The sequence below is a fragment of the Zingiber officinale genome, chromosome 8B (assembly GCF_018446385.1).
Source record: "Zingiber officinale cultivar Zhangliang chromosome 8B, Zo_v1.1, whole genome shotgun sequence".
NCBI classification, from domain to species: Eukaryota; Viridiplantae; Streptophyta; class Magnoliopsida; order Zingiberales; family Zingiberaceae; genus Zingiber; species Zingiber officinale.
The window spans coordinates 43966333-44038421 of NC_056001.1; the positions used below are offsets into that span (position 1 = coordinate 43966333).

Here is a 72089-nt window from a genome sequence, read left to right on the forward strand (position 1 = left end):
CACTTTGCTATCTATTTAATACGTTGTTGTCATGTTGCTATCAGTTAATATCACTTGCTGTCAGTAATTGATATGCTGTGAGTTTTTTTAATCATGTTGTTGTTAGTTTTTATCACTTTGTTGTCAGTTCACTTTTTCTGTGAACTTTTTTCATGTTACTGTGAGTTTTGTTTATCATGTTGCTATTATATCACTTGGTATTTAGAAAGCTTATATATCATATTGCTGTGATCAATAGAAGGTGTGTGGACTCTATGGAAGACTATAGAAAGCTTGAGAAAAAGGTAAGGGTAAGGAAAAAATTGCAACTCCTGCCACTGTCGAGAGTTGGGATGGTAACACAGAGGATTCTACAAACACCCAAACCACAAGAATATCTAGAGGTCGTACACACCTAGATAAGCTAGCTAAGCAATGGGTTCAAGGAGTTAGAATGGATGTTGCATTCAAGAAACTTGGAAAGCCAATAGGAGAAGCAGCTGTTGCAATGCAAAGTTATATTGGTGTGCTTGCTCGAGAAAAGGTTAAAATTACTTACAAGACTTGGAAATATGTTCCAAGTGATGTTAAAGAACTGATATGGGAATAAGTTAATGTAAGTAAATTTGCATGTTTTAACAATTATTATGGCATTTATTGTTCGTGTTAATCTTTTTAACGTATTTCCACTTTTGTGATTTACAGTTTGACGTACAATGTTGACACAAAGTGGAAGAAAGGTTGTTTGAAATATGTAAATAATAAGTGGCGTCAATACAAAACTCATTTCACTAAGACATTCATTTTAAGTAAGCTTGATAAACCAGAGGAGTTGGATGAGCCACCTACTAGCTATGGTATTACAAGAGATACGTGAAGGTCGTTTGTGATTAGTCGCATGTCTGAATATTTCATTATAAGATTCTTAATTTATTTATTTTTAATTAATTTATTTATATTCAAGTTTGAAATAACTAGAAACTAAGTTATCAACAAAAAGAGAGAAGAAAACAACACATATATCCTCATCGACTTTCACGTAAAGGATATGCACGATTTGCAGAAGAAATAGTAAGTATTTTTTTAGCATAGTTCCTTATGAACCCTTCAATTTATTCACGTAAAATTATTTCACATATGGTATTGAAATTTTCTTATTGTAGGCAACAGAATTATGTGATGATGATGACATTAATAGAGCTATTTTGTGGAAGAAAGGATGAGTCACCAAAGAAGGTGACTTTAAAGGAAAGGACTTGATGAAAAAAGTACATCAGATTGTAAGCGAAATAACAATACATAAAAGCAACAATTTTATTGAAATGATAACTTTTTTGATAATAATGCTTTTTAATGTGCATGACAGGATGATTATATACAACAAAAGAGGGAGGGTAAGCTGAAAATTGAAGGTACCAAAGAGGATATACTTACAAAGCACTTGAGACTGGAGAATATAATGGTCGTGTGAGGGGTATTGGAGGTCATATCACTCCAACAATATATTTCGATTTTGGTAGAAGATGGAAGTGTGCTGATGTTGCCTAAGAAGTAATCATTGAGCATAAAAGGGAGCTGATGGAGGCCAGGAAGAAAATTTTAGAACAAGATGCACGTATACAAAACCTTGAAGTAATTGTGTATAAAAAGGGTGCAAGCAACATTTTGATTGATGACAAAGGCAGTTGCTCAGTGAAGTTGCATCCTATGATTGAAGATGACATGAAGATCGATGATGATGCCCCACAGATTTTGTGTCAAGATAATGCTTTACAGGTATAACACTAGTTGTAGTTATATTAATTGTGACCTGTAGATTTTGTGACCTGCAACTTTTGTATTTTAGGGTAAACCAGTTGCATTGACATTGTAATCTAGCACAAATATTGTTGCACATGGTACAATTGTTAGTGTCAATGGACTTGATAAAAAACTTCATGGTGTTCCATTTCCCAATAATTGTATGTGAGTCTCCATTGATGAAGCAGTGGAAAAATCAACACCTTTGCCATATCCAATTCCAAGTGAGTTTGAAGTAATTGGTGATGCTGTAGGAACCCATGTAGCTTGGCCAAAACACTTGATAGTGACGCAAGATGAGGTATTTCTTATATTATATTTTAAATTAAAATTTAACTTTTTTTATTAATCATCCTATCTAACTTGTTTACATTTGAAATTATTAGAAGCCTCGAAAGAAGAACTTTGAACAACCAAAAAAGAAACATACTTTGTCAACAAGTGTCCCAAGATCCGTACATATGTTATATTGTTATAGTAAGCGTGCTTTAGATGATGGCAGATATATATCAGTGAGTTTAGATAATGATGTGTTTGACGATGATTATGAACTTCTTCTGCACCTTGAGGACATCATTCCTTTGTATCATTTGGAGCCACTTTCACAATTGTGTAGTTGGCTACATATGGTAAGTGATTAGATTTAGCAATTTATGCTCATACTAAGATAGTGACTGTTATCATGATGTGCTTGCAACAGCAGACATCTTTATAAAAAAATGTTGAAAGATAATAAGAAAGATAAATTCAGATTTGTGAATCCACACAATATCCCACATATGGCAAACACTACACACGACAAAAAAGGTAAGTTTGAAAGGCTGAACCAAAGGGCAAGTCATTTAGCATGCAGGCTGAGTGGTGCATTAGTAGATCAACTAGTATTGGTGCCATGTAATATTGGGTAAGTAAAAATTAAAACATCACTTTCAATTGCTACCTTTCGATAATTTATTGAATTGTATGCACTAATTATGTGTTTGTGCATAGTTTCCATTGGATTCTCATCGTCATTGACCCTTACAATGAAGTTATTTATTTGTTGGATTCCCTAAGCAACCACATTCGTGATGAGGATTGGAAATATGTGGTGGAAATGTGAGTTCATATTTCTTGTTTATTAAGAATGTATTTTACTCAATAAAAAATTGATATAAAAAATCATTAACGTATGAAGGGCCTTAAGATTATTTAATTCAAACAAAGGAAGGAAAGGTAGAAAAAAGGCTATGTGGGAAGTAGTAAAGGTATGTGTAATTATATATAACATATATTTTAATGTGTATATTTATCATTAATAACTTGTTTCTAATTACCATATGCTCCTCAACAACAAGATGCTAAACAATGTGGTTATTATGTGATGAGATTTATGAGACAAATTATTGAAGAAGTTGAAATTATCGAGAGAGATTCACTACGATCAAGTAATGTTATCTTGCTTATTTTAAATTATTTGAAATAAACTATTTAAAATTTGCAAAGTCAGTTTTGATTGTTTTTTCATTAACATAATATGTGTGTTCACAGTTCACACAAGCAGAGTACTCTCGGGAAGCAATTGATGAGGTGCGTTCAGAGTTGCAGAATATATACAAGATCATATATATTTATGAGTAGGTGTGTTTAAGTTTATGCAAGTTCATTATCTTGTTTTAGCTAAAATGAACAAAATTGCTTAAGTGATTTTATAATGATCTGTTTATCATTGAGTGTTGTGTTTTGTCTTTAGTTTTATTTTCTTCGAAGTTAAGAGGAGTCATACATTTCATACATTAATTGGAAGTGATCTATTTATCGTTGAGTGTTGTGTTTTGTCTTTAGTTTTATTTTCTTCGAAGTTAAGAGGAGTCATACATTTCATACATTATTTGGAAGTGATCTGTTTATCATTTTTCTTTCAGATCTAATGACTTATTTTGTTTGAATTACTTATTTCATATATCTAGTCTTTGCCTTTTGAAGTTGGAAATTGTGATACGGGATCATAGGAAAAAAAGAACCTATGTCATTATATGAACCCATTTTCATTGTTGGTCTTCATTCAAAAGTTGAAGATGGTAGTCAGAGGTGGCAAAATCTTGGATCGTGGATCTTGGAAAACATCAATATCATGGGTGTATGCCTACTTTGAAACCTCTCGTCTGCTTTATTCACTGTGGCATTGCCTACTTTTAATTTCTGATTAGCATCTTATTTTAGTTTGTAGGCATTTATTAGTACATGCTTGCTCCATCTTTGTTCTAGTGATATTATGATGCTTAACTCTTCTAAACTGCATTTTTTTATCAATACTTTTGTACTTCATGTTCTAACGTTTTAACTTAAAAGTGTCAGATCAAGGTCCTTTTTCAGAAATTGTTTCCATTGCTTATCCTTGCCCTTTTTTCCTTAATGGTACTTCACTTTCACCTTATATTCCCATAAGCAATCTCTAGCACATTAGATAGCTGTAATAAGTTACTTTCTGTTCTTTAAGATGGTTAACATTTCAATTATAAATTTGTTGATAGTGGAGCATGGATTTCAAGTAGCTGTACATTGCAATCCTCTCTAAGTAGCTGTACATTGCAATCCTCTCTTATTTTTTTAATGTCGGATTTATATCCTATTAATGCTGTTAGTGAGATTTTTGACTCATACATTTTAGATATCTGTGGAATACTACTGCTCGCATGCTTGTTCAAATTGGGACTGCAGATTCTTTTTAGGTAAACATAAAAGGTTTATTTATAATATTTATATATAACAGTAAATGGAAAACATCAAAAAATTGACAATAGCATGCAAACTATTTCCATCAAAAAATTGACAATAGCATGCAAACTAGCTAGATGTTAGAAGCTGTTGAACTGGGCATCCTCTAAATGAAAGTAGTGGATTATCCAGTAGGTTGGAAATATAAATTGACAATTGTATTGGTAATATAATTGATTTTTACTATTTCTACTTATTTATGTAGCATTTGTTTTTTCTCTCCAACAAGACTAGATGTATTGCTGGTTTCTGGCAACAAGTAGACATGTAGTTAAAACAACAATCTCCGTTTATGAGCAATGAGTATTGGTTTATTTATAGACAATAGTTAGTAGAAGTAATTATTTGGTTCAAACTGTTGATTAATTTTTTGTTTATATTTCAGGACAACTGTTCAATTTGTTCGGAGCTCACAAAGATCCTAGACAAACTGTTGACAAATTGTTGTCCTAGTCTGAAGCTGACAATCATTTTTGAGTGTAGCTAGTAGAAGTAAACAAATTGTTGGCTTTGAGGTTAATTAACTATTTTGTGCTCTTTTGTTTTAAATTTGAATGTCACTATCTACTTTGAAATAGCTAGGTTTTAATTTGATATTTGCTTCTCCTGTAAATACTAATATCTACTTTGTAGTGAATTCTATTGTTGTAGTTGAATTCTATTATTTTGGTATAAGTTTGAAATCATTAGCCGAGCTGATTAATTGCTAGTATATATCAAATTCAAATCTGGACATGGTAAAAGAAAAAAAAAGTTTTGTAAATATCAAAAAATTGATTTTGTAAATAGATTTTTTTTACTTTTTTTTTTTAATTTTAAAAAGACAACGCTTTTAAAGTGTTGCAAAAGTGTTATCTATGCAAAAAAACAACAACGCTTTAAAAGCGTTGCAATAGTGTTATCTTTGCAAAAAAATGATAACGTTTTTAAAACGTTGTAAAAGTGTTGTCTTTGTTATCAACGACAACGCTTTTAAAACGTTGCAAAAAACATTGTCTTTGTGAAAAACGACAACGCTTTTAAAGCGTTGTTGTTGAGCGGACTTTTAACAACAGTGCTTTTAACAACACTTTTTCAGATATATCGACAACGCTTTAAAAGCGTTGTCTATTAGCTTTTTTTCTTGTAATGGGGGTTCCCATCCATAAGCGGAGGTATGCACAACTTTACTATTTGACACGCTCTTTGTTACAACATACTTATTATTCTTCATTGTGCCAAAAACTGACTTGAGTATCGGAGGACCAACGCCAAGAACCCCTTCCTGACTCGGCACTGATATCTTTGGTGTTGCAGGACCGCGCAGAGTCACTATTTAGTCAACCCTATAGCCACATCCCCTAGTTTACCATCTTCTCCGCCAGAGCCGACCTAGGGGTTGTCAAGGTAGGGCCAGTGCACAGGGTGTAGGATCAAAAAGAATTTAGATATCTCCCAAATGATATGATATTGTCCACTTTGGGCCTAAACCCTCATGGTTTTGTTCTTGGGTTCTACTCAAAAGACCTCATACAAATGGAGATATTTTTCTCTTTATAAACCCATGATCTTTCCCATGTGTTTTTAATGTGGGACTATATTTACAACCTTGCAACACCAACAATCCCCTCCTCAAACAAAGGATCACATGCTTCCCATGTCCGATCCTTGACCCACCAAGTCTACCCACCAAGTCTTTCTGCCCCTTGGTCCACCCGACCTACTAGGACTTCCTGCCTGGTGTCTGGTCCTCTTGATCCGAACATAGGAGCCTCCACTTTCTTTGTTCGAGGTCAATATTGTACCCACATGGCTCAATCAAACCATAGTTCTTGTACACTTTCGGTGGTTAAACCTTTTGGCAGTCCAGGCTCTGATACCAATTGTAGGATCAAAAAGAATTTAGATATATCATCTCCACAATGATATGATATTGTCTACTTTGAGCCTAAGCCCTCATGGTTTTGCTCTTGGGTTCTACCCAAAAGGCCCCATACCAATGGAGATATTATTCTCTTTATAAACTCATGATGTTTCCCATGTGTTTTGAATGTGGGACTATATTTGCAACCTTGCAACACCAACATAGGGCTCCACCTCAAGCAGGCCCTTTTTTTTTGTAAAAAATTATATATATATATATATATATATATATAAAGTAAAAGCTAATAAAATATATTCATTAGAAAAAAATTTAAAAGATATAATTATAAATTTTAAAATATTATGGATTTTTTTTGTAAAGGTACCCCCTAGAAAAGAGAAAAATTCGCACGAGAGTAGACGAATTTTTTCCTATTTCTATTTCTCTAAACCTTAATTAATCCTGTCAAAAAATGGGAAGATGGCTAGCAGGGGATGTGGTTGCTGCATTGACTGAATGTAGACTCCGCTCCGCTCTACAACATAAGAAATGTTAGTGTCGAGCCAAGGAAGGGGTCCCCAGCATTGGCCCACCGACGCTCAAGTCAGTCACCGAAATAGTAGAAGATAGTGGAGCAACGATGAGTGCAAGCATGAATAGTGAATAACGCGTACTTCCATTGGTGCATGAACCCCTCTTTATATAACGCCCTAGTGGATGATGTGCACACTCCTCAAGGCATGTGCATGTTCTCCAATTTGTCCTATGAAAGGACATGTCAAAAAAGTGTCTCTGACACCATACCTTAATAGGGCATGCATATCCCTAACAAGACAATAGAAGCTTCCGTCGTACGATCCGCATGTTGACCATGTCTTGTGTCAGCGACACTATCTCTCTGAAGGATATTCAGAGATACATCAATCATCCCTCTGCTCGACTGAGATGGATAGCCGCTTAGCTGGGATCTCCTCCGCTCGAACAGACTCGGCTGCTCTTCCCTGCGGTGACTCGACTCAATAGCTTGTTTCCACCTGACCGGGCTAATTTTCTGGTCATCCCAACGTTCCTTATGCTCCGTGATGAACGCCTGATGATCTTAGCTGTACAAGTGTTCTATTTGGACCAGCCTTTGTTGATCGGGCGCTTCATGCCTTATCGACCACTACAGGAGAGCTCCGCTCGTCGCCCACCCTCCCTCCCGTTGATTTTCTGCGTTGACCTCCTTAACTTTGACCTCCACGTCGGCTGCTATCTCCGTACGTCCTTTGACCCATACTTAATGGGCCCCCTTTTATCACTACATCACAAGCCTTCCTCTCAAGTCTAGTTGAAGGAGGTTGCAAGTCCGACTGACTGGATAAGTAGCGTCTTTGGTGACCTCCACGTCCGATCGAACCTTCTTTATTCTCGAGCTCCTGATCAGATCACATAATCTTCGTTGTTCAGCTTCACTTTGCTGACCTGGGTGTGTAGCTGCTGCTTGAATGATACCTAATCAGGCTGGTGGTGGATCGACTGCTCGACTATATCATAGTCAGATATCTGTGCCGATCGGGATGGTTGACGACAACACTTAGCAAATTTTTCCCGTTCGACCAAACTTCCCGACAGCTGGTAGATGGAAGTGATGAAACCTCCATCACTGAGTAGATACCAAAGTCGGTCGAACTATCTCCAGGCAGCCGCTAGTTTAGCCAGTCAAAAGTATCACATCCACCCACTGCTTTTGGAGAGCATCTTATACGTGTTTGGACTGAACCCGATCCAAACGCGGCTGCCATCCAGCCTAGGTAATGTCTTTCTTCTTCTCATCTTTGAATCTAATTGATTTTTCTTCCTTTCTTGCAGTCCAAATCATGCTGAGGGCGCGTTTGAGCGGCAAAAGCAGGCTTGTAGACGCTAAAATCAATGTTGTGGGCGTGGCTGAGCTGGAGAGTCGTGGCCTATAGCCAATCAACCACTCTAACAATCCGCTTGGCGAGGCTGGAGGGACACATGCACTGGCTAGCGAGGGTGGAGAGAGTCAGACGATGACTAACAATGCTGCGACTGCTACAGCAGACCTGCCTCCCGAATGACCTTGCATGTTGCCAATCGCGGTACCCTCAGAGTCGACCACATCAGGCGAGTCTCTAATACGACGCAAGAGGCATCGTGGGGAAGCTTCTTCTCGATCAGCCGCTTTTGCCTTGTAGACCATTGCAAGTACTAGTTCGCGCATCTCTTCCGAGCGAGGTGAAACTTTATCACCCGCCTTTCCTGAGCCGACGGGCATCCCGATCCCTACATCCATGTAATTCAACCGGACACCATCTCTGTCCGCGTTGCCTGTAGGGACTATCTGTGCATCGCCCATCGCGTTCATGCCACCGCACTCCTCGTCGGCAATACAAGTATCCATCATCAAGCTATCCTCGATGCCCAAGTCCACGGGTGAAGCGACCTCTGAGCCCTCTGGTTCGAGCGGCAAGAGGCACATAACGGCTATCATCCACTTGCCCACTGCTGAATGGCATCAACCGGATGACGCCGAGGCCCTTTCCCCCGAGCACTAAATTTGGATCCAAGGGCCATTAGCACAGGTGTGGGCCAATGCTATGGTCCGCGTGGTGGTCATCTCCTCGAGGGAGCTCGTGGACAACCACACCTAGATAGCCATTGAGGTATGCATATTACTTCTAGATTTACTTACTTGTACCCCACTCGACACTTATAATCTTATTGCTACCGCAGTATTGGGTTGAGAGTCTGACCATGTGCCAAAAGCTAACATTTTTGGAGCACAAAGTTTAGCAACTTCGTGCCCCAAGCGGCATCTTTGAGGCCTCCCGTGCTCAATTTGAACAGCTGACCGCCGAGGCGGCTCAGCTAAAGGTTGATCTGCAGAAGAGCTCTGAGCTACTGCAAGCAGAAAGGAGCAAGAGTACTAAGTAGGTCTCATAGTTGGAGTGGCTCAACAAGCAGGCAAGCAACTTTGAGTCCAAAATCAATTCCGCCAACACTAGGAAGCTCCGAGCCATCGAAGACTTGGAGATCAAGAATAAAGAAGCTCGGGTCTTGGATCAAAATCTGAAAGAGGCTAAGGCTGCTTTGATCACCGAGCGGGAGAGCCGATCGACTGAACAAGCCTCAGTGAAGGCCCAGCTCGTCGCCAAGGATGTCGAGCTGGCCTCGTTAAGGACCAAGTTGGAGGCATCCTGATCGGCCTTCAAGATCTATCAAGAGGAGGAGACTGGCCGGTTCGAGGTTTTCAAGTGTGATTATCTCCACTCGGACCCCTTCAATGATTGCCTCACAGACCGAGTTCTCTGCCTCTTCAACTTCGGCATTGATGGGGCCCTCGACTAGCTGAACAACGGTGGCTATCTCCCTACGCAGTGACCAACAAGATCATCAATTGGGAGAAACTGCCCGAGTAGCTGCCAAATGATGTGCTAGATTATCTTGAGTGACTCCCCATCTCTGCTTTGCAGGCCTATGTTTGTACTATCTTCTGGTACTTTGTAAAAATTTTATAAATGTCAATGCATGATCGCTTGCCTAACGCATCTTTCTTCTGTTAAATTTTACAAGTGTTCCTTCATGCATCGTCGTTTAGCCCCATGGGGTTGTATGCCATTTTAGTGTCTTGTAAAAATTTTCTAAGTATAATTCCCCGTCATCCCAATCGTAGATGTAACTAGTCGCTGAGATGTCCGAGTGATCACCTCAGCGTGGCCGAACGACCATATTTTAGCAAAAAACTACTGCCCTGAGCCACAGCTTGGCTTCTTATCAGCTTTATTCTCGGCTTGTATAGCCGTCAATCGACTTTATTTGTCATAGGCTTGGGTTTATAGCCATCACTCGGTTGTTGTTGGCATAGACTCGGGTTTATAGCCACCGCCCGATTGTTGTTGGCAAAGACTCAGATTTATAGTCGTCGCTCGACTATTGTTGGCAAAGACTCAGGTTTATAGTCGCTGCTCGACTGTTATTGGCGTAGACTTAGGTTTATAGTCGTCGCTCGGCTGCTATAGGCGAAGACTCGGGTTTATAGCTGTCGCTCGACTGTTGTTGACGAAGATTCAGGTTTATAGCCACCGCTCGACTGTTGTTAGCGTAGACTTGGGTTTATAGCCACCGCTCGGCTGTTGACGTAGACAAGGGTTTATAGTCGACGCTCAACTGTTGACGTAGATAAGAGTTTATAGTTGTCACTCGACTGTTGACAAAAATAAGGGTATATAGTCGTCGCTCGACTATTGAAGTAGAAAAGGGTTTATAGTCGCCTCTCGACTGTTGACGTAGACAAGGGTTTATAGTCATTGCTTGACTGTTGATATGACAAGGGTATATAGTCGCCGCTCGACTATTGACGTAGACAAGGATTTATAATCGTCACTCGACTGTTGACAAAGACAAGGGTTTATAGTCGCCGCTCGACTATTAACATAGACAAGGGTTTATACTCGCCGCTCGACTGTTGACGTAGACAAGGGTTTATAGTCATCACTTGACTGTTGACGAAGACAAAAGTTTATAGTCGCCACTTGACTTTTAACTTATCAGATCGACGCAAGAGTTTTGGAAACTTGTGAATTTTATTCATTGTTCACCTGCATTTACAAGACATATGCTTATACAATCTTATCCGAATTTAATTACGCACCTCTCACTCGACCCTATAGGGTTGGAGATGGTTCATGTTTCAAGGCTGTTCAAGCATTCTCCCATCCTCGTCTTACAGTTAGTAGGCTCCCGAGCGGAACTTCTAAATGACTCTGTAGCGTCCTCCCCACGGGGCTTCTGTTTGGTGACATCGTCGGCCGACTTCATTCTTTTCCATACCAAGTCATTGACCTGAAATGACCTAGGGATTACCCTCCGGTCGTAGCTTTGCTTCATGCGTTGCCTGTATGTCACGAGTTAGACAGCGACCTTATCCCATGTTGGGATAGATCTAAACCTCCTTTTCCTCATAGACTAGTGCGGGAGGTTTGTCTGTGATGGTGTTCACTTCCAAGCGCGGGATCTTCTACACGACCCTTGCTTCGGATTTGACCATCTCGACATAGCACCGCCGAGTGATGAACTAGTCGCCTTTAACTTCGCCCACCTCATTGTCTATCAAAAATTTCATCTTCTCGCAGAATGTGGACACCATCGCTCGGAACTCATTCAGGGTCTGTCGACCCAATATGACATTGTAGGCGAACGACGCACCCACTACAATGAAGTTTGTGGTCTTTATCCTCTGGAGAGGCTCCTCTCTGAGTGATATGGCCAGCCGAGTCTAGCCGATCGGTGATATTTCATTTCTGGTAAACCCATAGAGTGGGGTCGTCATGGGCTGCAGTTCGCTCAGGTCAATTTGCAGCTAATCTAATGCCTTCTTAAAGATTATGTTCATCGAGCTACCTGTATCAATAAAAGTTCGGTGACTGGTATAGTTAGCGATTACCTCCCGGATGATCAAGGTGTTGTCGTGAGGAATCTCCACTCCCTCTAGGTCTCGAGAGCCGAAGCTGATCTTAGGTCCCTCGGCCTTCTCCTCACTACATCCAATAGCATTTATCTCCAGCTGCCGGGCGTGCAACTTTCTCTCTAGGTTGGAATCATCGTCGGTCGGCCCACTGGTGATCATTCTAATTTCACCGCGAGCGGCATTGCTTCAGTTTTCCTCCTCTTGAGCCGAGGGTCTTTTCCGCTCAGCAGAAGCTCGGGCGAGACTTATGTTATTTCTTCTTTGGGGTTGACGATGGCATTGTTCATCCACCAGTCTGTCTTCTTCTCTACGCTAGTTCGACCGACGTCGATGTCGTCACTCGGGGTCGATGAACGATGACGATATCCTGAAGGAGTCACTCAATAAGAAATCAATGTCACGTCGTAGCAATTGCACGTGTTGTACGTCGCCGATTGATGGAAGGAGCAAAGCAATGATGTCCATGACTTGCCTTTTGCATCTTTCAGGCGACCTGTTGCTACATGCTGCACAACATGTGTTCTTGGCTCCTGGTGTGGCTGTGGTGCGCCCGATTGGAGGCCCTTCAGCAATTGATGGTTGATGGTCGACCCCCGTTCCGTAGGAGCAGTATGCTCGGCAGATGCTTCCTTCCTCTGTGTCGCCTATGTAACGGCTCGGCTCAGGCGGGCCCCACCCGGACCGAACTGGGAACGCCACCAGAATTGCCCATCAGGTTGACGACTAGCTCCACAGACCACCAAAGATCCTTTAAACGTGCTTTGTCCTCACTCACACGCACCCTGAAAAACTTCCCAGGAGGTCACCCATCCTCATATTTCTCCAAGCTAAGCACACTTAACTTTGAAGTTCTTAAGTTTGGGCTTTCGAAAAGGAATGTGCACCTTGATGATATAGATAGTATCATCTAACCTTTTAAAACCATACTTAACCAGAATCTCAGAACCGGGGTATTACAGCCTAGGCTTCCTCCACATCTATGTATTTGCTGGCTCTGCGGAGTAGGTGGTCCTCCTCTGATGGGGTATAAATCCTTGTTCCTTGTCTGCTCGGTACTCCTCCTCTGATGGGGTATGGAACAGTGCTCGATGGAAGGGGATCAGTGTGTTGGGTGTGCCCTTATTGTTCCAGTCGACTTCTTATTCTGCCTCCGAATGGATAAATGCTCCGCTCGATCCCTATATCCGTTTTGATGGCTCGCTGCTGATGCCGCAGGCTCATGTACATAGCACTCGAACAGTGCATGCTACTGTTGTTGCTCCACTATTTTTGCTGCGCGAGCTTGTATCAACATGCCCAGCTCTTCCTTTGTTAAAGTCACTGTGGTGAGTTGTCCAACATCATCCATCTTCACGTATCAGATGCAGTCTACGTTCCCACAGACAACGGCAATATGATCTTGTCCGAAAATTGGGAAGATGGCTAGCTGAAAATGTGGCTACTGTGTTAACTGGATGTAGACTCCGCTCTGCAACACAAGAAATGTCAGTGCCGAGCCAAGCAAGGGGTCCCCCGCGTTGGCTCTCCGACGCTCAAGTCAATCACTGAAATAGTAGAAAAGAGTAGAGCAACAGTGAGCACAAGCATGAATAGTGAATAATGCGTACCTCCGCCAGTGCATGGACCCCCTTTTATATAGCGCCTCAGTGGCCGACGACACGCTCCTCGAGACGTGGGCACATTCTCCAATTTGTCATATGAAAGGACTGTTAGATTATATAATTAGAATTATTTTTTTATAGCCTTGATGACAATTTAGTCTTTTACCTTTTAAATTTAGGCTTTAGATTTTTTGATATTTCACTATATAAGACTTTGTACTATTTATTTTCTAACAACCTTTTTTTTGGATTCATCAATAAAGACTGGTACTTTTCATTGACATCAATTTCTACAAGGACCTGTCAGGAAAGTGCCTCTCACACTATATCTTAACAGAGCATGCATATCTCTGATAAAACAGTAAAAGCTTCCGTCGTACGATTCGCCTATTAACCATGCCTTGTGTCAGCGACACTATCTCCAAGAAGGATATTAAGAGATACATAAATGATCTCTCTACTTGGCCGAGCGGGATAGCCGCTCGACTGGGAACTCCTCTGCTCGGATGGACTCGGCAGCTTTTCCCTACGATGACTCGACTCAGTAGCTTGTTTCCGCTCGACCGGACTAACGCTCGGGTCGTCCCAACGTTCCTTCTGCTCCGTGATGAGTGCCTGATGATCTTGGCTGTACAAGCGTTCTGTTTGGACTAGCCTTTGCCTGTCGGGCGGTTCATGCCCGATCGGCCACCGCAGGAGTGCTCCACTTGACCTCTCCTTCGGTGAGTCCATTGGTTTTCTGACGTTGACCTCCTTGACTTTGACCTCCACGTCGGCTGCTATCTCCATTCTTTGACCCGCACTTAATGGGCCCCCTTTATCATCACTAATCTTTCGGAATCCACTTTTGTTCACCCTCAAACTCTTGGCCCACATCGATAGCTATCGTCTAGCATTGCCGTTGTCGCATTGTCGCATCGTCGCGTCGCCGCCCCTCCACTGTTTCTACACAGTAGTGCACACATATAAACCCTTCGATTTAAATGAAATTTTCTTACTTGAATTAAAGGGATTTTTTTATACCGGGTATTTAAAGTCTAGGACCGAAGCGGCCCTGTTCTCCGCTTTTGGACAGATCAATAGGTAAACGATTTACTTGGTCTATATGATTCAAACGGACATCGTCCGAGGATTCAATAATCAAAGCGTGGGTGAAAGATGAACGATGGAGAGAAAATTCATTGATTAGATTAGAACAAAGACTTACGAATGGAGGAACTACGTTTTATCAAATGGGCGCATTCAAGGTTCTGCGGAGTAGGTGGTCCTCCTCTGATGGGGTATAGATCCTTGTTCCTTGTCTGCTCGGTACTCCTCCTCTGATGGGGTATGGAACAGTGCCCGATGGAAGGGGATCGGTGTATTGGGTGTGCCCTTATTGTTCCAGTCGACTTCTTATTCTGTCCCCGAATGGATAAATGCTCCGCTCGGTCCCTATATCCGTTTTGATGGCTCGCTGCTGATGCCACAGGCTCATGTACATAGCGCTCGAACATCGCCTGCAACTGTTGTTGCTCCACTATTTTTGCTGCGCGAGCTTGTATCAGCATGCCCAACTCTTCCTTTGTTAAAGTCACTGTGGTGAGTTGTCCAACACCATCCATCTTCAAGTATCAGATGCAGGCTACGTTCCCACAGACAGCGGCAATATGATCTTGTTCGAAAATCGGGAAGATGGCTAGTTGAAAATGTGGCTACTGTGTTAACTTGATGTAACTCCGCTCTGCAACACAAGAAATGTCAGTGCCGAGACAAGCAAGGGATCCCCCGCGTTGGCTCTCCGACGCTCAAGTCAATCACTAAAATAGTAGAAAAGAGTAGAGCAACAGTGAGCACAAGCATGAATTGTGAATAATGCGTACCTCCGCCAGTGCATGGACCCCCTTTTATATAGCGCCTCAATGGGCGACGTGCACGCTCCTCGAGATGTGGCCACATTTTCCAATTTGTCATATGAAAGGACTGTTAGATTATATAATTAGAATTATTTGTGTATCGCCTTGATGACAATTTAGTCTTTTACCTTTTTAATTTAGGCTTTAGATTTTTTGATATTTCACTATATAAGACTTTGTACTATTTATTTTCTAACAACCTTTTTTTTGGATTCATCAATAAAGACGGGTACTTTTCTTTGACATCAATTTCTACAAGGACCTGTCAGGAAAGTGTCTCTCACACTATATCTTAACAGGGCATGCATATCTCTGATAAGACAGTAGAAGCTTCCGTCGTACGATTCGCCTATTGACCATGCCTTGTGTCAACGACACTATCTCCAAGAAAGATATTAAGAGATACATAAATGATCTCTCTACTTGGCCGAGCGGGATAGCCGCTTGACTGGGAACTCCTCTGCTCGGATGGACTCGGCTGCTTTCCCTACGATGACTCGACTCAGTAGCTTGTTTCCGCTCGACCGGACTAACGCTCGGGTCGTCCCAACGTTCCTTCTGCTCCGTGATGAGTGCCTGATGATCCTAGCTGTACAAGCGTTCTGTTTGGACTAGCCTTTGCCTGTCGGGCGGTTCATGCCCAATCGGCCACCGCAGGAGTGCTCCACTTGACCTCTCCTTCGGTGAGTCCATTGGTTTTCTGACGTTGACCTCCTTGACTTTGACCTCCACGTCGGCTGCTATCTCCATTCTTTGACCCGCACTTAATGGGCCCCCTTTATCATCACTAATCTTTCGGAATCCACTTTTGTTCACCCTCAAACTCTTGGCCCACATCGATAGCTATCGTCTAGCATTGCTGTTGTCGCATTGTCGCATCGTCGTGTCGCCGCCCCCTCCACTGATTCTACACAGTAGTGCACACATATAAACCCTTCGATTTAAATGAAATTTTCTTACTTGATTTAAATGAAATTTTCTTATACCGGGTATTTAAAGTCAAGGACCGGCGTGGCCCTGTTCTCCGCTTTTGGACAGATCAATAGGTAAACAATTTACTTGGTCGATATGATTCAAACGGACTTCGTCCGAGGATTCAATAATCAAAGCGTGGGTGAAAGATGAACGATGGAGAGAAAATTCATTGATTAGATTAGAACAAAGACTTATGAATGGAGGAACTACGTTTTATCAAATGGGCGCATTCAAGGTTTTATAATTTCCAAAGGGCGTATTATAGTTTATTTTTTTCCCAAAGGGCATACTTAATTCAATATATAATATCCCTCCCATGCTTATCCCATTTTATTTTCCCAAGCACCCGAGTCACTGAATATTCGAGCCACCCAAGCATCATGCTTAGCCACAATTGATTACCTCATTTGTACATGTTTTACACCGGATAACAATAGAGTAAAAAGGTGAAGAAAAATTTTAGATATAAGTTATTTTTCAAAGAAAATTGATTAGGGTTTCAGCTGAGCTTATTTTCTCGCATTATATATTCTACCAGCTACAAGTCTTCTGTTTATTTGAATGAATGAATGTGCAAAGTAAAGGATCTTATTTATACTATGTGAATGGTTAAAAGAACTTCTTGATTCAATCAAATTTGATATGTCCAACTTGAATTGGGCAAACCAAATTACAAATACATTCTCCCTTCACTTGAGTTCATTTGATTCATTGATTTTGAAAGTAATGACTTAGATAAAGTCCCACTTAAAGGGGCACTATCTGAATGCATCCGAGTCTTCTATTTTAAATTAAATGGTTGAGATTGAACATTTAGGTCCTCTCATTTGGATGAGCCTTGTATGTCCCTCTTAATCCGACAAGGACACACCGTGACGAGAAGTTTAGCTAAATACATCCACATAATATATATTAAAAAAAAATCAAACTATTCCTACATGTCTAATTACCAATAGGTACACTGGTACAGGTTTTAACATAGAATAAAGACAAATTAAAACTAGAAAAGAAGAACAATAGTTTAATGCGAATCTCATATGTGGAGGGACACATTGATCAAAAATCGCCACTGCACCTGCACAACTCCGATAACTGAAAAAAAAAAAAAATCAAATATTTGAAGTAACAACTAAAAGCATCACTAAAATCAAATATGTAGAGGGCCTTAATTTAACAGTTGATGTGTATTTATGGAGTTAAAAACTAAGTTATATTCAGCCACACATGCATGGGCTACCGACATAAAGTAGTAAGGAAACAAAGTGAAGAACGTACTTGGCTCTGCCTCTGCAGCTTGGGACAAGCTTCGACATATAGATTTGTTAGTCGTTCCATGAATTTCAATTCCTCGGGAATGAATGATAGCGCAGGGCAACCAGATAGGAACAAGGACTTCAAACGCGACTTTTTGAGCCAAATTGGCAAAGCCTCCAATTTGTTGCAATTTATTATTTCCAATGTCTCTAGGTTGGGGATCATCCTCAAACCATCCGGTAGATTCCTCAATTCTTGGCACCCAAATATCTGCAACATATTGACTTGCCGAAGGTTCTGCCAACCAACAAATTTAGAAATAGGCATTAGCATCTCATTGCTCAGCAAGAGTTTCAACGAAAGTGATTCTGGAAATCGCATATGAAATTCCTTGAGCTTTGGGCACTGAATTAGGGTCAATTCCTTAAGGCTCCTAAAAAGAAGTCGGGAATGTGTGTGCTTCAAGCCCACCCATTTCTCTAACCTAGGCATTTCAGAGAATGTGAGTCTCCTCAAATGCAAAAATACAGAATTGTGATCTTCCCCGTAGAATGTTTCATCTACTACTTTGACTGAATCAAAACCACTGATTGCAACCTCCTTAAGGTTACGTAAATGTCCAAGTGGTGGTAGTCTCTCACACCTCCGGAGATTAATAAGATGAACTGTAGTCAAATTATTGAGAAGAGAATCTCTGTCGGCTATCATCAGCCAACTTGGGAATTTGTCGCTCATGTATGAAACCATCTTCAAGACAATCAAGTCTCGTAGGTTATGTTGGAAGCCTTGGGTCAGCTGCATTGTGGGCTCCAAAGTTCCTTCAGCAACCATATCATTCCACCATTCCCAATGCAACGTCAACTCATTTAGACATTGATTTTCCAGTAAATTTGTAGGTGGAGTGATATTCTTTTCTTCGGCTAATTCTAATCTTTCAAGGTGTCGTATATGCAGGGACTCAAGATTTGTAAGAGTTTGCAACTCTGATAGCATGACATTTCCAAGACCATCGATAGCATCATATCCCCGCAGCACTTCCAAATTTGTCAATTGCCTAATTCCGATAGGCATTCTAGTCAATGATGCACATCCATGCATCTCAAGCTGCATCAAGTTCTTCATGCTGCACAAGTCATCCGGCAACTTTGAAAGATAACAACAATCTCCAACATCTAACTCTTTCAAATTCACAAGCCAAGTGATTGACTCCGGCAACTTTTGAATCCTTAGGCAGCTTGACAGTTTCAAAATCTGTAATTTTCTAAGCTTGTGGATTTGTCTTGGAAGCTCCTTAAGCTTTTTGCAACTAGATAAATTTAGAACACACAAATTACCGAGGTTGCAGAGGGATTCTGGCAGTGTTTCTATCTTGTTCTCAGCAAGGTTGAGGTACCTCAAGCAATGCAATGTGCCAACCGAACTAGGGAGGTATTGAATCATGATACCTCCCATATGTAACGTACATAAATGTTTGAGATTTACAAACATACTTTCAAGTATCTTTGATACTGTCTGATATTGATAAATTTGTTCTTTTTTCTCTTTCATGTGCAAAATCAAAGTTCTCAGCCGGTCGGCTACTCCAGCCTTTTCAATGACTTTTTTAATTTTTGAAATGTTCTTCGAATGGATAGGTAGATATAAATGGCGGCATTGTAATGGTATCCTAGAACCTTCCCAAGCCTTCATTCTGAAAAAGCATGGATCTGTCTTGAAGTTGAATGGCACGTCGTATTCAGTGTTCTTCATCCAATTATATCTTAGAGTGCCTTCTGCAACCAATATTTCGAATAGATCTTCATCAGAACATTGATTTGAATATCTTCCAAACAATTCCTGGTATTGAAAATATCGTTCTCTCTCAATTGGCCAAGAATAATACTTTAATAAAGTATCAAGGTCATATCGGCTTAAAATCTCCTTATCTAGTCTCGTGTTTATCCGCCTATATATGAGTCCTAAACCCTTTACCAATAGAGGATATTTAAGTGGAATTTGCATATCAGTAACAGCAGGAGAAGCCTTCTCTTTGTGATTGCTATTAGCTTCAATTGGATGGACAAATGTTGAATACCTTAATAATATTCTTGCCCCTGTATCTTCGGACAGCATGTTTAATTTGTAATTCTTGATGTAGAATTCCATTCCAAACACATAAAAACAATCACCAGTTAGAATGACTTTGCTCCCCGGTGCACCACAATGAAGGAGCTTCAACATAAATTCCTTCCACTTGTATGCAAAAAGATGACTTACTTGAACGCCATCCAAGATGAGCAAGTATCTATCTCCACCAAAATGTTCATTGATAAGTGGCCAATAATCCGTGTTTGTACATGACTTCCCGGTATATTTTGCAATTTCTTTGGCGATCACGTTACTCTTGAAATCTCTAATAGATCTAATAGATAAAGGAGCATCCAACCATATCCGATGTTGGAAATGTCGGTGCACCCAAGGGTGATGATAGATTGTGCGGGCCAGGGTTGTCTTCCCATTCATGGTACCTGCTAGATAATTATTATTATTGGCCTTTAAAAAAAATAAAAGAAATTAAAGTAATTTCATGCAATTGAAGTTACTAATCAAATGTAACTTATCTAAATAATAATTATTATTATTTTAATGGATATAAATAATAATAATAATAATTATAATCGATGCACAAAAATAAAGATATTGTACATATATTGTTCCTCTCTGCCTATAAATAAAAAACATAATAATATTCCATCATATGAATGAATTGAGTGCTTTCATAAAGAAAGGAAAGAAGAGAGAAACCAATATCAAAATGTTTGCATTTTGACTTCTTCAAGTTTAGGTATATAAAACATATAGATTTCAAGATCATTTCACAAAATAAATATAATGATCATGTAAATTAACATGTGGTATCATAGCTTTATTAAGAAATCTATACGTTTCATATATGAATTTATTATGCTTATAAATTAATAGATGTATTAATGATATTTAGTAGCTTTAATATATATTCAGAATTAGATGAAACATTTTGCATATTAATCTTTTATTGTATAATAATGATTAATATATGACATCATGTATATATAAATTTATGTACTAATTTATTACCGTTTATGGATTCGGTTAATGATTATAATATACATGCATGTTTTAAAGATAATTAAGATTGATTATATTTATGATATAAATATATGCATGATTTTATGTTAATTAAGATAGTTTGTGATCATCAAAGTGACCATACTAAAATAATTAATTGTCATGTATAAATTAATTATTTATTTATCATACTTATAAAATATCTAAAATAATAATAAATAAATGAGATTAATTTATTATTAAAATTACGAATTTTATAAAAATGATTTTTTTTTTAAAGATTAGTGACATAAATGAAGGAAATTAAAATTTTTGAACCAAATATATTTTTTTTATCCAAAGATGACATATGCATTTGATTGGAAATTTTAATTTTTTAATAATATGAAACATTTAATTTTTGATAGCATATTGTAATATTAGCCCAAAGATGTATTACAAGATATTCTAATATTTATCTAAATTTGTATGTCTAATTTATAGTAGTTTTTTTCATTCGCAAGTATCTTTTATTACTGTGTTTAATGATTTGAACTTCTCTGAATGGAGTGAGCGAGTTAATTTTCATTTAGGTATAGTGAATCTTCACTTGACACTATTAAAGGAAAAAAATCTATTGTTATTATTAATTCAAGCAGAGTGAGGAAGATAATTCAAATATAAAGCATGGGAAGATCTAACAAATTATGCCTTATGTTTATGTGAATGACTATCACAAACAGCATTAAGACTACCATTCCACAAACAAAAAATGTAAAAGAATATTTAAACTTTATAGAAGAACATTTTTGTTCTGCTAATAAGTCACTCACTGGTACATTAATGGCACAATTCATGACCATAAAATTTGATGGATCGTGTAGTATGCAAGAACATACCATTGAGATGACTAATACTGCATCAAGATTAAAGACTTTAGAAATGATTGTGGATGACTCCTTCTTAGTTCAATTTATTCTATTTATTCTGAACTCACTACTTCCTAAATATGATGTTTTTCGAATTAGCGATAACATTATTTAAGTTAAAGTGCAATGTTAATGAATTGATAAGCAAACTTATTCAAGAGGAAGACAGACTTAAGAATTTGGAAGGTCATTCCATCAACCTCACTACTCAAGGAACCAGTAAAGCACTAAAAGTAAAAGCCAAAAGTTTTAAGAAGAAAACAAAAGGCCTATTAAAGGTCCTCAATTCCTCATGCTGATAAGAAGGAATACAATAATGATAAGTGTCATTTTTATAAGAAATAACATTATCAAAAAGATAGCCGTAAACGCAAGGTTGGGTTCGAAAAGAAAGAAATATTAAAAACTTATGTTTGTTTTGAATCAAACTTGATTGATGTTCCTTGTTGAAGATGACTCATATCTAGTCGGCACAGGGCACGACTGTGTTGGGAGGCACAACCAGACCATGTCGGCCACTGTGGGTTTTGGCGAGTGTGATGAAAGTCTTCGTCACACGATCATGCTACGAGGCACGACTATGCTATCGAACATGGCCTGACATGTTTGGGTATGGGGGAATGGACATGCCTATGGCACGAGCATGCCTAGCCGTGCTTAGTCGTTCTTCAGGCTAGAGGCGAGCAAGTTGATGCGGGATCTTTGGTATTACTTAGTATTTTTGATCTAAAATACCATATATGGCATGGACTGTATAAATAGGATCATTATAATCTTAAAATATATAGAGAATTCTAATTGAAGCCTTCTTTGACCGTTTGTAGAGTAACTACATCGCTAAACCATGTTAATTCTTTACCTTCTCTCCTCTCTCATTTTTTCTTCAATTTCTTCTTTTGTGATTTCTTCACAGTTTTTGCAGCACGATCTCAACAACTTGTATCAAAGATAGGTTCACACCTGAGTTTTCTTCTGTGAAATTTATTATGGAGAAGTTCAATGGAATTGGAAATTTTGAATTATGGTAAAGGAGGGTTAGTGACTTGTTAGTGCAACTAGGTAAGGTGAATGCGCTAAACTAAAAGAAACCAGAAGCAATAGAAAAGTTAGAGTGGGAGAAACTACAGGTGAAGGCAATGGTAATGATCATGCTTTGTCTAACAAATGATGTGATGTATCACATTATGGATGAGGAATCACCTATAACAATTTGACAAAAAGTGGAAACCCGATACATGTCCAAGTCCTCGACGGACAATATCTATCTTAAGCAGAAATTGTTTGGGATTAAGATGTTAGAGGACATAGATCTGAGTCAGCATATTAATGTATTTAATCAGTTTGTGAATGATCTAAAATGGATTGATGTGGCGAAGATAAGACGGTGATGTTGTTGAATTCTCTACCGTAATCTACTACATATGAGAACTTGGTTACTCTAATGTAGGGAAAGGAAACTCTTAACTTAGAGGAAATCATAAGTTCTTTGTTGGGCTTTCATTAGTGGAAGAAAGCTAGTGATGAGAATTCACAAGGTGAAGGGCTTGTAGTGAGAGGTAACTAGGAACGTGGTATGAGCAAGATTCGATATGGATCGGACAACGATAATAAAGCCCGATCTAATCGAGGAAGAAGATGGAGAGCATTTGCTACAAGTGCAGAGTAAAGGGTCATATAAAGAGAGATTGCCTAGAGAAAATGAAAGCTAATGCAGAGAGTAAAGATGGTTCATCGAAGTCTGCAAACATAGTGAAAGAAGAAAATTCAAGGAGCGATGATAGTGATATGCTTTCTATTTTGTCTAGTTCAGAGTAATTAATAGATTCTTGAATCTTGATTTTAGCATGTTCTTATCACATGACGCCTAACAATGATTGGTTCAATGCCTACAAGTCGATTAATTCTAGTTCTGTTCTGATGGGTAATGATGCATCCCATATAGCTATTAGAATAGGAAATGTCAAAATTACGATGTTTGATAGTATGGTCAGAGCACTGTATGATGTAAGACATGTATTAGAACTTAGAAAGAATCTAATTTCATTGAGCACATTGGATGGTAGTGACTATTGTTACAAACCTGCAAGTCGTCAGCAAAGATGTTCTGACGGTGATGAAAGGCTAGAAACTAAAAGGTAACATATATAAATTGCTAGGTACTATAATTGTAAGTGAAGCTATAGAATCTGAATCAGATAATACAATCTTGTGACATATGAGGCTGGCTCATAATGATGAACGTGGGATGTTGGAGCTTCATAAAAGAAATTTATTAAAGTGCATCAAGCGTGCCAACTCTACTTCTACAAGTATTGTGTTCTTGGAAAATAAAACAGAGTGCGGTTCAAGACATCCACACATAAGATGGTGGAAATTCTAAACTATGTTCATACAAATATCTACGGATCAACTAGTGTAACAATGTCACATAGAGGCATATGTATTTTGCAAGTTTTATCGATGATTACTCACAAAAAGTTAGGGTGTTCTTCATGCATTGCAAGTCAAAAACTTTTCAAAGTTCAAGATATAAAAAACTGAAGTAAAGAATTAGATTGGAAGAAAAATCAAATGTCTTAGATCAGATAATAGTACTGAGTACATAGATTCAAAGTTTCAAAAATTTTATGAGCAGTATGGGGTTAAGAGACACTTCACGGTTCGCAAGATACCAGAAAAAAATGGTATAGAGGAAAGGAGGAATTGGACAATAATTGAGAAGGCTTGATTTCTTAAATTGAATGGATGGCTTGCAAAGAACTTCTGGGCATAGATAGTAAACATGATGTCTTTCTTGATTAATCAATCACCGAGAGCATCATTAGATGACAAAGTTTCAGAGGAGATGTTGACAGGAAATCTAGTCTTAGAGTGTTTGGATGTCTAGCCTATATATATGTTTCTAGTGAAAACTAATCAAAGCTAGATGCAAAGTTTAGATAGTGTATTCTTTTTTTGGATTATCAAAAAGGGGTGAAAGGCTTCAAGCTTTGGGATATTAAGATAAACCAGGTGGTGGCCATCAAGTATTTGATAAAAGAGTTATGTTACAATGTAATCAAGGGGAAGAGAAACAAATACCATAGAATTGCAACAATGATAAGGATGTTATACAAGTAGAGCTAGAAACCCATGGTACTTGTTAGAAATTTATGACAATAAACGAAAAATGAAGCACAAAAAGAAACAAAATTTTGAGCACACATAAATTTACGTGGAAAACCCTTGAAAAGGAAAAAACCCACGGGAAAAGAGAAGAGAATATTTCACTATCAAATAATTTTTGGTACAATTATCAAAGAAAAAGGAAAAACAATAGCTAAAGAAGGTTATGTCACTATACCCTAAAAATACACTTATAAGTAAGTGTAAATATAAATTGAAAAATCAGATTGAGTTAATGAGTTGTTAATCCATAATATCGCACCATGAAACTTTTGGGCCGATCCAAAGTAAAATTCAGGTCACCAAACTCTAACAGTACTAACGGTGGCAGCTCAAAGCAGATGGAGCACTAAATTATAGCCAAAAAAAACCAAACATACAATCAAACCACCTACTAGGTATCATTTTGAGAACTTAATTTCTTATACACTTATCACTAGTAGTGAAAATCATACTATTTTTCAGGAGGTAATACACAGCTATGAGAAAGACAAGTGGTTGAGTGCTATAGTGGAGGAGATAGAGTCTTTGCATAAAAACTAAACCTGTGATTTGGTAGAACTTCCTGAAGGAAAGAGGGCTATAGGAAGAAAGTGGGTATACAAGGAAAAAGAAGTCATATCAAATAGTGAAAAAGGAAAGTTCAGGGCTCGGTTAGTAACAAAGGTTTATTCACAGTGGAAGGGATTGACTATGAAGAGATATTATCTCTAGTGGTTAAATATACATGTCACGATTAGAAGGATTTAGTCAACGCGAGTAAAAGCATTTAGTCTGTAAATTGAAAAAGTTATTTTATGGGCTAAATCAATCTTCAAAATACTGGTACAAGAATTTTGACTGTTACATGCTTCAAAATGGGTACAGAAGATGTGAGTATGACTATTGAATTTATGTTAAAAGCTTTGATGACAATTCATTTATCTTCTTGTTACATATGTGGATGATATGTTGACTTTTGCAAAGAGTATGAAGGTGGTCAACAAGTTAAAGAAGTTTCTGAATAAGGAATTCGATATGAAAGATTTTGGTGCAACTAAGAAGATTCTTAGGATGAAGATTCATAGAGACAGTTTCTATAAATTATGACTCTTTCAACAAAGTTATATTGAAAAGTTGTAGGATAGATTCAACATGCGTAATGCGAAGTTTATAAGTACACCTCTGGTGCATTATTTCAAATTATCACTTATAGAATGTCCAAGGATGGATGAAGAGATACAAGACATGTGAAACATTCTCTATGCCAATGTAGTTGGTTGTCTGATGTATGTCATGCTTTTCATAAGACCTAATTGACACATACTGTTAGTATGGTGAGCATTTTTTTAAATCCTAGTTGACAACATTTGGATGCGATCAAGTGAATTTTCAAATACTTGATGAATACTCCATATTATGATATCATATTCAGTAGACAACAAGATGATCCTTCAATTACAAGATATGTAGATGTAGATTATGTAGAGGATTTGGATGATAGAAGGTATATTACAGGGTATGTGTTCATTGTGGTTGGCAAACCTATTTGTTGGAAGTACATGATATAATCTACAACTATATTATCCATTATTGAGTCAGAGTATATGACAGTAACTGAAGCAACAAATGAAACATTGTTGCTTATAGGGTTAGTCAGAGAATTAGATGTTCAACAAGATGGAATCAAGTTGTATTGTGATAGCAAAGTGCTATTTATTTAGTAAGAATCAGGTGTATCATGCGAGAACCAAGTATATTGGTGTGAGATTTCACAAGATCATAGAGTTGATATCTTCTAATTAGGAAATACTACTTGAGAAGGTCCACACTTCTAAAAATGTTGTAGATATGTTGACAAAGCAAGTTACTACAGAGAAGTTCAAGTATTGCTTGAAATTGATCAGCTTCTCTAGTTGATAGAGGCAGCACAGCTCGAACTTGGCATTTCGGGTGGAGGTCTTCACAGGTGTTCATGTTCTCCTAAGGGGTGGATATTTGTCAAGGTAGAGATTGTTGAAAATGACTAATATCTTGCTAGACCCAATCACGGTTTGGTAAGGGTGGCAATTTGGGTCGGGTTCGGGTTGGCGAGTTGATGAATTGAAACATCAAAATTTGAAACCGACCTGAATAATATTTTGGGTCAAATTGTTCGACTCGAACCCAACCCATTTATCTATATTTGACCCGAACCCGACCTAAAATAACCTACAGCTCTAATCCAACTCGAACCCGACCTAACAAAAAATGACTTATTTATAAAAACATATTCATCTTAGCCCAAACTCAACCCGAACTCGACCTGAAAAGGTTCATTTTATAAAAATATACTTATTTTAACCCAAACATAACTAGAATATGACCCTAATCCGATCCAAAAATATTTATAAATGAGTTCACAAGTTGTAATAGGGCATTTCAGGTTGACCCAAATCTGACCCATTTATTAATCGTGTCAATCAGGTCAACCCAAACCTGACCGGAACCCAATAAGACCTGATCCTAACATAATTTTTTTTGTGTTTGGTTCGGGTCATGTTTTTGTGTCGGGTCAGAAATTACTATCCTACGATTTGGAATCGACAGTTTGATGATTCAGAATAACTGGTTTGTCAATTCCTGATAGGTCAACTCTTAACCTTAATTGTCCAAGATAGTACGATTCATAATTCAGAACCATCGATTCACGGTTCACTATGATTTAAAATTATTATTATTTTTTAAAAATTATAAATTATAAAGTTATAACAAAATATAAAAAATGGCTTACACTTATTTAAGTTGCACATGTATCCTTTACGATTTTAAAGGAGTATTCTAAATTTTAGAAGCATCGTCATCAATATATCTTTGTATCTCAAGTGTCAAAATTTGCTTGAGCTCATCATCATTAAATTGAATATCATAATCCTCATTTGGATTTCCTTGCTCCTCTAAAATTGAGATAATGAACCTTCTCCTTCCACTATAATTAAAGAATCGGAGTCGAAAGTGATTAAGATTCCGGAATTAAAAGATGAGAGTAGAGGAGATGATGTGAAAAATGATGAAATGAGTTTCTTATTTATAGAATTTGGAGAATAACATACACTAAACGTAGTCATTGATAAAAATGATCAAACAATTTGAACCTTTACAAAAAAATCCTCCCTCTCTCCCACAATAGTCAGAACTATCAGTCTAATGGTCAGAATTTTTTTTACTCCTTCCTTCTAACTTTTAAATCGCACTAATATAAATGAAATGTTACAGAGTTGAAATAACTTATTTACTATCTTACACTTCTTTTTATATATCAAAAGAAAACTATTGATTAGTTATTAAATAATTAACTACCACATATATATGGATATTAATACATTCTAATTTAATTGGATAGGATACTTGGATGTCACCCAAAAGACTTGGGTTCAAATTCTAACAACACAATTATTGTTAACAAATTTTCATTAAAAAAATTCATTATAAAAAATAAAAACAGTTCATGATAGGCCAATCCGTCAATCCAAGGTGGGTTATGAGTTAGGCAGATCAACCCACGATGCCACCAAAAAAATATAGAAAATATTCATATTTTTAAATTTGGGTTACAGATTAGGTGGGTTGAGTCATACTTTGAAAAGAAAGAATACTCCATTCAGTTTCCTTGTATCTTAGTCAATTTGGTTGCATTCTATAGGCATATTTAGATGCATCATTTGCATTATAGCGCGCTCAATGTTTATGACAAACTTTGCATGAGCATGTTATCAAATTTTTAACTTATTTATTATTACAATATGTTTGTTTTAGTGGATATGCTTTGAGATAAAATGTCGATAGTTGTTTTTTCAGTTGAATTATACAATGGTCTTGATATTAGATGTCATACATGAGGCTGCCTTTGAACTCATTAGTTGTCAAATCCACGAGCCTATTGAATTTTTCACTTTAATTTTAAATTTTAGAGAATTTTTTATCAACCCGCGGGCCAACCCAAGCCTGCCGCGAGCCAACCCACGTGGGTCGCGGGCCTAGGTGGGTCGGCCCACTTGGATCCGCCTTTATATGAGTTGATAAAATTTCAACGCAGTCCACTTAAATTATTTGAATTGGTGAGTCAACCCGACTGACCTAACCCAAATTGATAGTTCTACTTGCTTATAACTGGAAGCACATGAGTTGATGTGGGATTTTTTATATTACTCGGGATTTTTTGGTCCAAATAACATATACGACTTCGGTTGTATAAATAGGATCATTATTGTTGGTGCAACCTTAGGTCAAGGTTGACTTGGTTGACCTGACTCGAGTTGGTCAAGGGTGACCTGACTCGAGTTGTATTTTGATGTTTGACAATGTTTGACGAGAGTAGAAAAGTTGTATTCTGATGTGTTGACAAGAATACGAACTTGGGAGATTGTTGGTGCAACCGTAGGTCAAGGTTGACCTGGTTGACCTGATTCGGGAAAAAGTCCAAGCAGGGAGCTTGGCACTGGAAAAGTCCAAGTATGGAGACTTGGCACTGGAAAAGTCCAAGCAGGGAGCTTGGCACGCGAAAAGTCCAAGTATGGAGACTTGGTACTGGAAAAGTCCAAGCAGGGAGCTTGGCACGAGGGAAAGTCCTAACTGGGATGTTAGGCAGTTGGAAAGTCCTGGTGAGTGAAGCCAGGCAGTGAGAAAGTCCTAACTGGGATGTTAGGCAGTGTGGAAAGTCCTGGTGAGTGAAGCCAGGCAGTGGGAAAGTCCTAACTGGGATGTTAGGCAGTTGGAAAGTCCTGGTGAGTGAAGCCAGGTGAAAGTCCTGGTGAGTGAAGCCAGGCAAGGGAAAATCCAGATGGATCAGGGATGATCGGACTTCTGGTGTTGAAAAGTCTAAGTGGGTCAAAGGGATTGACCGGACACTTAGCGGGGAGTGCTAGCAGGTCAAGGGAGTGACCGGATGCTAGGCATGATGTACCAACAGGTCAAGGTTGACCGGATGTTGGTGTGGAAGCCTTAGGTTTAGGGCTGAAAGGTTTGGATCGGGCTGCAGACCGATCCAATGATACATGGCTCATCTGATCGGTCTGGTGACCGATCAGTGACCGATCAGTATGCTACTGATGGTTATCTGATCGGTCTGGAGACCGATCAGAAGGAGATCAGTGGCAGCAGAGAAAGAAGCCTGATCGGTCCGTAGACCGATCAGGAGGTTCCCTGATCGGTCCATGGACCGATCAGGGACGGAACAGAAGCATAGGCTTCTTTCCTGATTGGTCCACAGACCGATCAGAGTACGCACAGAAGGTTCTGTGCACTGACTGATCGGTCTAGGGACCGATCAGCGCAGGGCCTGATCGGTCCACAGACCGATCAGGGTTCTAGCCGTTGCGACGCAACGGCTAGTTTCTTCGCTGTTTCTTCTTCGCAGGTATAAAGATCGAGGGCATCTTCTGTGCAACTTCTTCCTTCCTTCTTCTCTTCTGCTGAAGATTTGTGGGCTGCGATAAGAGCTCTGTTGAGTTCCTTCCGAAAGCTTCGCGTGAGCTTCCCCGACTGGAACAGCTGCTGCTGTTAGAGTTTTTGAAGCTGCTTCATCCGGACTCCAGTCGACGAGAAAGCAAGATTGGTAGAGTGCTTGTGTATTCTTATTGTATTTCTTGCTTATTCTTTGTACTTGTACTCTTTGTTTGCTGTTGCAAACGTTTGTGGCGAGGTTTCTCCACCCACAAGGAGTATATTGTATTAGCCGGTTCTCCGGGGACTCATCCACCGACGGATTGACTGGTCTCGTCCACCTTACGGACACGCCGAGGAGTAGGAGCCCTAATCTCCGAACCTCGTTACATCCTTGCGTTGAGGTTTGATTTCTTCTCCTGTTTTCTTTCTACGTTGTTATTTCCGCTGCTAACCTAATTTGTAGAAAGAAACGAGCAAAGATTTGGGGTCGGCTATTCACACCCCCCTCTCTAGCCGTACGAAGGATCCTAACAAGTGGTATCAGAGCGAGGCCGCTCTTCATCGGATCAACACTCGTGGGAGCAAAGCTAGAGAATGGATCTCTATGGAGAAGATGTCACCATTCCACCCTTCTACGAATGCGGCGACTTCGCGTATTGGAAGGTAAGGATGAAGTACTTTCTTATGACTAACATAATGAATTGGTTTTGTGTACAAGAAGGTTTTACTCCTCCGGTGGATAAGGAAGGAAAACCACTTGAGAAGAAGGAGTGGACAAGAGAACAAATTCACAAATCCGAAATCAACGAAGAGGTGACGAGAATAATTGAATTTTCATTGCCTACTAACATCTTGTGTAAGATAGGTTACAACAATGCCAAGGAATTATGGGATAACTTGGCCAAGTACCATGAGGAGAGCTCCACTTCAAGCCATGAAGAGGAGCCTAGTGAGCCAAGTAGCTCACATCATGGAGGGAGCAAATTAGAAGTTGAGGGTTACTCAACATCTAAGGACGAAGAGGAGGAAAGTTCTTCTTCAAGTTCGGAGCAAGAAGAAGAAGCTTCTACCTCCGAAAGGGATGAAGAAGAGAGCTCGCATCCACCCTCAACCCTAGGTAACTCGAGCAATTTAAGTTCAATTAAATTACACATTATGTGCTTTGAGTGTAGGGAACATGGACATTACAAGAGTAAGTGTCCAAAAAGGGTAAGAAAGACTCCACCGGCGCCAAAGGTCAAGGAAGCCGGAGTCCCGATACGCAAAGGCAAGGAGCACGTGGTGTGCTTCCAATGCAAGCAAAGGGGACACTATAGGAGCCAATGTCCGAGGGGGAGGCAACCTCACAAGGGCAAGAGACCGGGCACATCGATAGGGGGAGCTAAGGCAAACCCTAAGGTAACCTCTAAGGTTCATTATTGCAATTCTAATAAAACTCATGCTAGTAGTTTTGTTGCAATTGTTAATAATGATAAGCATGTTAACTTTAGGAACCAATTCATGTGCTTAGGAGCTAAACATGTTAGCCTAGGTAAGGATAACACTAGAAATACCAACCCTAGGATTAACGCTTCTAAAGTTAAGGAAAACCTAGGTAGAAATCCCAAGAAGACTAGACACATGCCTAGGAATATCTCAAGAGAAAATGACAAATTAAAACTTGAGGTATTGGAGAAGGAAAATCAAGTCTTGAGGTCAAGACTTGATAATTTAGAAAAGGCTCTTAAAAACATGGAGAAGTCATCTCTAGGGTTTAAGAGTCAAAAACTCAAGTCCAAGGACAAGAAAGGTTTGGGTCACAAACCTAAGTCTCAAATGGTCAAGCCCACTTACCACAATGTTCCATTTGATTATGGAACAAAACCTAGGGCTAGGAAGACCATTACCAAGGTTACAAGGGGAGTCACCCCTATAGTTGACCTTGATGAGACCCAAATGACCAAGGCTTCAAAGCCTAAGAGGGTCATTAGGAGGGTTGCTAGGGAAGTTATCCCTAGTGAATATTTAGTGAACCCAATGAGCTCTAATAGGTATTGGGTTCCTAGGAGCATCTTCTCTACCCCATAGATGGGTTAGAGAGTGTCAACTCCAATTAGAAGGGTAGTTAACCCAACTTTGAGGAAATTGACACTCAAGGAGCATTTTCAAGGTTTTGATAACCTTTGAAAATGAAAAAGAATTATTATTTACTCCTTGAAGAGTAAATTGTGTCATATTTGAAAAATATCGATTTTAATCTTATTTGGCACAATTTAAGAAAACCTAGAGAAATACCATAATTGGGATTTTGGTTTCTCTTAGGGATATATGGGCAATCTAGGATTAGAATTTAAGTTAACTAAGTGATTAAGGATACTTAGATAGGTAATCTAGGTATTTTATTTGTGTTAACTTACCATGGTTGTTTGCCATATGCCATGTCATGACATCATATTTAATTTATGATCATTTGAAATGTCATGATAATGCTTAGGTTATTATATGTCATGCTCTAGTTAAGTTTCATACTTTATGCCATGACATCATGACATTGGCACATGTTTTCCATTTATGATATCATTTATGCCATGTCATCATCTCTTACATTAATAATCAATTGAATTGATTTAAGGATGAAAAACATATTTTGATATTGAGATCAAATTTGTGTTTAGAAAATGCATGAGACCTTAGTCTAAGATACCTAAACCCATATCTCACATCAAAATTGCCATGGATGTGTTTGATACACCTTAGATGTGTGTGAGATATTAGGATCATGAATTAGGATCAAGGTGCATAGTTCTTGTGCCTAGATGAGCCTAACTCAAGAAATGGAGGATCATAGGGAAAGCTTGTGTACAAGTCATGTACATTTAGCCCTAAGATTATGGTCCTAAATTAAAAGGTTTAAAATCATTTTGAAATTGATTTGGAAAACCTTGATGAAGTCATCTTAGTGATTGCATTCATCATTGAACATTGTGATACAAAGATGAGCTAACTTTGAACTATTTCAAAGTTTTTGAACTTTGTATCAAGATTGAAAAATGGAAACTATTTTCATAGAAAATTATTTTTCCGTGATAGTCTATGGTATGAGGAGTGTATCCTCAAAATTTTACGATTTTTGGAATTTTCTGGAATTTATTAGGAGTTTCTGAATTTCCGGGAAGGGAAATCAGAAATCTCTGATTTCAGAGTGTGGATCGGTCACCGGACCGATCCAGGGAAGTTCTGATCGGTCTGGTGACCGATCAGTAACGATCCAGGACCGATCCAGTGAAGCATGGATCGGTCTGCAGACCGATCCAGTGAGATCCAGGGAGCTTGGTGCGATCTGGCGAAGGCCTGATCGGTCTGGTGACCGATCAGTGACGATCCAGAAAGCGTGGATCGGTCTGGGGACCGATCCATGGGGTTTCTGATCGGTCTGGGGACCGATCAGTGCGTGCCAGTTTCTGATTTTCAGCTGTTGGTCTGAAATTTCAGCTGGACGTTGGGTTTTGTGGATTTCTAAAGGTTTGAAACTCTCCAAGACATTGTTGGTGCAATGGTCAAAGGGGAGTTGACCTTTAGGGGGAGTCTTTACCTAATTGTCAAGGGGGAGTTGACTTTTAGGGGGAGTTTTTACTCCTTAAGGCTTTTGAGGATTAGTGATATGGGATTATCACTAAGTTGATTGTTGAGTTTAGTATCAAGGGGGAAATTAAGAGTTTCAATGAAAGGTATGGGACTTTCATTAGGAAGAAACTCTTGACCTTGATACCCTCCTTTTTCTTTTTGATGTGTGTCAAAAAGGGGAGAGTGTTCATTGGAGAATTATTGGAGAACCCAAGTTAGGTTATCGAGTTAACCTAAGCTAGGGGAAGAATGTCATGGAATGTTCAAGGAAGAACATTGGAATTCTTTTTGATGTGTGTCAAAAAGGGGGAGAATTATTGGAAAACCCAAGTTAGGTTATCGGGTTAACCTAAGGGGAGAATGTCCAGAGAATGTTCAAGGAAAGAACATTGGACATTGGAAGATGGTTGGAAAACCTAAGTTAGGTTATCAGGTTAACCTAACTTGATTTTGGATTTTGTCAAACATCAAAAAGGGGGAGATTGTTGGTGCAACCTTAGGTCAAGGTTGACTTGGTTGACCTGACTCGAGTTGGTCAAGGGTGACCTGACTCGAGTTGTATTTTGATGTTTGACAATGTTTGACGAGAGTAGAAAAGTTGTATTCTGATGTGTTGACAAGAATACGAACTTGGGAGATTGTTGGTGCAACCGTAGGTCAAGGTTGACCTGGTTGACCTGATTCGGGAAAAAGTCCAAGCAGGGAGCTTGGCACTGGAAAAGTCCAAGTATGGAGACTTGGCACTGGAAAAGTCCAAGCAGGGAGCTTGGCACGCGAAAAGTCCAAGTATGGAGACTTGGTACTGGAAAAGTCCAAGCAGGGAGCTTGGCACGAGGGAAAGTCCTAACTGGGATGTTAGGCAGTTGGAAAGTCCTGGTGAGTGAAGCAAGGAGAAAGTCCTAACGGGATGTTAGGGATGATGGGAAGTCCGGTGTGGGAAATCCAGATGGATCAGGGATGATCGGACTTCTGGTGTTGAAAAGTCCAAGTAGGTCAAGGGAGTGATCGGATACTTGGCACGAAGAGGAAAATCCAGATGGATCAGGGATGATCGGACATCTGGTGTGGAAAGTCTAAGTGGGTCAAAGGGATTGACCGGACACTTAGCGGGGAGTGCTAGCAGGTCAAGGGAGTGACCGGATGCTAGGCATGATGTACCAACAGGTCAAGGTTGACCGGATGTTGGTGTGGAAGCCTTAGGTTTAGGGTTGAAAGGTTTGGATCGGGCCGCAGACCGATCCAATGATGGCTCATCCGATCGGTCCGGTGACCGATCGGGCGAGCAAGATGCTATTGATGGTTATCTGATCGGTCCGGAGACCGATCGGCAACGACGATCAGAGAAGCTCCCGATCGGTCCGTAGACCGATCAGAGGTTCGATCGGTCCATGGACCGATCGTGAAACGTACATAGGCTTTTTCCGATTGGTCCACGCATCGATCGAGTACGAAGGTTTCGCATCGACCGATCGGTCTAGGGACCGATCGGCCCAGGGCCTGATCGGTCCCCGGCCGCTGCGACGCAACGGCTAGTTTCTTCGTTGTTTCTTCTTCGCAGGTATAAAGATCGAGGGCATCTTCTGTGCAACTTCTTCCTTCCTTCTTCTCTTCTGCTGAAGATTTGTGGGCTGCGATAAGAGCTCTGTTGAGTTCCTTCCGAAAGCTTCGCGTGAGCTTCCCCGACTGGAACAGCTGCTGCTGTTAGAGTTTTTGAAGCTGCTGCTTCATCCGGACTCCAGTCGACGAGAAAGCAAGATTGGTAGAGTGCTTGTGTATTCTTATTGTATTTCTTGCTTATTCTTTGTACTTGTACTCTTTGTTTGCTGTTGCAAACGTTTGTGGCGAGGTTTCTCCACCCACAAGGAGTATATTGTATTAGCCGGTTCTCCGGGGACTCATCCACCGACGGATTGACTGGTCTCGTCCACCTTACGGACACGCCGAGGAGTAGGAGCCCTAATCTCCGAACCTCGTTACATCCTTGCGTTGAGGTTTGATTTCTTCTCCTGTTTTCTTTCTACGTTGTTATTTCCGCTGCTAACCTAATTTGTAGAAAGAAACGAGCAAAGATTTGGGGTCGGCTATTCACACCCCCCTCTCTAGCCGTACGAAGGATCCTAACAATTATAACCCTAAAGTATATACAAAATTCTAATTGAAGTCTTCCTTAGCCATTTTGTGGAGTAGGCACATCGTCGAACCATGTTAACTCTTTGCCTTCTTTCTCTCATTTTTTCCTTTAGCTTCTATTTTGCAATTTCTTCACTATTATTGCAACACGCTTTCAACATTCCTCATAATACTTGGTGGCTTGATTCTAATGCTATTACTCATGTATCCAATATGATGTAGGGGTTCTTTACAATCCAAAACACAAATCGAACTGAGAATTTTATATATATGGGAAACTGTATGAATGCTCCAATTAAAGGCATAGGGGCTTATCGTTTACCCTAAGATACTGGCTATCATTTAGATCTATTATAGACTCTTTATTTATCTTCAATTTCAAGGAACCTTATTTCTCTTTTAGAACTTGATGTTTATGATTTTGGTATTAATTTTAGAAAGAATTCAAGACATATTGGCTCTGGAATTCTTATTGATAGTTTATATAAATTAAAATTTGATAATACATTTGTTGAATCCTTATTGTTTATCAAAATATTGTAATTACACATAATATGCATAATGAAAGGTTTGCTTTTTGTGGCATAAGCATTTGGGTCATGTATCTAAAGAAAGAATAGAAAGACTAGTAAAGAATGAAATTCTACTTAATATAGATTTTATAGATCTTGGTTTATGTATGGTTGTATCAAAATAGTTTTTTTTTTCACCTTTATCATTGATTTTTCACATTATGGATATGTTTATTTGCTTAAAGAAAATTCTCAAGCAGTAGAGGTTTTCAAAATCTACATTAATGAGGTTGAATGACAATTAGAAAAGGAAGTGAAAATTTTAAATTCTAATAAAGGGGGTAGATACTATGGGAAGTATGATGAAACATGACAACATCTAGGTCCATTTGTAAAATTTCTTGAAAAACATGACATATGTGCATAATATATTGTCCATACACACCTCAACAAAATGATATGGTAGAAAGACGTAATCATACATTAATGGATATGAATAGGAATATGATGAGTAATTCATTATTACCCAAATCATTGTAGATGTATGCTTTAAAAACATCAATGTATTGCTTCTAAGGTAGTTTCAAAACTCTTTTTTGAGTTGTGGACAAATAGAAAACTTAGCTTAAGATACCTACATGTTTGGGGTTGTCTGGGAGAAACAAGAGTTTATAATTCACATGAAAGAAAGTTAAATTCTCGAATAGTTAGTGGTTACTTTATTGGTTACCTAGAGAAATAAAAAGGATATATATTTTATTGTCCTAACCATAATCCAAGAATAGTAGAAATTGATAATGGAAAATTTCTTAAGAATGGTGAAGTTAGTGGGAGCGATGAACAATGAAATGTGGATATAAAGGAAGTTAAGATAAATGTTCTTTTATTTGTAAGTATTCCTTCATCTACCAAAAGTTGTTCTCCTTGTTGGAGAATGACATATCAACATTGAACAACATGATGAAATATCACTTGAAGAAACTAACTCAAAAAAATCTGATGCAATGAGTTACAAGAAATAGCATTGAGAATATCTCAAAGAATAAGAAAAATGATATTTCAAATATTAGATTTTGGAATTTATAAAGATCCGGTTTCATTTTCACAAGCCATAGAAAGTATAGAGTCAGGAAGATCAATTAATGCAATAAAAGAAGAGTTGCAATCAATGTATAAAAATGATGTTTGAAATATCATTAAATTACTAGAAGATTCCAAATGAGTTGCACGCAAATGGGTCTTTAAGACCAAGTGTGACTCGAATGGTAATATTGAACGATATAAAGTTAGACTTGTTGCTAAAGGATACTCTCAACTAGATGACATTGATTATAAAGAGACATTTTTACCTGTCTCAAAGAAAGACTCATTACATATTATTATGATATTGGTGTCTCATTTTAATCTAGAGTTATACTAGATGGATATGAAAAAAGTCTTTTTGAATGGAAATCTTGAAGAACAAGTATATATGAACCAACATGAAGTTTTTCAATTGAAGGAAAAGGTCATCTAATGTGTAGACTTAAAAAATCAATATATATGCTTAAATAAACTTCCAAACAATGATATATTATGTTTATTGATATCACCCCATTGGGATGGACAATTGGCTAGCGCATGATGGTATTGTCATCATGAGGTATGAGGGTCAAATCATGACTAGTAGTCGGGTGTCTGCCCTCCCTCATGCACTATTCACTACCTAAGGCTAGTAGCTACCTATGATTTACCTCTTCAGTGTTGGCCTAGAGATAGGCTGGCAGAGGTGTAGGGGGCAAGCGAATCACCTTTTGCCACCATTATATTTACTGATACCATCACATCTTTTGGTTTTGAAGAAAATATTGTTGATAATTGCATATATCGAAAGATCAATGAGAGAAAAATTATATTTTTTTAGTCTTATGTGTTAATGATATCTTGCTTGCTACTAATGATATGGACACGGTGTATAAGACAAAATATTTTCTCTTAAAGAATTTTGAAATGAAAGATATGGGTGATGTTTCCTGTGTAATTGGAATTGAAATATTTTGTGATAGATCACAAGGACTGTTGGGATTGTTTCAAAATGCTTATTTTGAAATAATTATAGAGAGATTTAATATGGAAAAATATTCTGCCATAATTTCTCCAATTTAGAAAAGGGATAAATTTAGTCTAACTCAATGTCCAAAAAATGATATAGAACAAAAACAAATGGATTCAATTCTATATGTTTCTATTGTAGGAAGTCTCATGTACGTGCAAACCTGCATAAGTCCAAATATTAGTTTTGCGATTGGAGTTCTTAGTAGGTATCAAAGAAATCCTAGAATTGATCATTTGGAAGCTACTAAGAAAGTTTTATGGTATTTTCAAGGCACCAAGTTATACAGAAAAACTAATCACTTGGGATTGGTTGGTTACTCATATTCACATTTTTCTGGATGTTAATAGTAGAAAGCCCACTTTTGGTTATTTATTTCTTTTGACAAAGGAGTAATATCATGGAAAAGTGATAAACAATTTGTCATTGCCTTATCCACACTGTAAGCAGAGTTTGTGACATATTTTGAAACCACAATTTATGCATTATGGTTCTAGAATTTTAACTTATTTTAGTACTTGGAGTTGTTGACACTATTGCCAAGCTGTTAAAAATTTATTTTGATAATTTCACAACAATATTCTTCTCAAAAAATGATATATACTCAAGATGTGTCAAACATATCGAATTAAAATATTTTGTCATTAAAGAAAAAGTTTAGAAACAAAAAGTATCTATTGATCATATTAGAATGGATCTCATGATTGTATAGATCAGTTAGCTAAAAGTTTACAACCAAAATTATTTAAGAAACATGTAAATCGAATGGGTCTTGGCTGTTCTTTGAATGATTTATTAAGTTGACACTTTGAGCTCATTTATGTGTTTCTTAAAAAAATTTCTAGTTATGATGTGCACATCACTATGTTATAACATGAATTGCCTAAAAACATTATTGTAGGCCATTATGAAATTATATGTTGATTTATAGACCTAGTATGATGGGATGTTTGTGGTATATAGAAGAAAGTATGTTATATAATTAATGTACAACCGCTATAACCAGCATTTAGTATTATATTATATTAATGTGATTATGATGTTTTAAGAGGATGAGTTTTTTTTTGCTTAAAAAAATATAGATCCGCTACATTAACAGTCCCCTAGTACTTAAAGTTATAATGCATCATACTTATTCTTTAAGTTTTACTTTATCCAATTTTTAAGCCAAGTGAGCAAACATTAGATAATTATTATCATTGACAAAAAAAAGATAAAAGAAATTAAATTAACTTCATACAATTGAAATTACTGATCAAATGTAACTCAACTAAATAATAATAATTATTATTTTAAAGGATGTAAATAATAATAATATTAATTATAATCTATGCATGATGGATGCATGAAAATAAAGATGTTATACATATATTGATCTACTATAAATAGAAACATAATAATCTTCCATCATATGAATGAATTGAACAAAGAAAGAAAAGAAGAGAGAATGCAAAATAATTGCATTGTGACTTCTTTGTCAAACTCATGTAGGTAAAATAAATAAATTTCAAGATCTATTTCACAAAAATAATATAATGATGATGTAAATTAACAATACCTTCCAAGGTAATGATGAAGGGTGCATTTCCATCCTCGTCACATTGTTGTTGTTGAAGGAGCTCTATGATTTGATCTATGTCTTCCTCTCTTCCAATCACCTCCTTGCTCAAAATAGCAGAGTAGTCATCATGGGTTGGATCCATGGAGTCCATCATCTCCACCCAGAGACCTAAAGCAGCCCCTCTATTCACTAGGTAATTCAACATGCAAGCCATATCTTTGAGCTCTACTAGGATGGCTTGGCGGCTACTCATTGAAAGGAAGTTGCTGATCATCAACCTCCTGTTTTCTACTTTGTCCTCTTCGCTCGGTTCCCAATAGTCCAAGATCCTCTTGAGTAGGCTGTCGACATCCTCAACGGCCACACCCACATCCTTCATCCACTCTGCCACATCAGGCTGCTCAACCACACTTAGAGTAGCATCCAAGAGGAAGGAATTGATGGTCCAAAGGCTGTTCCGAATCATGTCCAAGTGATTTGAGATGTGAAATGTTTTCCCATCTCTGGCGCTGGCAGGATCTTCATCAATACGTGCCTCAATTTCGATGCCGTTGCCATAGATATTTAGCTATCTGCTTTGGACGTACGGATGCACAATGTTGACTCTTTAGCAATTTTTGAGTTTCTCTACTTATTGGTAAATGTATGTGCTATGCATTCAAGTGAAGGCCCAAAGGTAGCGTAAAGCTTTAGATTCTTTCTCATTGTTCTGTAATTGATGCTGGCCAACATATCAATTAATTCGCGGCAAGCCTGCATATATGCGTTACTTGCACAAGACTAACTAGATCATTTTACAAAGTTGTGTCTGGATGGATGCCTAGCTACCAAGCAAGCAACAATATCTAATTATTTTTTCACACAACTTGCACAAGACTAATTAGATCTTTTTACAAAGTTGTGTCTGGATGGATCTTTTTACAAAGTTGTGTCCCTAGCTAACAAGCAAGCAACAATATCTAATTATTTTTTCACACAACTTGCACAAGACTAATTAGATCTTTTTACAAAGTTGTGTCTGGATGGATCTTTTTACAAAGTTGTGTCCCTAGCTAACAAGCAAGCAACAATATCTAATTATTTTTTCACACAACTTACACAAGACTAATCAGATCTTTTTACAAAGTTGTGTCTGGATGGATGCCTAGCTACCAAGCAAGAAACAATATCTAATTATTATTTCACACAACTTGCACAAGCCTAATTAGATCTTTTTACAAAGTTGTGTTTGGATGGATGCCTACGGCTCAGGATCCTCTGGACCACTTTTACGGTCCAGAGGATGCTTCCTTTTCATGTATTGATGGGGATGTATGATCCCGGCTCAGGATCCTCCGGACCACTTTTGCGGTCCAGAGGATGCTCCCTTTCCCAATTGCGGTCCAGAGGATGCTCCCTTTCCATATATTGGTGGAGACGCATGATCCCTACTTGTAAAATAGATAGGGATCATACATCCCCACCAATACATGAAAAGGAAACATCCTCTGGAGCACAAAAAACGTCTAGAGGATCTCCTCTCGGATGCCTACCAACTACAAAGCAAGCAACATTAATATCTAATTATTTTTTCACACAACTTTAGTTTGTATGGCCTTTTTATCAAAGTGCCTTCTCAGGAGCAATTCTTGATGGCGCTGTTCTAATTTGTATGGCCTTTTTTTATCAAAGTGCACGTTATTTAGTTTCAGTAATATTTCTCTTGTCAATAAAAAGGTTATTATATTTATCTCATACGCGGCTCAGGATTAGTTCTTAGATTATGTTAAAAAAGATAAATTATAGAATTAATTTATAATTGATCGTCAAATTGACTAAAAATAGAAGAGATTTTTTTTTTCTAAATATATATACCAGCTGAAAATTAATTTCTTACCTTAATAATAATTATAATAAGTAAGTCACTCTCTAGTGAACTATACATATATCCATGGAAACTTTTCTACACATCCTTATAGAATATTTGAGTCGCATAAACTTTACACTGAACTTCGGGCTTATCTTATCCGAGGGGCTAGCCCCCCATAGGGGTATACTATCTAGTTCAAATATCCAAATATCCAAAGTTCATTATAAATTCTCTAACTAGTCCAGTATGTCTCTTTTCCATAGTCAAAACTTCAAATTCAACTCAAATTTGATGGAAAATTTTGTAGAGTAAAGTATCGAACTTGATTGATTGTATTTATGATATCTTGTATAGTTTTTCTTTCTATATTCTTTTAATCTGTTTATTTTTTTTGAATTATTTATTTTTATATTTTATTGAATTATTATTATTATTATATGCAATATTTATTATATAATATGGTGTATTAATTGTTTTTATGAATAAAATTTTTTCATAGAAAAAAATAATAACTTATTTTAAATTTAATTTTTCCTAAAGTAAAATCTTGATTTCGTCCCAATCTTATCTATATCTGTTTTACATGCAAGTCTTTCCTCACTGATCCTATCCGAAAATAGAATGATGATTAGTTAGAGATGTGGCTGCTTCGCTGATTGATTATAGATCACGTTCCGAACTAAAAAATAAGTAATGTCAGTGTCTGGTCAGGGAAGGAGTCTCCGACGTTGGCCCTCCGAGGCTTAAATCAGTCACTGGAAAAATGTAGAAGAGAGTGAAGCAGCAATAACTCTTGCACAAATAATGAATTATACATACCTTCGTCGGTGATGAACCCCTTTATATAGAGCCCTAGTGAACGACGTGCACGCTCCTTAAGATATGGACACATTTTCCCATATGTCCCATGAAAGAACCTGATAAAAAATTCATCTGACACCATACCTTAACAGGACATGCATATCTCTAACAGGACAGTAGAAGCTGTCGTCGTATGATCCGCTTGTAGGCCGTGCTCCATGTTAGCGGCATTATCTCTAACAGTACAGTAGAAGCTGTCGTCGTACGGCCTGCAATATGGTCGCTAACATGGAGCACGACCTGCAATATGGCCTGCAAGCGGATCCCTAGTATGCGTTGAGCATGCAAATCAGCTCGTAGCCCACTGTAGAGTCCACCATCTGATCTATCCTAGGCAGCGGATAGAAATCCTTTGGACATGCCTTATTGAGGTCGCGAAAGTCAATGCAGACCCATCACTTGTCGCCCGGCTTGAAGACCAACACTACATTGGTTAACCAGCTCGGGAATTGAACTTCGCAGATATGGCTGAGCTCTAGTAATTTTTCAATCTCTGCTCAGATGATCAAATTTTGCTCAGCGCTGAAGTCCCTTTTTCGCAGCTTGACCGGACGAGCATCTGGTCAGACGTGAAGCTGATGCTGGGCCACGCTTGGTGAGATACGCAGGAGCTCGTGTGTCGACCAGGTGAACACATCATGATTCCGTCGAAGGCAATCGACCAACTCTACTTTCTTCTCACTCTTAAAGTTAGCGATGACGAACGTAGTTGCCTCTGGCCGGCTTGGGTGGATATGAACCTCCTCTTTTTCTTCGTAAACAAAAGTGGGAGGTGCTTCTCTGATCGTGTTCACCTCCAAGCATGTGGTCTTTCGCGCGACCCTTGTTTCAGATTTGACCATCTCGACGTAACATCGTCGAGCGGCAAGCTGGTCACCTTTGACTTCGCCCACCTCATTGTCCATCGAAAATTTGATTTTCTTGCAGAAGGTTGATATCACCGCTCAGAACTCATTGAGGGCCGGTCGGCCCAATATGACGTTGTAGGCGGAAGGCGCGTCTACCACAAAGAAGTTCGTGGTCCTTGTCCTCTTTAGTGGCTCCTCTCTGAGTGAAATGGCCAGCCTGGCTTGGACGATGAGCAAAACCTCGTTGCCTGTGAATCCGTAGAGTGGGGTCATTATCGGTTGCAACTCACTCCGATCGATTTGCAGCTGATCGAATGCCTTCTTGAATATGATATTCACCGAACTCCCTGTATCAACGAAAGTACGGTGAATAGTATAATTAGCGATTATAGCTTGGATGATCAATGCGTCATCATGAGGGATCTCCACTCCCTTTAAGTCTTTGGGGCAGAAGTTAATCTCAAGTTCGTCGACCTTCTCTTTGCTGCACCTGACAGCGTGTATCTCCAGCCATCGAGTGTTTAATTTCCTTGCTCTGTTGGAATCACCGCGCGGTCAACCCACTAGCAATCATCCCAATTTTTCCTTGAGCGGAGTTGCTTCAGTTTTCCTCCTCTCGGGAAGATCTATTTCGCTTGGCCGAGACCCGGGTGGTACTTGGGTTGTTCCTTCGCTGAGGTTGATGGCGTCGATGTTTGGCCATCGTCCTTTCTTCATCTCTTCGCCCAGTTGATCGGTGTCGGTGGCGTCGATCGAGAGAAGGCAATCCATGGCAATATCCTCATAGAGCCGCCTTGCTGGCTATCAACATCAGGTCATAACAGTCCCGTGTGTTGTGTGTCGCCGACTGGTGGAAGGAGTAGAACAATAGCGTACACACCTTACCTTTTGCAGCTTTAGGGCAACCGACTGCAACGTGCTGAACGACATGTGTTCTAGGCTCCTGATGTGATGACACTCCTCCTGACCGGGGCCCCTTAGGGGGTTGATGGCTGTTTGATGGCTTCAGCTCAGGTGCCACAGCGGGTTCGGCGATCGTCTCCTTTTTTCTAACCGCTTGGGCTTCTTCCACATTTATGTACTCGGTCGCTTTCTTAAGCAAGTAGTCGAAGTCCCTTGGCAGATTTCGGATGAGAGATCGGAAGAACTCTCCTTCATTGAGCCCCTCGGTGAAGGCGTTTACCAACACATCTGTAGAGACCGCTGGAATGTCCATGACCACTTGGTTGAAGCGTTGGATATAGGCCCTCAATGCCTCTTGGGGCCCTTGCTTCAAGGAGAACAAATTGACACTCGTCTTCTAGTGATAGCAACTGCTGGTGAAGTGATGTAAGAACGCCACTCGAAAATCTTTGAAGTTGTGTATGGATCCACTCAGCAATCGCCTGAACCAATATTGCGCAAACCCGGCGAGTGTGGTGAGGAAGACCTGACACTTTACCCCATCAGCGTACTAGTGAAGCATGACAGCGTTATCAAACTTAGCCAAGTAGTCGTCTGAGTTGGTATCTCCATTGTATTCCCCAATCATCAGGAGAGTGTAGTGCCTCGGCAGAGGGTCACATAAGATTCCCTGAGATAATTATTGGTTGATCCGCTCAGGTGAATCATCGTTCTTGGGTGTCTTTCATTTCCGCGCGTCCCGAACGGGCACGCCCTCTGATGATGATCCCCGCTCCTTGTCTGCTTGGGCTCGCTCATCTAATGGAGTTTGGAACAGTGCTCGATGAAAGGGGATCAGTGTTGAATCGAAAAGAATTTAGATATCTTCACCATTGCATTATATTGTCCACTTTGGGCCTAAGCCCTTATGGTTTTGCTCTTGGACTCTACCCAAAAGGTCTCATGCCAATGGAGATATCTTTCTCTTATAAACCCATAAATTTTCTCATGTGTTTTCAATGTGGAACTATGTTTGCCACCTTGCAACCCCAACAATCTCCCCTCAAACAAAGGACCACAAGCTTCCCATGTCTGATCATTGACCCACCAGGTCTTCCTGCCCCTCGGTCCACCCGACCTACTGGGACTTCCTTACCTAGCCGCAACTAGGACTTTCTGCCTGGCGTCTGGTCCTCTTGATCCGAACATAGGAGCTCCACTTTCTTTGTTCGAGGTTAATATTGTACCCACATGACTCAATCAAACCATATATCTTATGCACAGTTAGCGGTTAAACCTTCTGGCAGTCCGGGCTCTGATACCAATTGTTGGATCGAAAAAAAATTAGATATATCCACAATTGCATGATATTATCTGCTTTGGGCCTAAGCCCTCATGGTTTCTCTTGGGCTCTACCTAAAAGGTTTCATGCCAATGGAGATATCTTTCTCTTATAAACTCATGATCTTTCTCATGTGTTTTCAATGTGGGACTATGTTTGTAACCTTGCAACCCCAACAATCAGTGCATGGGGCACCTCACCGTATGTGTCGATCGACTTCTTGTTCTGCCCCCGAACAGATACACGATCCGCTCGGTCTTCACATCCTGCTCGGTGACCCGCTGCTGATGCTGTAGGTTCCTGCGCCTGGTGCTCAGCCAATGCTTGTTGTTACTACTCCACCATCTTTGCCGCTCGTGCTTGTATCAGCATCTCGAGCTCCTCCTTTGTCAGTGTCATAGTGGTGAGTCATCCAACATCCTTCATTTTCTCGTTTTGGATGCAAGCTATGTTCCCACACACAGGGCCAATATGATCTTGTCTAAAAACGGGATGATGACTAGCTGGGGATGTGGCTGCTTCACTGACTAACTATAGACCACGTTTCGATCTGCAAAACAAGCAACGTCAATGCCGGACCAGGGAAGGGGTCTGATTAAGACCCAATTTTTTCGTGAATTGGGCATCAAACAATGAAGTACCAAATCCCTCCTATGCTAATCTAGCATAGAAATGACTCGGGGCATCCACCAACGAATGTAATGATAGGATGGTAAACTTAGGATCATATGTTATTTCTACTTTTTGGGGGTTTTTGTTGGAACCCCAAGGTTATTTTGGTGTGATCAACAAGTTAAGTTAGGTCTTGCGTTGTTTTTAACCTTGTGTCTAAGTGTGCAGGAGCTTAGGAGCACAGGTACTCGAGCGGAAGACGCAGCTAGCGAGAAGGACGGCACGCTGTGCGTCCGAGGGACGAGGTGCTGCGGAAGAGTACACCGGCGGACGAGAAGGAAGTGCGCGCGGTGGTTCCGAGGTACGAAAGCCGGAGCGGAAGATTGCTCGAGGAGCAAGAGACGCAGCTAGCGCGAAGGTCGGCACGGGGTGCGACCGAGGGACGAAGTCTGCGGATGAGTACCCTGGTGGACGAGAAGGAACACGCGGAATTCCGAGGGATGAGAAGCCGGAGGGAAGCACGCTCGAGAAGGCCGGAAGATGGGTTCGGGTGAGCCCTATTCCGGATGGCAGAGATCACCCAAGTAAGCGGATCCGGAGCGGAAGACCCGGACCGAGGCGGGACTGAAACGGAGCAGAGGTCCCGGACGCAAAAGTCAACCAGAGTTGACTTTTGCTCCGGGGCGCCCGGAACAGCCCGGGGCGCCCGGAACCTGAAGTTTGACTAGAACGCGTGTTTCGCGTTCTGGACGTTGGGGGATAAAGTTTTATCCCCCCCAGGGCGCCCGGAACCCTTCCAGGCGCCCCGACCAAGGCTATAAATATAGCCTTGGTCCAGAAGCTTTTCAACAATCACGATCATTCTATTTCCAAACACTTGTATGCTTTAGTTGTAGTTAAGCTTCTGTTTTCTGTGCCTAAACGCTGTAAGAGGCTTCTCCGCCTGAAGGAGTTTTTGAGCTTAATCTTCCTTGGATTAACAACCACATCGGTTGTAACCAAGTAAACATCTGGTGCCTCGTCTTTTCTTTTATGCTTCTATTTATCTGCTTAATTCATTTTACAAGTGTTAGCTTAATCGTTCGAGGAAGGGTTGTCTGTTTTTAATTGACAGGTTATTTACCAACCCTTCTAGCCGGCCCAACGGTCCTACAAGTGGTATCAGAGCCGAGTACGCCTCAGAGGGACTAACCGTCGTCTGAAGCAATAAAACAATGGCCGGAGCTAGCGACTACCCACCAGCATTCGAGGGGGAGCTTGCTTCTTGGAAGCAACAAATGATGGTATTTCTTAACTCTGATATTGGTATTTCTCTAATAATGAAAACAGGTTATGAAGCACCGAAAGACACGAACGGAGAGAAAATCGGCATACGCCTCTGGAACGAGAAGCAACGTGAAGAGTCCATGGCAAATGCTCGGGCAGAGTTTCACATTCTAAGCGCAATACCAACTAAAGATTTCGACAGAGTCGGAGAGTACAAAAGCGCGAAAGAACTTTGGGAAAAGTTCTTAATGCTCTACGAAGAACCGGTTGAAGTCGTCTCCTCAATAGACATCGAGCCGTCATCAGAAGAATCCGAGACGGAAGAAATTACCAAGACAGCCCCAACAGCCGAAGTACATCCCGAGATCGATGAAGGGGGAGAATCTTCGGAAGAAATTAATTTAACAAGGGGAGAACCAACGGTCGACGAGGTAAGTAAGGTATGGCCTCTACCCTCTGAACAACTGGTTCAATTAATCAAATTACCTGAAGATTTTTGCGAACCAAAATTTGAATTATCGAAAGAACTTTTCGGATTAGAAAATCTTCGGTCGAATAATTGTTGCAAATTACAAAATATTTTTACGAAAGAATTATGCAACTTAGAAATATTATCGAAAACTTTTTCCGGATCTAAAAATTTGTTCGAATTACAAAGTGTTTTGACGAAAGATTCTTGCAAATCACAAAGTAATTTTTCGAAAACTTTTTCCGGATCTAAAAATTTTTCCGAAGTACAAATTATCTCGTTGAAAGAGTTTTTCGAATCGCAAAATGATTTGACAAAAGAATCTTGCAAATTACGAAACATTTTTTTAAACAAAGTTTGCAAATTAGAGATATTATCGAAAGAGTTTTTCGGAGTAGTAAATCTATTATCCACAGATTGTTGCAAATTTATGTTGTCAAAATACTTTTGCAAATTACAAAATATTTTGTCGAACGAAGTTTGCAAATCAGAAGTATTGTCGAAAAACTTTATCAAGTTTATATTATCGAAATATCTTTGCAAATTAGGAATTCAAAATGACATGTTACAATTTGCACAAATTTCTACATGCTCAAAATTTCTTGCTTCAAAGTTAAGAAATTATGATAAATTAAAATGGAAATTTAAAATTTTATGATAAAAGCATTAGAATATATAAATAAATAAATGCCTAGAAAATTTCTTTTAATGTTATCAATTCTCTTAAAATTTTCTTGCATAAATTTTTCGGCTTAGAAAGTGTTTAATTATTGATGATGAATACTTGAATTTTTTTTTTTAAAAAAAAATTATTTCTTGACTTAGAAATTTGTCTTGACTTTGAAATATTTTCCTGAAAATTATTGAAATATATTTTCAAATTTTTTTTAATGTCAACCCTTAGATTTTAGTTGTTCCCCATTTTTATTGTGATCAAAGGGGGAGAAGGAAAGTATAAGTCTAGGGGGAGGTAGAAAATTGAAAATTAAAATTTGGAATGTTTGAAATTTAATTTCTTCTATCATGTTGCATGTTATTGCAATAAACTGTTTAATTTCATATCTATTGTTGACCCTAGCTTAACTTGGGTTGATCACACCAAAAAGGGGGAGATTGTTGGAACCCCAAGGTTGTTTTGGTGTGATCAACAAGTTAAGTTAGGTCCTGCGTTGTTTCTAACCTTGTGTCTAAGTGTGCAGGAGCTTAGGAGCACAGGTACTCGAGCGGAAGACGCAGCTAGCGAGAAGGACGGCACGCTGTGCGTCCGAGGGACGAGATGCTGCGGAAGAGTACACCGGCGGACGAGAAGGAAGTGCGCGCGGTGGTTCCGAGGTACGAAAGCCGGAGCGGAAGATTGCTCGGGGAGCAAGAGACGCAGCTAGCGCGAAGGTCGGCACGGGGTGCGACCGAGGGACGAAGTCTGCGGATGAGTACCCTGGTGGACGAGAAGGAACACGCGGCAATTCCGAGGGACGAGAAGCCGGAGGAAAGCACGCTCGAGAAGACCGGAAGATGGGTTCGGGTGAGCCCTATTCCGGATGGCAGAGATCACCCAAGTAAGCGGATCCGGAGCGGAAGACCTGGACCGAGGCGGGACTGAAACGGAGCAGAGGTCCCGGACGCAAAAGTCCACCAGAGTTGACTTTTGCTCCGGGGCGCCCGGAGCAGCCCGGGGCGCCCGGAACAGCCCGGGGCGCCCGGAACCTGAAGTTTGACTAGAACGCGTCTTTCACGTTCTGGACGTTGGGGGATAAAGTTTTATCCCCCCAGGGCACCCGGAACCCTTCCAGGCGCCCCGACCAAGGCTATAAATATAGCCTTGGTCCAGAAGCTTTTCAACAATCACGATCATTCTATTTCCAAACACTTGTATGCTTTAGTTGTAGTTAAGCTTCTGTTTTCTGTGCCTAAACGCTGTAAGAGGCTTCTCCGCCTGAAGGAGTTTTTGAGCTTAATCTTCCTTGGATTAACAACCACATCGGTTGTAACCAAGTAAACATCTGGTGCCTTGTCTTTTCTTTTATGCTTCTATTTATCTGCTTAATTCATTTTACAAGTGTTAGCTTAATCGTTCGAGGAAGGGTTGTCTGTTTTTAATTGACAGGTTATTTACCAACCCTTCTAGCCGGCCCAACGGTCCTACAGTTTTAATATGAAATTGAGGTTTGGATTTTGATTCTAAATCTAATAAATGAAAAGCGAAGCAAGTAGGAAACTACTCTAATGCGGGAATGAAATCTAACTAAGTGTGAATAATTAATCCACAACACATTGTCACACTATGCTATGGATTAACTATCAACCCAATTAAACTAAGGAACAAAATGATAAAGCATTAAATAAAACCTAATCTAATAAATGAAAGACAATGCAAGTAATAAATTTAAGCCTAACCTAACTACAATTGCTGAAAATAAAAACAACATGAAGTAAAGCATAACAAAACTGGCATGTAACGAAACCTAAAGCATGAAACAAAACCTAAACTAATATATTCTAATTGCATTCAATCAAAATTAGAACTCAACTAAATTGAAAGAATAAGGCAAAGCAAGAATTAAACAAACCAAAATGCATCAAAATAAACCTAACTATTGGTTGAAGCAATTCGAACACATTGTATGCATGAAACTACTTAAACATAGTACGTGCAATTTAAACATGGAAAATCAAATTAATACAAGCATTCAACCATAAAACATCAACACAAGTAAACATAAGCAATGAACATGAAATAAACTAAGCTAATCCAACCACAATTCACACATCCGCTTCCGATTACCAATGACTACCCTCGTCGTCACACGAAGGCCCGACTCCGGAACCCCCAAAGCCGGTGACAGTAGCCTACTGTCAGGCGTTTCTTGCTTCGACACGATGATGGCGAACGAATCTTCCAACGAAGAACCCCTTCGCTGGAAGTTGTTGGAAATGCGCCGTTGCTCCTCTGCTCTACCGCCTGAACCCCAGAAGGCAGGAGTCGGAGAAACGCCTGTAAGTGAAGAATCTTTTCGGAGAACCCCTCCGGCAAGGTGGATGCTTGCTGTCGTTGCCGTCACTCGCAACTTCCGCCAAGGATGCTTGCTGCCATCGCCGATTGAAATCTAGAAGAAGTGTGGTTGTGATGTACATCTTCGGCCTGAGTCCCATACGGACTCCTCTTCCGAGCAGCTTCGGTAAGAATTTTACTTGGGCATATGCTTTGATTGCTAACTGATTTCTCTTCTTTCCTTTGCAGCGGACATCGTCATGGAGTCGGTAATGACCGGCATCTTGAAGAAAAAGGCGGCCGCGCTAGAAGCCGCGGCAGCCAAAGAAATGGAGACGCTCGGCATCCAGCCGGTCGGCTCGCATGAAGGGGAAAGCGGGACTCAGGAAGAGTCGGCCGCTCATGCCTCTCATCAGAACGTGGCAAGCGGAGCCACCCCCAGCAGAGGACCAACTGCCCAAGAGGAAGGTTCCGCTCGGGAGAAAGAGCAACCTCGACAAAAGAGGCGCCGGGTGGAGACTCCCTTGCGATCGGCTACCTCCGCCATCCAACCATCCGAGCGGGATACTGCCACTGCTCGCGGCAAGGCTCGAGAAGTCGAAGCCATTTCGTCCGACCGGACACCCTCTGAATGGGACGAGCCGGTAGCCCCGATTGAGGCTATTCCGGTCAGCACCCTTCCGCCCGCTCGTCAACCAGTCCAGCGCTCAACCATTCATTCTCAGTTTTCGGCGCCGGCTTCTGATCCTCTTCCGACCGCCGGTCGGACGACCCCCGGTCATGGCCGCACTGTACGGGTCTCTCTTCATCTCCCGACTGAAGAGCTGCTGCCAGAGGCCGACCGCCCAACCGTGCCTGAGCACACCATCACCTTGAAGGGGCCCCTAGCTGAGATGTGGGCCGACGCTCGGGCGCGCGTCGCGCTGATCCCCCTCCGAAATTTGGCCAATAGCCATATGCAGGAGGCCACGGGGGTAAGTTTGTTTTCTTCAAAGTTTGGTATGCATTATCTCCGCTCGGCCACTAACAACTTCTAATTCTCTCGCCAGAGATGGGTGGAGGAGATAGCTGTCTCCAACCGCCTGGCGATGGTGGACGAGGAATTAAGACAACTGAAGGCGGCAGGCGGTCCGTCCGGCTCTCAAGGCCCTTCTTATGCCGAGCTGCAAAAGGAGCTGAAGAAATCTCAAGATTTGTTGGTGGCCGAGCAGAAGAAGACGGCCGATCAGGCCCACGCCTTGGCCGAGTCCTAGCGACAAGTCAAGTCGCTCGACCAGAAAATAACCCTGGCCACCACTAGAAAAAACACAGCCATCTCCGATCTGGAGAAAAAGAATGTGGAGGCTCGTGGCCTGGAGCAGAAAGTAAAGGGGCTGATGGACCAGCTTGATGGCGAGAAAGCAAGTCGCTCGGCTGACGCACTGAAGCATATAGACGAGCTGAAAACTCTGCAGGAGTCCCTCGACGCGTCTCAATTGGCCTTCAAAGAATACCAAGAGGCTGAGCCGAGCTGGGTCACCGCCCTGAGACAGAAATACATCCGCTCGCCCGAATTTTCAGAGAAGGTTTGCGAGCAGATGTATACTGCCTTTGACCTCGCCATGACCGCCACCACCGCATATTTGAAGTCCAAGGGGCAACTTATCGAGTCCTTTGCCCTCCCGGCTGCAGATCAAGTGGCGCTCCTTAACAATATCCCCATGGATCTTTATGATTATTTAGAGTAAAGCTTAAATGTAATCTAGCCGTTCGGCTACAAACTACCCCCTTTTTGTAATTTGGCTGCTCGGCCTTATTTTCTTTAATGTAAATCTCCTTTTGCTTGCTGTTTCTTTGATATGATATCTCGAATGGAAGTTTATCTGTGTGCCGACCGCCCGCCTTTTATCACACTTAGATGTCGATCGTTCGTTAAATATGGAACGTTCCCCTTAGCAGAGATCGTTGGCTAGATACCAACAAGTACCTTTGATTATAGAGCCGAGCGGATCGGATATAGGAGCGGTCGAACGATATTGACGCTTTGATAACAATTCCTTGGACACTTGCCATCCTTATTGTCCTCTTCCGCTCGGAGGGTTTATAGTCGCCGGCTCGTTTCTCAATTTTTAACGTCGGAGCTCGACGGTCTTCCGCTCGGAGGGTTTATAGACGCCGGCTCGTCTCTCGATTTTTAACGTCGGAGCTCGACGGTCTTCCGCTCGGAGGGTTTATAGACGCTGGCTCGTCTCTCGATTTTTAACGTCGGAGCTCGACGGTCTTCCGCTCGGAGGGTTTATAGACGCCGGCTCGTCTCTCGATTGTTAACGTCGGAGCTCGATGGTCTTCCGCTCGGAGGGTTTATAGACGTCGGCTCGTCTCTCGATTTTTAACGTTGGAACTCGACGATCTTCCGCTCGGAGGGTTTATAGACGCCGGCTCGTCTCTCAATTTTTAACGACGGAGCTCGACGGTCTTCCGCTCGGAGGGTTTATAGACACCGGCACATCTCTCGATTTTTAACGTCGGAGCTCGACGGTCTTCCGCTCGGAGGATTTATAGACACCGGCTCGTCTTTCGATTTTTAACGTCGGAGCTCGACGGTCTTCCGCTCGGAGGGTTTATAGACGCCGGCTCGTCTCTCGATTTTTAACGTCGGAGCTCGACGGTCTTCTGCTCGAAGGGTTTATAGATGCCGGCTCGTCTCTCAATTTTTAACGTAGGAGCTCGACGGTCTTCCACTCGGAGGGTTTATAGACGCCGGCTCGTCTCTCGATTTTTAACGTTGGAGCTCGACGGTCTTCCGCTCGGAGGGTTTATAGACGCCTCGTCTCTCGATTTTAACGTCTGAGCTCGACGATCTTCCACTCGGAGGGTTTATAGACGGTCGTCCCTCGATTTTTAACGCCGGAGCTCGACGATCTTCCGCCGGAGGGTTTATAGACGCCGCTTGTGTCTCGATTTTTAACGACGGAGCTCGGCGGTCTCGCTCGGAGGGTTTATAGACGGCTCGTCTCTCGATTTTAACATCGGAGCTCGACGGTCTTCCGCCGAGGGTTTATAGACGGCTCGTCTCTCGATTTTTAACGCCGGAGCTCGACGGTCTTCCGCCGGAGGGTTTATAGGCATCGCCTCGATTTTAACGCCGGAGCTCGACGATCTTCCACTGAGGGTTTATAGACGCCGGCTCCTCTCGATTTTTAACGTCGGAGCTCGACGATCTTCCGCTCGGAGGGTTTATAGACGCCGGCTCGTCTCTCGATTTTTAACGTCGGAGCTCGACGGTCTTCCGCTCGGAGGGTTTATAGACGCCGGTTCGTCTCTCAATTTTTAACGTCGGAGCTCGACGGTCTTCCGCTCGGAGGGTTTATAGACGCCGGCTCGTCTCTCGATTTTTAACGTCGGAGCTCGACGGTCTTCCGCTCGGAGGGTTTATAGACGCCGGCTCGTCTCTCGATTTTTAACGTCGGAGCTCGACGGTCTTCCGCTCGGAGGGTTTATAGACGCCGGCTCGTCTCTCGATTTTTAACGTCGGAGCTCGACGACCTTCAAGGCTAATTTCAACACGGTCCGAGCGGCACGTGGTCTTCGTGTAGTCGGCCGTTCGACCAATAATTCCAAAATGCGTTTTATCACTTTGCCTCCTGCATTAAAAGGACACTGGCGACCAAGACATACATAAAATGAATTACATCGGCGCACCTTTCACCCAGCTCGGTACGGCTGGAGGTGATTCGCTCGGCCATCCTCTTTCCCCTTGAATGCCGACCGGATCTTTATCTCAGCTCCATGTTGAGATATTCTCCGGTCGGAACTCTGATGTCGCTCGACCTCTTGACGTTGACGTCGCTTATTGCTCGGAACGCTCGGCTTGCACCTTCTGTTTCTGTTGCTCCACGAGCTTAGCTGCTCTTGCCTCGATTAGAGCGTCGGGCCCCTCCTGGGAGAGCATCACGGTGTGCGGTCATCCAGCTTCGTCCATTACTTCCGGTCGGATGCAGGTGCGTTCCCACACACGGCGCCAAATTGATCCTGTCCGAATCGATGAATCAACGGACGCTGGGCACGTGGCGCTCTCCAAGCTGCTGACGTAAATCTCCGGTCGATCGTACGGTGCTCCGGCGAACCTGCACAGAAATCGGGCCGGGAAGGGGTTCCCGGCGACGATCCTCCGACGCTCAAGTCAGGCAAAGCTCGACAACAAAGAAGTGGCTCCAAAAATCGTAGAATGTGTACCTCTGGTGAAATGCAAAGCTCCTTATATAGAGCTGGGGAGGAGCTCAGGCACACATACCTAGGCGAACACGTGTCCTCAGCCCATACCCCAGTAAGGGCCTGTCAGCAAGCTTACCTGACACCATACTGCTACAGTCCAAGCATGTCTTCGATGGGACAGCGGAACCCCTTGTCGTCAGATTTGGAGTACGGCCGGATTATAAAGCATGCCCGCTGTTAGAATATGTCCTGTCCTTTTCCCCTTACTCCCTGTCGGGGGCTCGGCCGGCCAGCACTTGCCTTCCGTACGCCCGGCCACATATAATGATCTACTTGGGGAGATACTCGGTGATGTGCTTTGTGGAGACCGTTAGCAGTATGATACCTTGTCTTCGGCTGAGTGTGTCATCCGCTCAGCCTTACAATCCTGTTCGACGAGCGTCGGAACCCTAACTCTTCGCCGGGTGCTTGACTCCGTTAGGACCTCGCTCGGCCGACCGGTCTCCTCTTCTCCGGTCGGCCGTTCGGCCCTTTGACTTCCACGTGGCGTTGACTTCCCTCATCGGGGCGTCCCTCTTCTTATTGCCGGATCATTAAGTATGAAGAAGGTAAGATTAATCTCTGTCTCTATTATTCTCTATTTCTCTTCCTACTATTGTCTCTAACTTAAGCATCGGATTGTCAACACTATGGACCCCTTCCCTGGCTCGGTTTGTTTTGCAGAGGAGCAAGGTCTTCATCCAGCCAGAAGAGCTGACACATGCCCGACTTTCTAGCTTCACGCTTTCGGACAAGATCATTTTGGAACCGTCTGTGGGAACCTGCATCCAAACTAGAAGAAGGAAGACGCTGGACGATTCACAACGATGGCACTGACTCAAGAGGATCTCGACACACTGATATAGGCTCGAGCAGCAAAGATAGTGGAACAATAGCAACAACAAGTGTTGGCCGAGCGCCAACAGGCACTGTCCGAATGTTAAGCACAAGAGCATGCAGCCTCAGCGGCAAGTCGTCAGGCTGAATGAGGAGACCGAGCGAAACAAATTTCCACTCGGGAATAAAACAAGAAGCTAATCGGCACCTATGGAGAAGCCCCTAATGCGTCGATCCCATTCCACCAAGCGCTATTCTAGGCTCCATCAAAAGAGGGGGGGTCGAGCGGATAGAGACCGGGGATCTTCCTTGGATGAAGCACCCATCCGAGACGCATGAAAGGGAAAAGCACCAAGGTTAGATGATTTGCCTGAGCGGGTCGATCAACAGTTTCCGTAGGGGATTCTGGACGACCCTCTGCGGAAGCATTACAACCCGCTGACGATCGGGGAATATAATGGAGCAACCGACTCGGACGGCCACTTGGCGAAGTTTGATAACGCGGCCACACTTCACCAATACACGGATGGGGTGAAGTGTAGGGTTTTCCTCACCAACCTAGCCGGATCGGCGCAACATTGGTTCAAGCGCTTACCAAGCGATTCGATATATAGCTTCAAGGACTTCCGAGCGGCCTTCCTGTATCACTTCGCCAACAATTGTCGCCACCAGAAGATGAGTGTAAATCTATTCTCGCTGAAGCAAAGGCCTAGAGAGGCATTGAAGATCTATATCTAGCGCTTCAATCAGGTGACAATGGGCATCCCGACGGTCTCCTCGGACGTGCAAGTGAACGCCTTCACCCAAGGGTTCACCGAAGGAGAGTTCTTCTGGTCACTTATTCGGAAGCCACCGATGGACTTCGGCCACATACAAAAAAAGGCCAACGAATACATCAACGTAGTAGAAGCCTAGGCGGCAAGGAAGAGGGAGATACCCACCGAGCCAGCAAGCGCATTTTAAACGGCGTCCGCCAAGGACACATCAGCCCCCCAAGGGACTTTAATTGGGAGGAGCCCAATCCCACCAAGAGCCAAGGATGCATGTCGTACAACATGTGGCGGCTGGTCGCCCGAAGGCCGCCAAAGGCAAGGAATGGACGCCACTCTTCTGCTCCTTCCATCAGTCAGCAACACACAACACACATGATTGCTACGATCTGACGTCGATAGTTAGCAGACTGGCCCTACGTGGATACCTCCATCGATCACCACATCCTGATCGGTGACACCGAAGTCGATCTGCAGGGCGAACGAAGGAGGAAAGGAGGACGACTGAGCCACACCATCATCAACCCCTGCAAAGGAATAACCTAGGTCCCGCTCAAGCCTCTGCCGAGCGGATCAGACCATCAGTATGGGAGGAAGAGAACCAGAGTAATGCTACTCGAGGAGAGATAGGAATGATCGTCGGTGGGCCGACCAACGAAGATTCTAACCGAGTAAGGAAGTCACATGCTCAGCGACTCGAGATCCACACTGTTGGCTGCAGCAAAGAGAGAGCTGAAGGATCCGAGATTAGTTTCGGCTCTAGAGATTTAGAGGGAGTGGAAATTCCTCATGATGATGTACTGATCATTTGAGCGGTAATTGCCAATTATACAATCCATCGAACTTTTATTGATACAAAAAGCTCGGTGAACATCATATACAAGAAGACATTCGATCAATTGTAAATCTACCAGAGCGAATTGCTGCCGATGACAACCCTGCTCTACAGTTTAACGGGCAACAAAGTGTTGTCGATCGGCCAGACCAAGATGGCCATCTCACTCGACGAGGAGCCCCTGAAGAGGACAAGGACCACAAACTTCATTGTAGTAGACGCATCGTCAACCTACAATGTTATATTAGGTCGACTGTCCCTCAACGAGTTCTAAGCAATAGTGTCCACCTACTGCTAGAAGATTAAGTTCCCGGTGGACGACAAGATGGGGGAAGCCAAAGGTGACCAATTGGTCGCTCGGTGATGCTACGTCGAGATGGTCAAATCAGAAGCAAGGACCGCTCGAAAAAACCTGCGCTTGGAGGTGAACGTCATCATTGAGAAACTCCCTACGCTGGATTATAAAGAAAAGGAGAAGGTCCAGATCCACCCGAGCCGTTTGGAAGCGACGACCTTCATTGCCGCTGATCTAGAGAATGAGAAAAAGGCAGAGTTGTCTGCCTGCCTTAGGCAGAATCATGACGTGTTCGCCTGGTCGACCCACGAGCTCCCCAGAATCTCGTCGAGCGTCACCCAGCATGATCTTCATATCCGACCAGACACCCAGCTCATGAAACAGCGGAAAAGGGACTTCAGGGCGGAGCATAACCTAATCATCCAGACAGAAATAGAGAAATTACTGGAGGCTGGCCATATCCAGGAAGTCCAATTTTTGAGATCGCTCACTAATGTTGTGTTGGTCTCTAAGCCAGGCAATAAATGGCGGGTGTGCATCGACTTCCGTGACTTGAATAAGGCGTGTCCGAAGGATTTCTATCTGCTACCCCAGATAGACCAGATGGTGAACTCTACGATGGACTGCAAGCTAATCTGCATGCTCGACGCGTATCAAGGCTACCACCAAGTGTCGCTCGCTAAAGAAGATCAAGAAAAGGTTAGCTTTATCATGGCCGACAGAACGTTCTGCTACAACATCATGTCGTTTGGACTGAAAAACGCCAACGCCACCAACTAGGGGCTTATGAACAAGGTATTTCAAAAGCAGATTGGCCACAACTTGGAGGTATACGTCGATGACATATTAATAAAGTCAGTCCAAGCTGCTGATATGTGTGCATATATCAAAGAACATGCTGAATCTTGAGGGCATATGAGATGAAGCTGAACCCAATCAAGTGTCTATTCGGCGTTAAGAGTGGACACTTCCTTAGATATATCGTCACCAAACAGAGTATCGAGGCGAATTCGAGAAAGGTGAAGGCGCTACAAGACATGCCCCATCCCGCAGCTTAAAGGAGGTCCAACGGCTGACCGGACGAATCACCGCACTGTCCAGGTTCATCTCTAAGACATCCAAACGAAGTCATCCATTCTTCAAGGTTCTGCGCCGAGCTACAAAGTTTCAATGGGACCCAAAGTCCGACTGGGCGTTTGAAAAGCTCAAGAAGTACCTTAACTCATTGCTTGTATTAGCTAAGCTGAGTGTTGGAGAGACACTCTGGATTTATTTGTCGACCACCGAGTATGCGGTCAGTTCGGCATTAGTAAAGAAGAATGACCTTGAACAATAACCCGTGTATTTTCTAAGTCATATATTGAAAGATGCAGAGTCCTGCTACACCTATCTTGAAAGATTGGTTTATACACTAGTGTTAGCCGCTCAAAGACTTCATTTGTACTTCATGGCTCACTCGATCATCATGATGACCAACAGTGCCCTGGGAAGAGTCCTCCTCAACCCAGGGCATCCAGGCGGCTGATCAAATGGACAACCGAATTAAGCGAGTTTGATATCCAATATCAACTTCGAACAGCGATCAAAACTCGAGCCTTGGCTGATTTCGTCGTAGAAGTCCAAAACGTCGAGCTAGAAGTAACTTGCAGAATATATGTTGACCGTTCGTCCACCTGACAAGACAGTGGCATCGGTATTCTCCTAATTTCTCCACGAGAAGATCGGATGCAACTCTTCATTCGGCTGGATTATTAGACCACTAATAACGAAGCTGAGTATGAAGCGTTAATAACCGACTTACAGGCAGCACGACATGTCGGAGCCACAAAAGTCCTCATTCACTCGGATTTTCAGTTGGTCGCTCAGTAGCTATCAGGTACGTTTGAGATAAATATCTCCTGACTCAAGTTATATGTAGAAACCTTCGAGAAGTTAAAGGCAAATTTTCAAGAAGAAATGATACAGAAGATCCCCCGATCAGAAAATTAGGCTGCGGATGAGTTGACAAAGTTAGTCAGTTCCCTGACACCGATCGTGATAGAGAAACCAATCAAGCAAATCTCATTGGTGGCACATATAAACAGAATAGAAGGGATAACTTTCCTGAGCGACTGGAGAACAAAACTGATAGTGTTCCTCCGATCGGGTGCCACACCTTTTGATCAGGAAATATCACGCCTATTGAAAAGGAGGGTCGGGCGGTTCACCTTGTTCAGAGACCAGCTGTATAAGAGAGTCTTCTCTAGACCCCTACTTAAGTGCATGGGACCAGAGGACATAGAGTACATTATACAAGAAGTGCACCAAGTCTCCTGTGGAAGTCATTCGGGCGGTCGTTCACTGGCTTGAAAGATTCTCCTGGCCAGATATTTTTGGCCAACTCTCCAAGAGGATGTCACTCAGATAGTAGTCACATACCTATCTTGTCAAAGGTATCACAACATCCCGCACTGACTGACCAAAGAGATGAAGGCATCCACGTTGTCTTGCTCGTTCAACAAATGGGGCATGGACATCGTGGGACTGTTTCCCATGGCGACTAGTCAGCGGAAGTCCCTACTCGTCGCGGTGGATTACTTCTCAAAGTGGGTGGAGACCGAGCCACTGACAAAGATAAGTGGATAGATGGTTATCAAATTCATCTAGCAGAACATCTTGTGTTGGTTCGGCATCCCCCACTAGCATATCTTGGATAACGGGAGGCAGTTCGCGAGTCGGAGGCTCAGGGAGTGGTGCGAAGGTAATTTCATCCAGCAAGCCTTCACCTCAGTTGCCTACCCCCAAAGCAACGGCTAGATGGAAGTCACAAACGGGAGATCCTTAGAGACTTATAGCTCAGCTCAACCATGCCGGGGGTAGCTGGGTCGACAAGCTCCCGAGTGTCTTGTGAGCACTTCGCACGACTCCAAAAGAGGCAATCGACACAACACCATTCCAGTTGGTGTATGGAGGAGAAGTGGTGGTCCCTATGGAGCTTGGAGTAGAATCCGACCGGTTGCGATTCTACGACGAGGGAAACGCCGAGCGGAGGTTATTGGAGCTCGACTTGGTGAATGAAATGTGGGATAAAGCTGTCGTTTAGCTAATGACATACCGAAAATGGATGAGGCAGAACTACAACCGAAGGGTGATCTCGAGATCTTTCCGGTCGGTGATCTAGTGCAGAAGAGAATTAAGCCAGTCGACGACGTCACCAAGCTCGAGGCACCATGGGGAGGACCTTACAAAATTGTGCAGAAACTCCGTTCTAGTGCCTACTACTTAGAGGACGAAGACGGATCGAGCGGCCATAGAGCGCGAATGATCTCCAACCCTACAGAGCCATGTGAGAGGTGCATTAGCAAATATATATGTACTTGTGTATATGCCTTCTGGATGCAGGACAGACATAAATAACAACCAAAGTTTTCCAGACTCTTGAGTCGATCAACCAAGATAAAAGTCGAGCAACGACGTTAAACCCCAGTCTTCATCAACCGTTGAGCGGCGACATTAAACCTAAGTCTTCATCAACGGTCGAGCGGCGACCTTAAACCCCAGTCTTCATTACCGTCAAGTAACGACTTTAAACCTAAGTCTTCATCAATAATCGAGCGGCGACCTTAAACCCATGTCTATGCCTATCAACGGTCGAGCGGCGACCTTAAACCTCTGTCGCCATCAACGGTCGAGCGGCGACTTTAAACTCAGAATTGATTGATCGGTTATGAAAATTAATAGCCCATTGCCGGTCGAAGTCATCCATTCTTCAAGGTTCTGCGCCAAGCTACAAAGTTTCAATGGGACGCAAAGTGTGACTGGGCATTAGAAGAGCTCAAGAAGTACCTTAACTCATTGCTTGTATTAGCTAAGCTGAGTGCTAGAGAGGCACTCTAGATCTATTTGTCGACCACCGAGTATGCGGTCAGTTCGACATTATTAAAGCAGAATGGGCCTGAACAGCAACCCATGTATTTTCTAAGTCATATATTGAAAGATGCAGAGTCCTACTACACCTGTCTTGAAAGATTGGCTTATGCACTAGTGTTAGTCGCTCAGAGACTTCACCTGTACTTCCTAGCTCACCCGATCATCATGAAGACCAACAGTGCCCCAGGAAGAGTCCTCCTCAACCCAGAGTCATCCAGGCAGCTGATCAAATGGATAATCGAATTAAGTGAGTTTGATATTCAATATCAACTTCGAACAACGGTCAAAGCTCGGGCCTTGTCTGATTTCATCGTAGAAGTCAAAAACGTTGAGCTAAAAGTAACTTGGAGAATATATGTTGAAGAATGAATTGTGGAGAAGCTGCCGTTTGGCTAATGGAAAACCGACAACATATGAGGCAGAACTACAACCGAAGGATGATCTCGAGATCTTTCCAGGTCGGTGATCTAGTGTGGAAGAGAATCAAGTCAGTCGGCGACGTCACCAAGCTCTAGACACCATTGGGAGGACTTTACAAAACTGTGCAGAAACTCCGTTCTAGTGCCTACTACTTAGAGGACGAAGACAGCTTGAGCGGCCATAGAGCGCGAATGATCTCCAACCCTACAGAGCCGAGTGAGAGGTGCGTGAGCAAATATAGATGTACTTGTGTATATGCCTTCTGGATGCAGGACAGATGATGTGAGCTCGATTGTCATGCTATGGGAGCTTATCAAATTACAATTAAAGTTATCCGAACCCCTCTACACTAAAGTAGCATAGAGATGACTCGGGTCGTCTCCCAAAGAATGTAACGATAGGATGATAACTTCAGGATTGGTTATGACTATTGGATTTTTGATATGAAATTGGGGGGTTGGGTTTTGAATTTTGAGTCTATGGAATGAAATAACAAAGCAAGTATGAAATTAAACTTAAGGAACAAAAGAGCAAAGCAAGTATGAAATCTAATCCTAATTAATGAAAGACAATGCAAGTAAGAAAACTTAGTCTAACTTAAACTATGATTGCAAGGAAATTAAAGACGACCTAGAGTAAGCAAATAATGAAATTAAGCATGGAACATCATGTTGTTCCTTTCTTTATCCGGCCGACGGTACTCTTCCCTTACCTTTGCTGCCGCCTGCCGGCCATCCATTCACAGCCCATTCCTCTTCTCCTTAATTCTAGCAACGTGCGACTGTAGCAATCCAGCAGGAAGCGACAAGTTTTGGCAGCGAGTTCCAACCAATTCCACCTCGCCGGAGGGGTTCTCCAGCGTGACCTCCATCTTCTGGCAACCTTCCGAAGTTCCTCCGCTTGGGGTTCAGGCGGCAGAGCAGAGGAGTAGTAGCCGGCAGTCCATCATCTTCCAGTCAACTTCCAGCGAGGGGAATCTTCGTTGGAAGATTCGCTCATCTACCTCATTGTTGAAGCAAGAACAGCCGATATCTTGGCTGCTGTTCATCAGTTTCGGGGGTTCTGGAGCTGGCGTTTCATGTGACAGCAGGGAGGGCTAGAAGAGGAGAAGTTTGTACCCATTTAACTTCATCATCGAACAGCTACATTTGCATCTTACAGAGATAGGGTTGTTTCTTTTATCATGTTGGATGTGTGTTGACATTTCTTGTTGAATGCTTGTATTGATTTAAACTCCCTATGCTTAGAGTGCATACACTTTGGCTAATTTAGTTTTTGCACGCAACATGCTCGATTAAATGTCCCAACATCTTTTGTTATTTCAATTGTTACATTTAAGTTTGTTAAACTTCTTGCAATGTTTAATCTTGTCATGTTTCAACTTATTTGAATGATTAGTTATAATTGTGTCTTTTATTTTCATGCAATTAAATTAGGTTAGATTAAATTTCTTTAATGCTCTAGATTATGTTCCATGCTTAATTTCATTATTTGCTTACTCTAGGTCGTCTTTAATTTCCTTGCAATCATAGTTTAAGTTAGACTAAGTTTTCTTACTTGCATTGTCTTTCATTAATTAGGATTAGATTTCATACTTGCTTTGCTCTTTTGTTCCTTAAGTTTAATTTCATACTTGCTTTGTTATTTCATTCCATAGACTCAAAATTCAAAACCCAACCCCCCAGTTTCATATCAAAAATCCAAAAGTCATAACCAATCCTGAAGTGATCATCCTATCGTTACATTCTTTGGGAGACGACCCGAGTCATCTCTATACTACTTTAATGTAGAGGGGTTCAGTAACTTTAATTATAATTTGATAAGTGTTGGTTGCTACTCGGAAAACCTAACGGTTCCACTGTACAAAAAATTTGAACAAAGGTCCGAACCTTTTCCTAGCTACCATGTGTTCTTTTAAATTAAACTTGGATCGCCTGCGGAACTTAACATGTTTGATCCTAAGTTTAATTTATTTGTTCTTTTAGGTTTAGACTTGGATCTCCTGCGGAACTTAACACGTTCGATCCAAATCACCTAGGTCACGAAGACAATTAAATATCTATTTCCAAAATCGGCTTCCAGTACTGCATGGCGAGGCACTTGACCTTCTTGGATATGGGAGAAACCACCACCGACTAGACAAAGCCTTTTAAAGAAATTAAATATTTAACCTTCCCATAGTAACCCTAGGTTAACCGCTAAGAACAATCAAATCACAAGGAAAAGAAAAAAATAAAAGAACACAACTTCGAAAACTAATTCGAAATACTAGAATCGCATGCATCTTGTATTTGGTATTTTTATAAAGAAACAAAACTAACATGATGCGGAAAATAATTATTAGTTATACCATTTTTTGTGAATAATGACCTCTTGATCTTCTACCGTATTCCTCTTCTAATCTCGGACGTTGTGTGGGCAACGATCTTCCGAGACGAGAACCACCTAGCACCTTCTTCTTCTTCCTTCAAGTTTCGGCCAAGCACAAAACCTCCAAAGGATGAAGAACCTTTTCCACCAACCAAGCTCCAAGGGATGCAAGCTTCCTCTTTTTCTTCTCCAAGCTAGGATCCGGCCACCACTTGATCTCCAAGAGGAAGAGGAGGTTCGGCCACAAAGATGGAGAGAAGAGAAAAGGGAGAGGCCGGCCACACCAAGGAAGAAAAGAGGGAGAAATAGAATAGAGGTTGTGTCTCTTGAAGGCACCCAAACCCCCTCTTTTATAATCCTTAGCCTTGGCATATAAGGAAAATTTAATAAAACCTTCCTTAATTCTTTTGCCATTGAAAAGGAAAATTTTAATTAATTAAAATTAAAATCCTTTTCTTAATGCATATGGTCGGCCACATCAAACAAGCAAACTAGAAAATTTTTCGCTAGAAAAATTAAAGCTTCCTAATTTGCTTCCGGAAAAATTTTAAAATAAAATTTCTCTTTAATGATCCCTTCATGGTTGATGCTATAAAAGGAAATTTCTATAATTTTAAAATTTATCTTTTCAACATGTGGATGATTTATAAATAAGGAAAGTTTTTACCAAAATTAAAATCAACCTTTTAATATACAAATAAGGAAAGAGATTTAACTCTTCTCTTAATCTTTTGTAGAATCTTATAAAAGGAAATATTTTAATTTTTAAACTCTCTTTTAAATCATGTATTCCACATAAGAAAAAATTTAAAATTAAAATTCCTTTTCTAGTTTTAATGGCCGACCACACATAGGTAGAACTCATGCTTGGGCCGGCCACAATCAATCCCATCTAAACATGGTTTGGCCGGCCCTTGCTTGAGCTCCAAGCAAAGCTTGGTCGACCCCCTTTAGATGGGTGTGAAGGTGGGTATAGGTGGGTATAGTACTCTATAATTAAGAGGCTACGATAGGGGCCGAGAGGAGGAATTGGTTTTGGTCTCCCGATAAAATTAAGCATCCCGTGTTCGCCCCGAACACGCAACTTAATTTTATCAATAATAATTCATTTCACTAGAGAACTATTATTGAACTACCGCACCAATCCCAAATTACATTTTTGGGCTCCTTCTTATTATGAGTATGTTAGTCTCCCTGTGTTTAAGATAATGAACGTCCACTAATTAAATGAGTTACTGACAACTCACTTAATTAATATCTTAGTCCAAGAGTAGTACCACTCAACCTTATTGTCATGTCGGACTAAGTCCACCTGCAGGGTTTAACATGACAATCCTTATGAGCTCCTCTTGGGGACATTCTCAACCTAGATTTCTAAGACACAGTTTCCTTTTATAATCAACAACACACACTATAAGTGATATCATTTCCCAATTTATCGGGCTTATTGATTTATCAAATTAAATCTCACCCATTGATAAATTAAATAAATAAATATCAAATATATGTGCTTGTTATTATATTAGGATTAAGAGCACACACTTCCATAATAACTGAGGTCTTTGTTCCTTTATAAAGTCAGTATAAAAGAAATGACCTCAAATGGTCCTACTCAATACACTCTAAGTGTACTAGTGTAATTATATAGTTAAGATAAACTAATACCTAATTACACTACGACATTCCAATGGTTTGTTCCTTTTCATCTTGGTCGTGAGCTGCTGTTTATAATTTATAAGGTACTGATAACATTATCTTCTGTATGTGACACCACATACTATGTTATCTACAATATAAATTAATTGAACAACTATAAATAAATATAGATAATTTGACCAAATGTGATTTTTTATTTAAAATAAATGTGTACAAAAGCTTAGGCTTTCAATATACACTCTAACAATAAGCTCCCGTAGCACGACACTCGAGCTGACATCAAAATTTTGGCATCGTTGCCGGGGAAGAAATCGCGATGATGAAGCCAACCGAGAAGGAGAGAAAGCTTTGGGGATTTTATTTTTCCAGATCTGATCCAACGGTCCTGATCAATCCAAATATGATGGAACGGTTGAGATCAAATCTGAGTAAATGGTTGAGATCAACTAGAACCCATTGAATGGTCAAGATGGCTACATCAAGATGAGCGGCTCAGATCATTCCAGATCTACACAGATTGGCCAGAATCAACCAGATCTTGATGAACGGCTAGAATTAATCAGATCTGAATCTTTCATTTAATTTGCTTCAGATTTGATCCAATGGCTCAAATTTCTTCAGATTGGACTTCTCATTAACTCAAGCCTTTATGTTCAATTTGGTTCAACTTGAGCTCAATCCCTAAAAAAAAATAAAAGTGCACAATTATAAGTAGAAATCCATAAAAATAGGAAGAATTATAGCAAAACTCATAATGTGAATCTAACTCAATAAACATGATAAGAATCAACAATTAATCATATGAAAGGATTAAAATATGAAAATTAAGGGCAGAAATAATGCATCAAAATACTAATTATCAACAGACATGAATAACAACCAAAGTTTTCTAGACTCTTGAGTCGATCAGCTAAGTTAAAAGTCGAGCGGCGACGTTAAACCCCAGTCTTCATCAACCGTTGAGCAGCGACATTAAACCTAAGTCTTCATCAACGGTCGAGCGGTGACCTTAAACCCCAGTCTTCATTACCGTCAAGTAACGACTTTAAACCTAAGTCTTCATCAACGGTCGAGCGGCGACCTTAAACCCATGTCTACGCCTATCAATGGTCGAGCGGCGACCTTAAACCTCTGTCGTCATCAATGGTCGAGCGGAAACTTTAAACTCGGAATTGATTGATCGGTTATGAAAATGGATAGCCTATTGTCGGTCGGAAGGTCACGAAGCCACACTTGTCATAAGTTCCTCGCAGTTTTGCTCGAGCTTATGCATTAACGCATGAACTAAATGCAAGTCAAACAAAAAAAGAAAATGTCGAACGGCAAGAAGGGGATGAACAAACAAGAAAGATTCATCAGGCGAACGATCATTCATTAATATTTCAAAAAAACTACAAATCTCAGGAAGGGCAGTATAGAATAAAGCAAAACTCGCATAAACAGGTTCACTCAATATAATCTAAAGCATCATCAGGCAATGACTCAGTCAGCTTATCTCGATTGATGACCTTGCTAGTCAGAGTAATCAGAATGTAGTCGCCGCCCTTAAGTTAGTTGAGAGTCCCGTCAATCATGAGGTTGAAGAGGCAGAGAGTCCTATCGGCGACCTTGTCATTGAAAATGTTTGAGCGGAGGTAGGCCTTCTTCAACAGCTCAAACCTGCTAGACTCGGCTCCCTATAAGTCTCTAGGGTCGCTCGGGAGGCTTCAAGCTCTGCCTTCAACGTATCCAACTCTGCATCTTTGGCGTCAAGTTGGGTCTTCGCGATGGATCGGTCAGCCGATTGACCCTCCCGCTCAGCGTTAAGAGACACCTTTGTATCCTTCAGTTTCTGAGCCAACACTCGAAACTCCTTATTTTTTATCTCCAAGTCTTCGATCGCTCGAAGCTTCTTGGTGTTGACCGAGTGGATTTTGGATTCAAAGGTATTGGCCTGTTTATTTAGTCAAGTCAATTGCATCACCTGATTGGCACTCTTTCCCTTCTCCATTTCCAGTTACTCGGAGATTTTATTTAAATCGACCTTCAATTGGGCCATCTCAACTCCCATCTGCTCCATTCGCTCCCACGAAGCCTCTTCCTGGCTGCTCTGGGCGCCCAACTGCTTAACTTCTTGCTCCAAAAATGTGAGCTTTTGGCACATGGCCATGCTCTCCACCCAATACTGTGAGAAACCAAGAAATTATTAGGGTCGAGCAGAGATAAATTGGAACATACAAGCAAAATACTTATCCCTGTGGGAATCGAGGTATGACTGTCAGCGAGCACCCCTAGAGGCATGACAGCCGCATAGGCTCGGGCATCTACCCATATTTGTGCGAGAGGCCCTTGAACAATTATTTGATGCTTAGGGGCTCAGGATTTGGCATTGTCGGAGTCACGCCACTCGTCCGTAGGCAGATGGATGACTGCCGTTATGTGACGTCAGCCACTCGGAGCAGATGAGGCTGAAGTTGCTCTGCTAGCCGACGGAGACGCTGATGCCAGTTGGACGTGAGACTTGTGAGCGTTCGGCAGAGATGGAGGCAGTATAAAGGCAACTAATGGAGCGCAGATGGTTCCTTGTGGCTAGGGGCGTAAATGAGTCAAGCCACTCGTGAGCTATTCGAAGCTCGATTCGATAAAAGCTCATTTGAGCTCGTTTAATGAGGCTCGTTAAGATAAACAAACCAAGTTCAAGCTTCACAATATTCGGCTCGTTAGCTCGTGAACATGTTCATTAAGCTCATAAATCAACTTTTAAATAAAAATAATAATAGTTTTGATATTGAATTTATAGATTTTACACTCTACTTATGAAAAATATAGATAAATATATTAAATTTATTTATTAGAATAAAATTATAAATGTTAACAAGAATATTATAATTTTTTAAAAATATACAATTTAGTTTTTAATGAATATTTAAATTTATAATTTATATTTATTAAGCTCGTTTAGGCTCGATAAAAGCTCGAATAAGCTCGTGAGCCATGAATATATTCGTTAAATAAAGCTCGAGCTCGGCTCGATTATAAACGAGGCAAACTCAAACATCCAAGAGTTCAGCTCAGCTCGGCTCGATTACACCCCTACTTGTGGTTGTGGCAGCCCGGACAAGGAAGGCGTCCGATCGAAAGACAGGGACGTATGAGGAGTGGCCGCCTCTTGGACAACAGGCATCAATGTTTCACCCCGCTCGGATGGAAGGTGCGGGCTGGCTCTAGTTGGGGTCCGCATTTAGGAAGAAACAGATTGGGAGGCAACCTCCATGCGACGCCTCTTTTGGCTTATCAACGGCTCCCCGGAAGAAGCCGATTTTGAGGCCCTGTCGACCGGAATCACTAAAAGTTGTTCTGGTGGAGGATTCGCTGCTCCAGCCGTCCGGCTGGCTACTCCTTCGCTCCCGTGCTCTCTCTGAGTGGATCCTCGTGGGAGCCGACCGACTGCAAGCCACGGCCCTCCAGCTCGGCTATGGTTGCAACATTGATCTCTGTGTCCACTAGTTTGCATTTGCCAGCAACATGATTTGAGATGCAAAATAAAGAGAAAAATCAGTTATATTCAAAGGTTGGGAGGAGATAGAGCATACCAGACTGGTCGGGAGCTTCGTGCTGATCAGGCTCAAGCCGAACACGTAGAGGGCGCCCTCATGCAGCAACTTGTGGATGTGGTACTTCTGACGGGCCAAATTTGAGGCTGCATGGAGGTAGCCCGACCGACTCTTATACTTCTTCAGTTATGGTGGGTTCACAACTTCCAACTGCCAACCGGTCAGGAAATCTGCCCTCTCGAGAAAGCAAACGAAAAAATAGTAGTCCTTCCAATGCTTATTAGAGAACGATATCTTATCAAAGAATACTAAGCCCACTCGGGCTTGGAAGAGAAAAGTCTCCGACTTAGACAACTTGGGATAATAAAAATAGTGGAAGAGCCAAGGAGTAAGAGGAATGTCATGCAGACGGAACAGGACGACAACCCCACACAACAGTCTAAAGGAGTTTGACATTAATTGATGGAGAGAAATGTGAAAATATTTACAAATGGATGAGAAAAAAGGGTAGATCAAGAACCGCAGACTGACGATGAATTGGTCCCTAAAGAAACAGACAAACCCCGACGGTGGTTCGTTCAGACGGTCAAAGGTAGAAGGAAGAGCAATTTGATAGTCGGATGGAATTTCATAAGCGACTCTCAAGCTCTCAGCGTTGCCGCCATCGAACCTGGACTCGATGGAAGTATACCAGAGCCCAGGGATGAGAACGGGAGGATGTGAGGAGTTTGCCATCGAAAACAAAGAGATCGAAGTGCAACGAAAAAATTTGATTGAAAGGAGGAGGAAGATTACTGGAAAGATCGCAGAAGAAACAGAAGAAAATAAAATGTCGCCGGAGAACTCGATGATGAAGGTGCGTGGAGAAAGGCGATGGACGCTCAGTTTATAAACCTCGCGGCCGATCGACCTACGTCGTCCGATCCAGGGTTACAAAAACCTAAGAACAGATCTAGCAGTTGAATTTAAAAAGACACACGTTGTGTCGCAAGCAGATATACGCATGTCACATCAAGCATGCGGCTGCAGTGTGAGACACATGCCCTTCGATCATCGGATATCATTTAATGAACTTAATTAAAAGGTATGGTCATGTGCTCAGCCATAATTATTAGGAATTTACACGATCTTTGAGAAATTTGGATGACGTCAGCCGAGCCTGCGCTCGCCCAAGGAAGCGTGAGGAAAGGAGAAGTTTTAGCTAAGTGCTGCTGACCATCATTCCGGTTGGCATAGGGGGCGGGTCAGGGTTGCCCATCGTCCCGATCGGCACAGAGGATAGGTCATAGAGCCGAACGTCCTATCCACCATTTGCCCCAGCCACGACCCAAGAGAGCTACAGGCCCAACATGGCAAAATGAAGTCGAGTGGCATTGTCTTATAGGCCGATCAGAGATTGGGGATCACGCACAGTCCGATCGGACGTGGAATCCGCCGAAGACACAACCTGTCCAGTTAGTCGAACTTGTAGCCTCCTTCAATTAGACTTGATGGGGAGGCTTGTGATGCGACGATAAGGAAGAGTCCACCTGGCACGAGTCAATTGCTACGGTGTAGGTCAAAGGCAGGGTGGTCAACGCTATGGCTTAAGCAAGGCTCGTCCGCATAACCCGGGTGGAAGGTGGCTACATTGGTCGATCGGATGAACCACTGTCCGATCGACCGACCAGATGAACCAGTGTCTGGTCATCTCGATTGGTAGGAGAACGGGCCGAGTGGGACACCCGTCCGGCTCGAGGTATGGCATTGCACGTATTAATAATGAACAGATAAAATAATAAAAGAGGAAAAGACTGAGATACTTAATAAAGAGAAGAGAAAATAAAAGAGAACATTTCATCTATCATTGAATGCAAAGAAGTCAAGACAAAATTATCTTCTGCCGATGATTAATACTAGTTCCATGAATGTGAGAAGTCAAGACAAAGATGTCTTTTGTTGGTAATTAATATCATTAAACAGGGAAAGATGGAAAGTCACTATGAAATGTATAAAAGAGTATGCAAAGTAGGAAGAAAGTAAGATTGATCTCTGTCTATATTATTCTCGATTTCTCTTCCTACTATTGTTTCTAACTT

At 41.3% G+C, this 72089-nt stretch overlaps 1 protein-coding gene and 2 long non-coding RNA genes across 4 annotated transcripts; 2 read left to right on the forward strand and 1 right to left on the reverse strand.

Annotated features, from left to right (window-relative positions):
* The first annotated feature begins 242 nt into the window (after positions 1 to 242).
* LOC122015092 lies at positions 243 to 1819 on the forward strand. The gene is made up of 4 exons (XR_006120828.1): positions 243 to 595; positions 685 to 1050; positions 1143 to 1259; positions 1346 to 1819. It is a non-coding gene; the product is annotated as an uncharacterized LOC122015092 (long non-coding RNA).
* Positions 1820 to 2491: 672 nt separating this feature from the next.
* On the forward strand, positions 2492 to 5131 carry LOC122017763. 2 transcript variants are annotated; one of them, XR_006121450.1, is made up of 7 exons: positions 2492 to 2683; positions 2770 to 2877; positions 2957 to 3026; positions 3117 to 3206; positions 3310 to 3399; positions 4430 to 4490; positions 4922 to 5131. It is a non-coding gene; the product is annotated as an uncharacterized LOC122017763 (long non-coding RNA). The 2 variants fall into 2 exon arrangements; XR_006121449.1 differs by having other exon boundaries at positions 2492 to 2877.
* An 11975-nt stretch (positions 5132 to 17106) lies between these two features.
* LOC122014587 (putative disease resistance protein RGA4) lies at positions 17107 to 40641 on the reverse strand. Its single transcript, XM_042570870.1, has 3 exons — positions 40033 to 40641; positions 17596 to 20081; positions 17107 to 17412 (listed from the first exon to the last, which is right to left on the reverse strand). The coding sequence occupies exons 1-3, from the start codon at positions 40499 to 40501 to the stop codon at positions 17377 to 17379; spliced, it is 2991 nt and encodes a 996-aa protein (XP_042426804.1). The 5' UTR covers positions 40502 to 40641; the 3' UTR covers positions 17107 to 17376.
* Positions 40642 to 72089: the final 31448 nt, after the last annotated feature.

What these genes read in the sequence shown, in the direction of transcription:
- LOC122014587 (XM_042570870.1), bottom strand. Translation starts at nt 40,501, where the DNA reads ATGATTCGGAACAGCCTTTGGACCATCAATTCCTTCCTCTTGGATGCT. An exon ending in CTTCATCATTACCTTGGAAG is followed by an intron (nt 20,082 to 40,032) that starts GTATTGTTAATT and finishes ATTATCTAGCAG; the next exon opens with GTACCATGAATGGGAAGACA. An exon ending in AGCTGCAGAGGCAGAGCCAA is followed by an intron (nt 17,413 to 17,595) that starts GTACGTTCTTCA and finishes TTTTTTTTTCAG; the next exon opens with TTATCGGAGTTGTGCAGGTG.